Raw genomic sequence first — 72089 nt, 5'->3', positions numbered from 1 at the left:
GTGGTTGTGGAGGTAGGATGAATAAGTGGAATAAAATGTTGTGCTTACATTTATGTTTGTTTGATACTTTTTGCTGATTGACTCTCTGTAGACAGAATCTATAATAAAGCTGATGGCAAGGAACATTTTTAGTGAGGGACAAGCCATTTGGGCAAGATTCTTAGAGGAGGGAAACTATGCTAAAGCTGTTGTCTGGGCAAAAATATCACTGGAGTGAAACTATGATAAAGCCGTTTTCTGGGCAAGGTTACTAGTGGAGGGAAACTATGGTACAGCTGTTTTCTTTGCAAGATTCTTAGTGGAGGTAAATTATGGTGAAGCGGTTTTCTGGGCAAGAGTCTTAGTGGAGGGAAACTATGGTAGAACTGATGACAATAGAGAACTATAGAAACTTATGGTACTGCTGCTGGCAGGGCAAGAGTCTTATAGTCAGGGGAGAGTATGGTAAAACTGCTAACAAGGCAAGGTTCGTATATTGAAGAGAAACTTTAGTGAAAGTGTACTATGGCGCAGTATGGGGCACGTTATTTTAGCAAGATTCTTAGTGGAGGGAAGTTATGGTAAAGCTGTTGTCCGGGCAAGATTCCTAGTGAAGGGAAACTATGGCTCAGCTGTTGTCTGGGAAAGATTCTTAGTGGAAGGAAATTATGGTAGAGTTGTTATCTGGATAACATTCTTAGTGGAGGGAAACTATGGTACAGTGGCTGGCAGGGCAAGATTGTTATAGTGGAGGGAACCTATGGAGCAGGTGTTGCCTGGGCAAGATTCTCGGTAGGGGGAAACTATAGTAAAGTTGATGACAGGCAAGATTCTCAGTGGATGGAAACTGGGAGAAACTATGTTAAATCTACTGACAGGAAGATTCTCAGTGGAGGGAAACTATGGTACAGCTATCGTCTGGGTAAGACTCTTAGTGGAGCGAAATTATGGAACAGCTGCTGTCTGGGCAGGATTCTCGGTAGGGGTAAACTATGGTAAAATTGATAGCAGGGCAAGATTCTCAGTGGAGGGAAACTGGGGGAAACTATGTTAAATCTATTTACAGCAAGATTCTCAGTGGAGGGAAACTTACAAAGAAGCTATGTACAAAACGTCTGTGAACACTAGATATACGAGAAGAACTGATGGCAGCGTTCCAGTCCGTTACGAATTAACCCATGCTCATCAGATCAACCTTTTTGACAGGTGTTTACGAGGGTAATTATTATAATTCCATTATAATCACATGGACTACTAGAAATGCCTTTCAGCTGTAATCAAGCATGCGTCGATTAAATAAACCATGGCATTTACATTAACAACAACACGTGCTTATGCAGTCCATTATTGTCCCGCTATGTTTTCACCTTGTCAGCTGTAACTTGACTGTGTCACTAGAGTTTGTCACATGTGTCACATTCTATGTACATCTTGTAAGACTCGAACATCTTACCGTATGTCATATTGGCGTTTTGTCATAATCATTTATTCTCATACCATTTCTTCATGAGACATTTCCTAATAACGATCAAACTTATACCAATGCGCCGACCATACACCAATCAAATAAATAAATAAATAATTTCAATAAATAAATAAATAAATAAATAAATAAATAAATAAATAAATAAATAAATAAATAAATAAATAAATAAATAAATAAATAAATAAATAAATAAATAAATAAATAAAAAAAAAAATAATAAATAAATAAATAAATAAATATACCAATTCGAGCAGATTTATAGTTCGAGGAAACCGGAATTATCGGAGTAAACTACCACTCTTTTTCAGGCACCAGTGAAAGCGCCTGACTTAAACCCACATTCGGAACAACGATTTCTGGACTCGAACTCTTTATGGCACCCTGCTTATTTGGATTAAAGCTTGTATGGGATTTCCCAGTGTATTAGGTTTGGAATCCGTAACGAATCAACTCATAATCATATCATCAGCTTTACTGGTAGCTGTTGATTACAGTAGGTCTAGTCATTATGATGTCATTTTAATTATGTAAACCATTACAGGAAAATCTTTCATCATCAATTACTCATGTCAGTGTCATTCACACAAATGATGACTTCATCTTTAACAACAACACACTGTTATAGAATGTTCCTCAGACATCAATATCCCGTTATGTACTGATCATGTCACGTCATTCAGGTGGACAATAGTGTTTGTTATGGTCAGTGTCACAATGGTCGTTACACTTGGACGCCTAGTGTTCCAAGAATATATACACAGTACCGGAGTATAACATGAAAATTTAAGAGGATAAGGATTTAATTAATGTAGGCCATTTGATATTTTATAACAAAATTAGAAACAAAATCTACCTTCTTTTTCATATATTTGCCAAACTCTTAAATGTTGATATGCAGCTAATAATCTGTTTGTTAGTTAATAGACATGAAATAAAGTTGGATGAATATATTTTAACACTAAGACAAAAGCTTAGGGAGAGAAGCTTGTTATAAATAGTCATAAGATTTCTCTTCTACACTTAAAACCACTTAGTATATAGCCCTCGTACCGTAAGGGGCTGCCTCGATCATCAGCTCTTCATCTTTATTACTTTACTGATAGTCTCTAGCCAAAATGACAACGCCTTTGTTTTTATGTTTCAAGCATTAAATAAAAGGACATCGCAGACGCGCTGATTAGTTTGATGTTGTAATTATAAAACCGGAATCAAATCCTTACACAATAAACCTTTCGGTTAAATTCCCCACTTAAGATTTTAACAATTCCAATTTGTTGCTTCACTTACAGGTCTATCTTTAGAAACATATACATGTTTTAAGGGCCAGGCTTTTTGATATTTTCCGACTAAAACAAAAGAAGACGGTAGTATTAATGGCGGTAAAGTAGTTCCACGCTGTTCCTTAAAACGTCGAGGTGTAAAGCAGAATAACTGTAACACGCACGTGAGGAGCGTACAGTGTGAAGTGTGTACAGTCATTAATACACTAATGAACGTTGTGGATTCCTCGTGTACAGACAATACGTCACTTAGATTAGAACTCTTCCAGCCACTCATTGACAAATTGCGTCTATAAGTGAGTGCTGTTTTAGGTCTTATCACCATAACGAAGGAAGCACCTATGGTGATATTTTCCCTCATTAACATTCCGTGTCGTTTTGTTCCTCTAAAACAAAAGAGGTTTTGAAGATGAGCTAAGTGTTGAGTAAAAGGGAAGTGTACTTGAAATTCATTACTTGAATTGCAAACCTGTAAAATGACGTGTCGCATGTGAAGAACATTTGTGTCAAAACTTTGTAGGAAATAATATACTAATGAACTTTATAGATTTCCTTGATAGACAAAAGGGTAATTAGAGCGATTGTTGCTCGCAGCACACGGAGTAAGTGCGACATGAGCACGGCACTTATCGCGTGACGGCAATAGGTCAATTATTTGACCCTTGTCCAAATGTCATAGGAGGTGACGAAAACTGTCTATTTTTGAAGGAGGCTTACATCAGACTAAAAGGAAAGAGGAGTAGCATGTCGGAAAAGCTCTGTATACGAACACGTGCAATATATACATGCCTCTTCGTCCGTACCTGGGAAGGTCTGTGAGCAACCTGCGGAAGGTCGTGGGTTTCCCCCGGGCTCTGCCCGGTTTCCTCGCATTATAATGGTGGCCGCCGTCGTATACGTGAAATATTCTTGAGAACGCCATAAAACACCAATCAAATAAATCAATGAAATAAATATATATATGCAAATATCTATCTCCATAATCAGACCCCCAGGTTCAAATCCATGGTTAAAGCGCTGGCTGGCTGCAACTATCAGGTCCTTGATCAATATGGTCGCGGGTTCGAATCTAGGAGTTTCGGGTTTCGGCTGTAGCTTTAAGCTCGGAAATTTTTCAAGTACCTAGCAGAGGTCGGTGGTTTACTTGGACACTTTTACATCTTTCACTCATACACATACCCACTTTCGTAAAAGTCAAAAGTTCTCGGGTATGGCATTAAGGCATTATATCAGGAGCAATTAATTGTTTAAATGGAGGTCCGACTTTTGCTACTAAGTTGGCACCATAGCTCAGTTGGTTAGAGCGCCGGTCTAGACATTGTATCAATTCAGTTATGTCCACACCTCATAAAATGTTCGCCCCTATTAGGAACCGTGTTGTATTCATACTTAAAACAAAGACAGACAATACCCTTCATGCCATCATTATAGATGTAGCCCTTATTGACATAAAAAAACAGGAAATGAGCTTAATCCATAAAAGAAAACATAAAAGAATTTTTAAAAATGTCTCGGGGATTTTTATTTTGAATGGAAGCACACCACAAGGAAAGGCTGTTATCGTCACATTTTGCACCACTTACGGACAAGGGTCTATTAATTCCGTACCCCGTTATTAAGATGCATGTCTGTCAGCTTGGCGTCCAACGTCTAACACATACACTAGTCCTAAAGGTAGCCTATTGTTTATACGAGGCCCCTATAAAGTTAATTAAATATTTTGATGACTTCGGAGACTTTTTTCATGAAAACTCTTTACATGCATTTAATAGACACGTTTTCATCGTTTTAAGGAACAGCATGTAACCCTTTTTAGTCTTCATACTTTCTGACTTAACTCTCAGCTTTTGTTTTAGACCATTGATACACCTGAGTGCGTGGATGGACAGGTGTTACATTAATGGCACTACCAGTGGGGAAAGGAGGTCCGTATAAAACTCGATCTTTTTGTCTTAAGTGGCTTATCGAATCCAGGGTGTGTGTATGCCTTATAACCGTTCCTTCAGACTCATTAACGCTTCTCTAATACGCTCTCACATTTTGGAATACAATACATAACAGATCTCTATATCAGCGTCTAGACATCCATTAATTGGTTGAAATATTATGGTAATTAACCACCAGGTAATACATCCGCGTGTAAGAGTAATTAGTAAGATAATGGCGATTTCTGGAGGATCCGTTAATTGGCATTGCTCTACAGTACGACAAGTATCTGGTGCTTGTCTTTGACCATGCTCCGTGTTAAGGACTCGTTATAGTGCGGTTTTACGTAACCTTTGACCTGTATAACAAAATAAATTCATACGTAAGAATAATTAGTAATATAATGAAGATTTCTATGGAAAGCACTTGACTTAGCTTCTGAAATCAAGTATTGCGACGCCTTACCGTTTTAAAGAACAGCGCACAACTCTTCTGACATTGCTGGCATCTTTTGTTTTAACTAGGACACTAACTTAATGAACATAAAATGAACGGGTAGTGTTAACTACAAAACGGTGAGAGAAAAGCCCCCCCTCCACCCCCTGGCGGGAATATTAACAGGATCTTGTGGAAAGAACATGCATTAAAGGTTTTAGTGAAAGTCTTGTCAACTACTGTTTTATGTTGGAATCTTATCTTGTTTTAGGGCGTAATGACTTTTGGAAATTGCATCTGGAGACAAGTTCGAATCCTACCCATAGAAGACGTGTTTTTGTATTCGTCATTGCCTGGTAAGATTACAACTTTTTATGCTCATGTGTTCAGCCTTTTTTGGGGAAATTTTCGTATATTTTTTTTATATTCAAGCCACGCACAAAAAGGATTGAAACGTTTATTGTGGATAAATACACACGTGGGTAAAATTGTGTCACCGTTATGATCCACAACAAATACTGTTAAATGTCATTTAGTAATCTATAACAAGATTTACATCGACCATTGACACGTGTCAACATAGATTATCACATAACGGTACACGGATCTTGAGGTCAGATTTATATATCATACCACTGTGTTGATAAAGGGCAAAAAATGACACCTTATTAAAGAATTAATATGTTGATTGGCAAAGATAATTAAAGTTGACAAACAAGCTCAGTGCCAACACAGTGTCAGTCTGTTTTCTATAATAACAAGTGGATGGATTGGAATTAATTCCTCGGATAAACAGAATGAGATCCATGCAATTGCGCGCTCCCTATGGGATTATGTTTAATAATACGCATTTTTATACCTTACCGAATAACACTGAATACATAATCAAAATCAATGTGAATTATTTCCTGGATGTATTCATTTCTGGCATAGCAACGCTTTCTTTTTAATTAAGACTTTCATCTGGCTTATCCTTCGCTTATCTTTCGGGGTAAGACTCGGCTTGGCCCCAGTATCGGTGTGATGTGTCTATGTGGGGCGTCAGGCCTAGTGCCTTCCACTTGGCAATTTTGTGAGGCAGAATTGTTTACAGGTCGATATTTAGACTGGCCAGTTGCAATTAGACATAGTCGTGATATACATGGACAATGCAGAAAGAGCGTTAAAGACGACGTTAACCGACCAAAAGCAAAACGTTACATATATCCCTTTATTTACAGGTTGTTTACTGATGATTTCAGTTTCATGGCAGGTGTCAAGGTTGTTTATTGGAAAGTCAAACAACAAGCAGTTCAAAATTTAGTATATTAACTTTTCACGGTTAGAGCCCGGGGCAATCCACGACCATCCGCAGACAGGACCGGAGAGGAAACCAGCATCATATGGGCATGACCTCAAAGCCATCCCACTGGCGAGAGGCTCCTGTATATCATTTGTTCTGTATTAGCACGCTATAATTAACTAGGCCACCTAGCCCCCCCCCCCCCCTTCCTCCCCCACTCCTCCAACACACACAATGATTTGTTTGAATTCCTATAAGAAATTTTGTATGTAATGACCATCGTAGATCTATCTTCAAGGTGGAAGCTCTGTGTTGTGTACATATACTTGAATATAGGCACATATACTATGTCAATGTCGCTGCAAAATGGACATAATTAAAGTGATCTTGAAGTTCCAAGCTTTCTTTTCGATCTAAGTTCCGTTCTTTCAAGCTTAACTTTCAAGCTTAGATACATGGTGAAAACGAAAAAAAAAAAAACAATGTTTCGCCATATGGCATTATAACCCACAAATTATCTCTGTTACGAAGAAAGTTACGATAAATAGGATACTTGATAGGCTAACTTGGGTTATAGGATAACGGTACATGTAAACACATCCACGCATTCGCATTAGACGATAACACTGTGCACAAAGTGGAAATATTAGTAAATCTGTGACAATTAAAGTCGTTGCCAAGCGCTGAGCGTATATAGTAACTCTCTGATCCAGGGTTAACGTAAAGGTAAAACCTGGGGTTAAACCTTTCTGAAATAACAGTTTTCTTGTAATCGACTTACAGTTTGAGTAATCCTAACACGTTATGATGGAAGAGTTTACCCAGGGTTGTGATAATCACGTGTTATGCTGCTATATGTTATGGTTAAATCTGTCATAATCTCCAATTATAATCGGCCAACTGAGAATCCGCCCAATCCGTCGGCTTCTTTGAACCTAGTCTTTTAACACCTATTTAAGCAAATATGGCTAATTTTTTCTGCGGCGTTTTATTTTAACTTAAATTTTTTGTCACTTTAAAGTGCGAGGATCAGATCTAATAAGTAATTATAATGAAAGTGACAATTATTTACATTTAGCACAGATTATGTATTACTTTTTGGAATCAAACACTAATGCGATTGCCATTATGCTCACGTGGAAATAATTTTTTTTTCTGTCTTACACCAATCAGATTCCATGTTTGTCATCCCCAAGCACATTCAAAACTTTACACTTATGATATTTCTGAGTCTAAAATGTCAAAATTTTCCCATCGCTTTTCCGGTTACGTCAGGTATATATTTTTCTAGCCTGTAGTGGTTCACTGTATATTTGATCAGATGCTTTAGATTCATTTTGGTTTTGTTTTGTCTTTCGTCAAACAAATACTTTTTAGCTAGAATCATCAGTAAATTTAAACATGTCTTTTTTCCTGTCTCCCCCCATCCCATAATTATAATTTTAGGCGTTATTTTTATATTAACCTTGCATAATCGTGACAACCACTTTTCATACTCGCTCCAAAGCTTTTGTGATTCGGGACATTCAGTGAATGTGTTCTCTATTGTATCTTTGTCCAGTCTGCAGTAATCACACATGTCGTCCGTTCTCTGTCCTGTTTTATGGAGATAAGATTTTGTTGGTGTTATCCTGTGTAGAATTTTATATTGAAAATCTTTCAGCTTCGTATATTGAGTGTACTCATATACGGATTTGAAAACATTTTCCCAGTTTGTTACTCTCTGCGGACCTAAGAACTTATAATATTTTTCGCGAATTTTTTTAAGTGGAAATAAATTTTATCGTCCTACATCCGTGAGTAAAGAAAAATCAGACATTTATGATGTTGTGTGAATGCGTTCAGAAAAAAAGCTGCCCTGCAATAACTCAATGCAGCTGCATTTCATTTTATTCCACCACACCATGCTAATAAATGAGAACATGACTATGCATCCAGGCGTGCAGCAATTTGATGGACTCCCTCCCCCCTTCCCCCTACATTAACTCGTAATACTCTGTGATATTCTACAACTCGGAGTCACATATATAGTACACAGGGTTCCAGATATGTATTCAGATATACATTTGGAATTCCGTTTACAATATTGTCCATGACATATGTAAGTCTCTTGTGTTACGAAGTACCTTTTGTATTAATCTGTTATACTTAATACGACAGCATCTGTAAGGATCGCTATCTACATACACATCCACGGCACTCTTATCATGTATGGTTAATCCCAACATAGTAAGATTATTACCTGTGGGGAAAAGTGTACCGGTATATGCCTCAACACGTGTTCGGGTTAAAAGCAGGTTCAAGACGTAGAAGGGTGGCGGATTAGAACTTCGAGCACATTAACACCGACTGGGAACCTTTGTAGGAACTGGCTTCACCGTACACGGGATCCGAAAGAGTAAAAGCAAACCTTACATAATTTGACGCAAGTTCAATACGTCATCGGGTGAGATCAGATCCAGAGAGTTGGGTTTTGTTTGAAACAGCAAACGCGCCAGAGACTGGGGGTCAAGAATATAGGCTTTTTGTGAATAAGAACGATAATAGTATCAATAGGCGGTCAACTGCGCGCTTCACTTTTGCGACAATCTACACTTTTAAATCACAATGTTTCTTGGTGTGTTACGTAAGACTGGAGTATAGTTTAGCACAGTCGGATAGGACTTTTGTGAATATAAAGGCTTTGGCTATCACTGCTGTTAACCTGGCGGGATTTACAACGGCACATACTGTTTGCTGATCTAGACAAAACGGTTACACCTTAACTCACTGAGTGGGCGGTTTTATGTGAATAAATTATATACCTAACCTCGATATATTCATACTCTTTTATCTATGCCGATCTACCCAGTCTGTTCCACCCCTTCATGTTCTCATTGACCTCAGAGAAGATTTATTTCCAAAGGTGCTTTTAGGATTATCGCAAGACAAAGTGTGCAATGAATATTCAAAGTTCACGAGTTAAATCAATATCCAAAGATATAAGTGATGTCTTTGTACATGTAATTATTAAGAAAACTATATTATAATCAATATTTAACATAAAGCTGTGATTTAAGAACAGAAAGAAACGGTTCATATTTCTCTGAAATTGATCTTTGGAAAAGACGCTAAGGCCTAGCATATATATATACACTTTTTTACATCCGCTCACCTCTAAAACTGGGTATTTTTAACCAAACATGTCCAATTCGACTCCAGGTTAACCAACACTTACAATCAAAGAGAGCGTCTTGACCATATGCAATATTCAAACCAAATCATTACATAAAACTAAGCAAAACATTTCGCGTTGTGCTCGTATTGTACGTCATTATATCCCTGAAGATTTAAGTGACGATATCCTGCATGTAGTGGTACTTCATTCCATATGGTTTCATAAGAATAACTCTTTTGTATACTGCATCGCAAACTGGAGTATAGTTTAGCACAGTCGGACTTTGTACTAATGGGTTAGCCCAGTAGGAACCAGCGGGTAAATATGGTATGGCACAAATCAATAAGGAGGCATATGTGGTGCAAAACTGCCCTAGAACATGAATCCATATAATAGTAGAATAACAGTAGAACAGTAGGAGACAGCAGTGAAATTGAAGTGATCTGGTGTAGCGGACAGGAAACCTTGAATTGGGGAGTAAGAGGAAAATCCATTATCGCCTCGATGTAAACTTTAATAATATACACCCTGCGACATATCACACCTTGTCTTCCTGGCACATTATCTAATTAGCGCAGGTAAACATCACGGGTCGGTTGAATAGGTTTAACCAGAGCTTTATTTCTCAACACAATTACCTTGGGTAGTCAATGACGCCTATGACCAATTCTGACGAAGTTTGTTATGTAGTCAAACCAGTTGTTTTACCACCTTTTCACTCACCTAAACCACAAACAGACAACTTGAGATTTTGTTTGCTTTTTTTTTTCACGGTGTTGCAGTCAAGGTGATTTTAAGTTCCGGATAACCTTTGTCCACGGACAATTAATGGCGTAACCAATTTGTTACATTGTCAAATACAGATTCTTTTGATTTTATTTGTCCTTTAGACACCAAAAAACTGGAGACACTTGGTATTGTTTGAATGTTTTTTTTTATATATTTTAAGCTGCCATAAGCTAGTGATAAGGCGTCAAATACATGTATTAGGGTCACTGATGAAGGTCAGACGATACATCTAACTACATGATCTGAACTCAGTATTCAATGTGACCTTAGATTGCCTACCGAAATGATTGTGTTAAGATTGTAAGTGTATTCAGTTTGACAAACCAGTGAGTTATAATGACAATCTGTGATAATTCTGGTACCAGGAAAGAGGAGATAGGTTAAAGATTAAAGGTGACAGGAACGTTTCCATCTTTAATTCACGGACAATGCTTTTCAAATTAACCTATTGATCAGTCAATGGATCAATCAGTGTAAGTTATATAAGAATATATATATCTTCTAAAGAGTTTAAGCTTAAGTTTTAATTTCTTTGGTTTAGTACACACATAATGCTTTGATTTATATTCCTCTGTTAAGTTTGGTTTTTTGTAATCTTGATTAGAAACGATTGGTTAATCTTGGACTCGAAACAATCATTTGATTGCTTTTAACCATTCACTCATTCATATGCAAATCCATGAATCATTCACCCACTCATCAACTGTGTATACGGGATCGTGTTATAATCGTGTTTGGCGAATACTCATCATTGAATCAGCAAAATCAATCAGTTATTCATGTTACATGTGTTGTACCCTAACCGCCGCAAGCATGTGTGTTTTTACATCTCCCAAAAATGTTTAGACAGCTATTGAACTTACAATACCCGAATCCTGTTGAGCTTAACTTAGTATTTATCCTTGAACTTGTGTGATCGTACATGAAGTATAACATAAACACATCTTGTCTATATTCATATTTATCATCTATCTTCATAAAGCCTGGATTAAGTCCTTTGACTTCATCGACCACTGGTAGGTTTTTAGCTTGTTCTTTTTCTATTGCTGCCAATGACCTTTGCCTTTGAAAACATCTTCTTTTCAAAACTAGCCAAACTCCGACATGTACTTTGACCAACCAAATCTTTCTTCGACCGTTAAGAATCTCTAATATCTCATTAAATAAAACTTCGGTTCAGAATTCCATGACATTTTCGAAGTTGCGCAAAATAGTAATTAATCGACTATTATTATTTCTCATATATTCAATTACTTAAATGTAAGATGCAACTATTTCATATACTCCTTTATATACGGTCTTGTTGAGATCTTCGGCTTTATGCTGACTCTGCACGGGTCATTTTTGTTAGAAGTTTTAATGCACGTGTGAATCATAAAACTGTGAGATGTGAATGGCTTGTTCTGCTGAAGGGTGCAGTGTAACAAATACATTATACTGAGTTGAATATGGACCCTATTTCCTCTGCTACCTCGACAGCCATGCGTTCCAAGGGCTATTTAATATCTAATTTAGTACAGATAACAACGTTCTGTATAATTAACCGAACTGAATTGAGGATCAGAAAGTCATCTGGGCATACAGCTGGTAACAGTTAGCAAAATAACCGGGCAGTTGCTACAGTTAAGTATTTGCAACTTTGCGACCTCGATTAAGGAAGTCGGATTTGATCATAAGTTCCAAACACTTTTTGGTTGCTTTTTAAATGGTCACAGCAGTTTTACTGGAAACAAATGACCTAGCGACAAAAATAAAGCAAAGTAGGTAAGGTGGTTTTGCGGCCATGTTAGATTATGTAATGTGACCAGAAATCGCTAAACTTCAAGATGGCTCTAGCAGTGTTTCTACGTATTATATCTTCAAAGCCAACTTTGTATCCATGCAGCAAACACAACCTGGATTAGCACCAGCTGTGTTTGCTGAACTCTTCCATCTATACTAACTTTGCTAATTAGTGCTTTCACGTCCGCATCCGTGGCTAGTTTGGCATCAGTAAATCCTGACATATGGACTTTCCTTAGTGGAAAGGCTACCATTGAGGTGATACTGACTCATTAGGAAACACCGTATCAGTTCAGATTCCACATGAGGCAAAAAATTCGACACCCCATTATTAACTTATGTAAGATATCTAGCGACGTTAACAGGTTATAGACAGATAAAAAAAAACGGTTTCAACAAATCTGTTCATCTTTGATATCGCTAATTAGCTCATGGTTGATTTAGTGGTATGTGCCAACTCAGAAATATATATCCACAGTTTAAAAAACAGTATAAAAGTTTAAAATACAACATTTTAGTATGCCTGATATTTTTGTCAGATTTACGATGCATTGGATTAAAAATATATAATTGGTGGACACCTGATAACCTTGAATTCCGACCACCCATTCTAAACATAGGTCTAATAGACATATGTCTGTATCTTCATACTATATGAAAGTATACAGCATAGATAGTAAAAGCTGAGGAGCGATGACAATATGACAGTTGCCACATGGTCACACGTCATCGGCGAAATCCCTCTTCAGTGTGAACTGATCTCAGTTCTAAACAGTTTCATGCCACTTATCTGATAAGTGGCTACCTGTGCTTTTGGAAACTAAAGAAGGACACTGTCCAATTCTAGCAGTTGAATTCCCCCACAACATTTCGCCTATGTGATTCACATACACACAGTGGTTAACCAGTTCCGAGAAGGTAATCTAATACCTAATTCCATGTGACAGACAGTTTACTGAATGGCATCACTAACGAGGTAACCCACCGTGAGGTAACACTTACATACGCCTCAGTAACCGAGATGTCAGACAGAAAACACAGATGTACAAACAAGGAGGTGATTTAACATGCGGTCTACAGGCTTGAGTCTTCAAGGGGCATGCACCAGTTTACATACACAAAGGACGTATAACGTCAATTGTTGATCCTATTGTGACCTTACAGGGCATGCACTGTTCATTGTAAATGTGACTGTATCTGATTGTTAGTACTAGTAATTCCTTGTGGATTTGTGAACACCTTTAGTTGGGGCTTTGCTCTGTGGAATTTGTTAGTGCTCTGGTAGATCGAAACACTAATTTACAGGAAACCCATTGTTTCATGTGAAATGTGACGGCTTACTGACACATAAAGATAACCACAAGGCACCAAAATATAACCATTTTGCGCTCTTCTTTCCCCAATCACAACGGCAAAAAGTAACGCAAAATTGTAATATAACAAAGATTTTTTGAAGACCTCCCCCACCTCCCACTACGCCTATAGCTTCGGTACAACAAAACCACCTTTCTTGACCCCAGTCCCGGGGCTGGCGTGTTCTGGCCATCGGTGGTCAATCGTGTACATGTATGGTTAAGCGTCTTAAAATTATTTGTACATCTGGAATATGCCGTTTGACGTCTCGCTTACTGGCACATATTGCTGAGGCTTGGCTGTACTGGGGATCCAAGACTGTTACTGACACCATCTTAATTAGCTGAATGGCTAATTGAACCATTCCTTAACAGTAACATCTCAGCATTCATAGGTGTCGTCCTGGTTATTTCACAAGATTACGGCACTGTGTGTCATAGTGTTAACATCACTGCTTTAGCTTAAGTTTGTATTTACTGGTATGGATATTACAAAATTACGGCAAGTTATATGATACGGTGTGAACGAACATCTCTGCCTTGGGTTGTAATTGACTATGTAGATATTACAAAATCATGATGGTGTGCTTTTGTACTTCTCTGCTTTGGCTTGATTATATAGTTAATGATCTGGATGTTACAAAGTTCCGGCGATGTAGGGTATACAATGTGAACATGTCTGCTTTGGCTTAAGTTTGCAATTAATGATCGGGATATTATAAAGTTACGGCAGTGTAAGCTATGCACTGTGGACATGTCTGCTGTGTTTTAAGTTTGTAATTAATGATCTGGATGTTACAAAGTTACGGCAATGTAAGCTATACAGTGTGAACATGTCTGCTTTGGCTTAAGTTTGTAATTGACGATCTAGATATTATAAAATTAAAGCAATGTATGCTATACAGTGTGAACATCTCTGCTTTGGTTTAAGTTTGTAAGCACTGATCTGGATATTACAAAGTTACGGCAATGTATCTCCATTTTTTCGGCATGCAATCTTGGCAAGCCTGTATTGGTGTATGTTTGTAATTAAATGAACAGGGAATATGACAATGTACACTGATATTGTCGTATACGGTGTATACGACTTTCGTAACTTTCAATACAAAAAGAGAAATTTGGAAATGCCGGTGACCGGAAACAGTCTGCCGCAGTTAACTTTAGAGTAATAGTCAAGTGTTCTCTATATCAGGGAATGTGATATCCTTATCTGGCCTTTCCAAACCAACATTAAATATGTTATCTCATCTTGCGTGTTGACACACCTAACGTTGTATCAGCCTATTATAGGCCTAGTTTATGGAATAGGGTTTGGCGTTTAACATTCACTGTATATACAGATCGCTTTACGTTTCTAAATCATACAACGTCACATTGTGTAATGGTAGAAATTCCCCGCTTTCGGTAACCGTAAATTGTTGGTAATAGCCGCGAAGAGAGTTGTTGACAACACCGTTTATTTTAACGTGTATAGGCAACGAAGCCTTCGGTCTAACCATCAAGATTTTATCTGACCTGTATTGTTGATAAGCACAGTGTGGGCAGTCCATTTGTACACTGAGAAAAAAATAATGTATTTATTTTAACACAAAGTCTCTTATTTGAGTGATGAATTTACTTTGTTATTGTAGCTTAATCCTGTAGTCAAATACAATTTTTGCGCTGAATTTCTAGAGTATGTGTGCTATATTCAGCAGAATAATCTGCTACAATGGCATCATAATTTGCTGCAATAAGAGAATAGATACTTCAGTTAAATGGTTATAACAACTTATAAGATATAAATAAAAGACAGGGAACTACCTAAAAAACGCACAAGACATTGGAACTCATTAAATAATAAGCCAATCATAAACAGCGTATTTGACCAGTTAACCTGACAGAGATGCATTACTAAATTTGTCCAAATTGTTGAACACCCATACAGCGAATAGCTAGCTGGCATACTGATATACTCCTTGTCGTTACGTACATGGTAAACAGTTTCTAAAAGGGGGCACCAAAATATCAAATTTCGTAAACATGTATATCTCCAACCACCATTATATTCTGAGCTCTTGGGAATTATAAATCATAAATATTTTAGAGCGTTTCTATAATTGAACAATTTATTATTTTATGATTTTGTGTCTTCTACCTCGTAAAGGCAACATTAATCCTACTTATATCATCCAGCGTTAACAACTCGCCTTCGTTTATCATGTATTCTTATAACAGATGAATGGTCTTGATATATGTAATTTATAAAGAAGTAGAAAATTGCCTTTTGAGCAAAGTGAAGTGGTTAGAACAGAACACATACGTAATTACGGATGTTGAGGGAGAAGTGTTAATTCCCAAGAGGCAATTAAACAATATAGCTTTCTTCACATAGTTTTACTTTCAAAAACCATCAACACCTTATCTGATTTTGTAATACTTTGTGATCATATCCGATAAATTCACATAATTATATATAGGATGAAATAAATGTTAGCAAAAACACATAATCGGAATCGTTTGAATAATTGCTAGGGAACGTGACTTCATTTTTTACCATCTTCAAAGCAAATATTTAGGCTACAAGTGTTATCTCATTCAGTGTTGACCCCAATTTGTTATCCCTGGGAGAGTGGGGGCAGTAATGAAAGAAAAAAATCAGATCGCTGTTTACCCAAGTAAACTGATTAGACCAACTACGAATAAATGGTGACGACAAATTGTATAATCTGTTGAATTTTGCCTGCTTTTACAGTTTCCCTCTTTAATACCACCAACATCTTATCTGATCTTGCACACCTTTGTGAAGAAATCTTCTTAATGTCACATACAGGGTTTAATAAATGTAGGCAAAACAATAATTCTAGATCGTTTGGTTTAATTTGTGGTAAACGTAACCTCACACAACAAAGGGATAATTGCTAAGCACGCATACATGTCTACGGGGAATTTCACCAAAAGTTAGTTAATGTTTCATTTCGCATTTTTCTAGAATCCCCATAAAATACCTTATCTGATCTGATCGAACCTGTCTTCACTAACGGTATTATGATTAATTAGAGTCATACACATACAGATTAAAACGGCATTGTGAAGGAATCCTGACTAGGCCACTGTGCGGTTAAATCGCTTAACCACCGACTACAAAACGATCACCCGAGCAAAGCAGATGGCTTGGCCAGAAGGGGCAATAAAATAGGCCATACTTGAGCGTTATTCGCTCTGTGACAGAACACACATTAGCCTCACCAACGGCTGGAGGAGGAATAGTTTCTCAATTAACCACGTGGTTTTAACGACCTGACGTTCAAACGGGTGTGTGTGTATACAGTGGTATTATGTCAGCTTGAACCCCCATTTTCCACCCTGAACCACCCTGATGTCGTTTAGATCACCTCGAACTACCGCGACTAATACACACCGATTGACCCCAGTCTAAGATTAAAGACCGTTTTAATCAATTAGTGGCCACCTTGTATAGAGATAGATAAAAGCAACAAAAACATTATTTGACCTTTGCCCTGCAGTTTTAGGGGTGGTTTTTGGCACGTAATGTTTTTCGCATTAAAGGTCATTTTTGGTGCAGATGCCTTTTGGTACCCTTTGCTCCTATCCTCTCGGTCAAGACGGTGAAAGTAAAGTTTTAACTAAGAATCATCCACGGATTAGAGTTTGTAAAGAAACAAGCTTAATCTAGCTTGAGAATTATCAAAAGATACGACAACCTCTATCGACCTTTTTACCTGTAAAGGCTACAAAGTGTCCCAGACTACATTTAGTCTTTTTGTCATTTGAAAGCATAACGACAACCAAAAAATATCATAATAAACAATCTTTTTACAACTGACAAAGATCGCAATATTCTTCTTTAGTGGAAGGATAGTTTGTAAGTTTACTGTCCAAAATCATTTGATGCTAGATCTTCGCCTCTTTCCTGTTCTGCTTGATTGAATTTAAATTATTATTCCACAAGAAACTGAAGACAACGAGCCTGGAATCCTTGATCCTGTATGACTACACCCTATAGTACCGGTATCTTGTTGAAAAACGATCTGTAGTACCTGTAATAGAACACAAGGATTCCTGGGTCAGCAAACTATAGCGATTTTTTCGCGGAGCAGCTGATTGGACCTTCCCGACTGAGGTTGATGAAGGTTGCAAAAACACAAGTTACGCCTCTATTGCAGAGCCGACATATTCATTATATCAAGTCTGAAACTTTGCACATACACGGTTTAGCATATGTTTAGCCTATCCACCCGTCTCGATATACCCTGTGAATACTGTTATAAATACAATATCCAATCAAACAGTATCTTCGATAATGATGGACAACAAAGGCGAAAAAGCAACATGCATAGCTTACCCTATACTCCTTACAGCGTATGTGCCGCTCTTTTTACCTCACTGTTACCACTTTATCTTTAACCCGACAGCTCTCGAATAGCTATTTACATGTATATTTAAGAAAGAAGGCCACACAATACGAAAATCAATCAGTCATGTCATTTCTTGATTGCATTCAGATTTCAGTTCTGGTCGTATATGGATATGTTCTGGAGAAATTGACGGTATTGATCAAAAAATGCCAAGCATCGTGTTGTGTGAGAACGCGCTGTGATCAAAGGGAGACTACTTATCCTGCAAAGGACGTTAGTGTGGACTTAAATGTGAAGTATCGGGTTATGTGGGAACGAGCTGTGATCAAGGGGGGACTACTTATCCAGCAAAGGACGTTAATGTGGACTTAAATGTGAAGTATCAGGTTATGTGGGAACGAGCTGTGATCAAGGGGAGACTACTTATCCAGCAAAGGACGTTAAAGTGGATTTAAATGTGAAGCATCGGGTTATGTGGGAACGAGCTGTGATCAAGGGGAGACTACTTATCCAGCAAAGGATGTTAATGTGGACTTAAATGTGAAGTATCGGGTTTAAAAACATTGATTTTTTAGTAACATCAACGACACAGAAAGTAAAACATGAACATTGTAAACCTCTGCAGCTAACTTATTGGTCTTATGTGGTTCCGCTTGCGCAGGCGCAGAAAGTGGCGGAGATCCGTCGCCTCAAAAACTTCAAGACCTTGTCTGTAAAAGAGCCAGGAAAGAATAGTACGCTAATAAACAATTATTGATGGCGTGTTTAGTTATACTGACAGGCCCTGATGATAATTGTGAAAACGCGGGCATAACCAAACGTCTACAGTATATAACTAGAAAACTGTTATGTTATATAAATACACACCCAAACAACATTGTTCTTTTAAGATTTCTAATTTTAAAGTACATCTAAATTTAATTTAGGTTTTAGATTGACGCTGCGTTTTTGTTTAGCGCAAATGACTAACCTGTTCCGTAGATGGCGCTGCGAGGAGAGATGCGCAGTCTTGCAAAAAGACATTTCACCTAAATGGAAGAAAATATGAAGAAAGTTAACATCAGTTTGAAATAAGGTGGTTTACTAAACTATGGAAAACAAAACTGTTACGGTTTTCTTTAAGTTGCCATTGTCTATATCACTATCAACATAAATCACAAATAGTACACTGGGCGAAGACGAAAAGAAGCTTACATTATACCAAAGAAGACCATTAAGTTTTAAAATGACGACAACTGCGATTCACCTTGACAAGCTTGGATTTTTTCATCAAACGAATGTCGACAGCTTCGTTGTTGTTAATGTTGACATATTTTATAAGCCTGATGTCAGTTACAAGGTCCATAGTGTTGTCATTGCTGTCAGATTCAATATTTTGGGTGACTTCCGGTGGAGAAACCGCTCAGAAACACTCCGGTAACTCAAACGGACAGTCAGGCACAGGACGGGGAGAAACTTCCTGCTGGACACCTCAGAAAAATAAATTTTAAATTTGGTAATGAATGTAGCTCGAATTAATTGTCATGAAATTGAATTTGGTTACGGTTATTTATTTTATTTTGTGTTGTCATCAATCTGCCAGATCGTTTGTATTGATGTTTTGGAAGTCTTGCAAAAACTGTTGCGTGCTACTTGTATACTCTACTCAATGTTATCTGTACACAGTTTTTAAAAAAATATAACGAAAGAATATATGTATTGATGATGACAGTGCCTATGTATGACAGTAAGTGTAAAGATGAGAGGAGTCGTCAAGAGCTTACGATATGATCCACACTGTAGGTGTCGGGGAAGAATTCAAGGGCTGAAACGGAGGTAAAGACAACACGAGTAAAAATGTGACAGTGTGACGGCAATGTGAAAGCGGCAGTAGTGTGACGAGAATGTGACACTGGTAAGGCGAGAATATGACAGTGATGTGGCGAGACTGCTATAGAGCGATGTGGCGAGACTGTGATAATAGTGTGACAACAGTGGTATAACAGTGTGACAGTAGAGTGACGAGAATGTGACAACAATGTTACACCAGTGCGGCTGGAATGTGAAGAGATTGTGACAACAGTGTAACGAGAATGTGACATTAATGTAGCGAGAATGTAATGGTAGTGTGACGCGAAGGTGACAACAGTGTTATAACAGCAGGACTGGAATGTGTGGAGATTATGACAACAGTGTAACGAGAATGTAAAAGCAATGTGGCGAAAATGTGACAGTAGTGTGACGCGAAAGTGACAGCAGCGTGAAGTAGCTGTGAACGAAGTGTGACAACATGCGCGAGGGCCTCAGTTAGAGAACACCAGAAACCGAATAATTTAACAAATAAATAAAACCGTATTACACAAGAACATTTTTTGATTCACCTTACGACATTTACTTTAGTCAGATGGTGAAAACGAAAGACAAAAGGTAGTGCAAACGCAGCAAATACTTACGAGTCTTTCCGGTTGTCTTCCTTGTCTCTTCCAAGGGGATGAACTTTTCCAGAACTCTGCTCGCAAAATTGCTTATTATTTCTGAAAAATAAGAGACAGAAACATGCCTTTCTGAAAATCCAGCTAATGTTGGCTTCCTCTCCGGCCGTACGTGGGAAGGTCTGCCAACAACCTTGGTTGTGATGGTTGTGGGTTTCCCCCGGACTTTGCCCGGTTTCCACCCACCATAATGCTGTCCGCCGTCGTATAAGTGAAATATTCTTGAGCACGGCGTAAAGCACCAATCAAATAAATAAATAAATCTTTCTGAAAACTTCAAATTATATGGTGTATCAGATTTGACTACTTATTAGCTTTCCATTTATTGATAAGAAACTTATCATTTTGGTGAAACACTTTTAACACATTAAGTATATGCATGAAGGCATAGCTGTGCTTTCATAATGTCTAGATCTTGGTGTTAGATCGTGCGCGGACTATTTAAAGCAAAAGCGTGTGGAAAATATGCAAATTTTGTTAGCGTGACAGGTCAATTTATTTCATAATCATGAACAGCGATATCTTATATTTTTATGGTGTAAACGATGATTTGGGTAACTGTTGTATATTATAGCAGTATTCTCCTTGAGTGACAGATTTACTAACTCACCAGCCAGTTGTTGAGGGCACTGCTCTCTCCAGTACAGATATTCCAGAGTCTGGCTCGAGTACTCCATGACGTACTCTACATGGGAGAGAGAATTTAACCAAAGTAGTTTACTTTTGTCATTTCGACAGAATTAAAATGATGTTCAGCACCTATGAAAATAATAATGTCTATATTACAATTTTGGTAATTAAGGAGAAAAATTAGATAAAATATATGATCTAACATTTTAAGAAAGATATAGGCCTACATTGTGTAATATCCATGTATTTCAATTCCATCATATTAATTAGTCAAGATTAAATGCTGGAGAAAACCTGAAACCATTATGGAGGGAAACCGGATGTATAGTGGATATACGAAAAGGAAACCAGATACGAGCTACAAGAAAATCAGACACACTACATTTCAACATCATATGTCATTAGAAGTTCACAGAAAACATAGCAAAGCTACCAAATATACACATCATTCAACAGGAATTTTGGTATTTATGCTCCCTTTCTCTAGCTCACCCCTGTCGGCCATGAGAACCTCTGGGGTGATATCTTACTTGCGGTGAAGTGTCGCACTTTCTTTCTCCAGAGCCACAAAGAAGTACAGCCAAAACGTGTACTCTGTTCACAGAGAGAGAAAGACAAATGACTAAACAGGCCAATGCGTGTAATCTGTTTACAAAGCAAACCGAGAGAAAGATAAAAGACTAAACAGGCCAATACGTGTAGTCTGTTTATAGAGCAAAGCGAGAGAAAGACAAATGACTAAACAGGCCAATACGTGCAGTCTGTTTATTGAGCAAAGCGCGAGAAAGACAAATGACTAAACAGGACAATACGTGTAGTCTGTTTATTGAGCAAAGCGGGAGAAAGACAAATGAGTAAACAGGCCAATACGTGCAGTCTGCTTATAGAACAAACTGGAGAAAGACAAATGACTAAACAGGACAATACATGTAGTCTGTTTATTGAGCAAAGCAAGAGAAAGACAAGTGACTGAACAGGGCAGTACGTGCAGTCTGTTTATACAGTAAAACGAGAGAAAGACAAATGACTAAACAGGGCAATACGTGTAGTCCGTTTAGTGAGCAAACGAGAGAAAGACAAATGACTAAACAGCGCAATACATGTAGTCTGTTTATTGAGCAAAGCGAAAGAAAGACATAAACAGGGCAATACTTGTACTTTGATCATAGAGAGAGAAATAAACAGGCAAATACTTGTACTTTGTTCATAGAGCAAAATGAGATAAAGATAAATGACTAAACAAACCATAACGTGTACTCGGTTAATATAGCAAAACCGCAGAAAAATGTAGACAAAGGAAATCACGGAGATAAGAATTATCCCTTGTATTTAGGAAAATTATTGAGATACTTAACATTATAGGATTACTCATAATCTCAAACGTAGAAGTTAATTGAAGTAAATTTAGCTTTAACCCCTTACCGTTAATCACTTCAGCTTTTTCTTCTTTAATAGGCATTTTGCTTCCGATATATTTGGGCAAAAGAATATATTCTGTGAAATGAACAATATTTTAACATACAGTTGTTCGCTAAATATTTATATGTAGGCCTACCTCGATGACGCTTTGCTATTTTTTCCATGGTTTTGTTTCAAATGGTAAGGTGCAATCAAAACAGCTAAGTTACTAATACTTTTTGACATTATAAAAATACAAATACATATGTTTACATGGTAGTGCTTCTGTAAAGTCGCTGTACAACAAAGAAACTAAGGAGTAATAGCTTAGGGACTAGATGTTAATGCAAGCAACATATTGGGCCTATACTTGATTCATCAAATTTTGATCGGTGCTTTAGGCCGTAATCAAGAATATTTCACTCATACAATGGCGGTTGGCATTATGGTGGAGGAGACCGGGCAGAACTTGGGGAAAAATCACGACCATCGGCAGATTCCTGACAGATCTTCCCACGCACGTGGAGCTATATCACGTAAGCCAATATATACGCCTATGCGTATGTTAATGTATCATGTTAATTCCTTTCTAGACATTAACTTGACATTCTGAGCTTTAAGAAATCAGTCAATCTAATCACGTAATTTCAACACATTCTATATAAACTTTCCTTACCTTTAATTAATTAAACCTTTCCGATTTTCTATTCTTCACATATCATGTCACCGATATAGGTTGGCTGCCGTTGTGTGTGTTGTCATTAACAATAGTATGACGTCACCCTTTATTGACGTCACTTACTGACGTCATACCGAGTTAACCTCACTTAATGACGTCATAACGAGGTGACGTCACTTAATGACGGCATAACCAGATGCCATTGTTTCATGGCGCAGGGTAAGTGACGTCATAATTAAGACAGTAAAATGACACACATATGTAGAGATCCGTCCGGTTAATCATAATGGCAAAACAACATGCATAGGCATCTTATAACTTGCTACTCGACATAAACTACATTAGGCTGCGCCGAATTTCACAAAAATTACGGTACGCTACTCTCAATTTAGTTTGGTTGTATAAGTCCAGTAATCTCAAAAACGTTTTAGTCATATGGGCTACGCAGTATTTATAGCATAGGAAAAGTTCGATTATCTGTATTGATGACTGGGATGAGTAATTTTTCGATCATTTACCATTAAAGCACATGCACATGAAAACATATGATATTATCCAACACATCGAAATTGCCGTACGGCGCACATTATAATATATTCGATGTCAGCTGAGAACCCATTGTGGTAGAAGTAAGAACAGGTCCAAAGGTGTACCAAACGTTTATAAAATTAATTAAAGTGTATCATCAAAAGAAGGTGTGAATGTATAAGATGCACCTGCTGTTATCTTAGTGTTCCCAACCAAGTACAATTTTGGACAAATGTAAACATTATCTCACCTTTTTAGGAACTTTGCAAGTGTGTGCTGTCCCCGGCGGCACGATTCGTCCCAACCTTGTAGTCATGACGTTGGTGAACAATCGATTTACGTTGTTTAACGTCATTATTTGTGACGTCACACACTATTCAATTATTTTATACGTTATAGGTCTATACGGCTCATTTTTCCCCATAAAATTTCATATACGGGGGTGTCGGTACAAGTGCTTTATGCTTCATGATGAATTTACACGACTTGAAGTATTTGAACCATATCGTGGCGAGGTAGGACTACTCTAAAAAAAATAATATGTTAAATCTGTCTGACTGAGTGATGCTAGAATATATTTAATATTCTGCTTCAATATTAATTCAAAATAATGACTCTGATAGGCTAACAGAATATTCTGTCGAATCTATTAACACCTTATAATAACAGAATATATTCTAGTATCACTCAGACACCAGACTTTCCGCTAAAATTAAGATTATTTTTTTAGCGTATATATGAAAACCTAAACCATTTCGTTCTCACACTATCATCACCTAGTCCAGTTCAACAGCATGGTAAGATATTATGACTGTGAAAATTTCAAATAGATGTCATTTGTGACTTCTTCGTCTATAACCAGGCGCCAGGTATCGCTGGACTTGTTGTGCTTGTGTTTTGTTGATATTTTCCCACACATTGTTGATACGATGATAGAAAACTGAGAGGGTGTCTTTTTCATTAGACCTGTCTTGGACATCTATTCAACGGGCGGAGAGTAAGAACAAATGGCTGTTTATAAACATGATTGATTTGTTGTTTAAGGCCATACTCAAGAATATTTCACTTACACGCTGGCAAACAGTTTTTATACATGGGGGGGGGGGGGACCCAATTACTGACAGACTCTCCCGTATGATACTCGTTATATGCCATAAACTGTTGGAAGAATGGTCTTATACGGACCCCATGTGAGACCACGAGTCCATCGTCGACTGATATTCTGTGAAAATTCCACGTCCCATATCATGGACTGAGCCCACGTTTCGTCTGTCTTATTTAGAGACAAATAAATATTACAAAATATTACTTCTGGTGCTGAAACTTTGCTAATAGGATATCATACAACCTTTCCACCAAACCTTAAAAGTGAGTGAGTGAGTGCTTGGGGTTTAACGTCGTACTCAACAATTTTTCAGTCATATGACGACGAAGGAATCATTAGGGTGCATGTACGTATAATGTGCCTCCTTGTTGCAGGACGGATTTCCACCGCTCTTTTATTTAGTGCTGCTTCACTGAGGCGACTTACCGAAGGCAAGTAAGCCGCCCCGCCCGAGCCATTATACTGATACGGGTCAACCAGTGGTTGCACTATCCCCTTCATGCTGAACGCCAAGCGAGGAAGTTACAACTTCCTCTTTTAAAGTCTTAGGTGTGACTCGATCAAGGATTGATCCTGGATCTACCGGTCCCGAAGCGGACGCTCTACCAACTGTGCTATCCGGGCCAGTCAAACCTTAAAACATTCTGAAATTAATAGAAAACTCGGAAAGTGTAAAACTTTGTTACGGTTGACATTTTATGTCATATACTACTGCGTGTGCTTAAGTTTTCCGTCACACCTCACAGAAAGTCTCATGATAAAGACATTACAGAAGAATAAGCGGAAACTGACAAGAAATAAAGTTATAAAGAGTCTATAAATTTATTAACGACGTGTAAAACATTACCATCATTGCTGAAGTACATGGAGTAATGTATGATACACATGAGTCCACATGGAGATAGACAAGCGTAAGGAAAATATCCAGTAACAAATAGATTGATGTGTACTAATGTGATCAAAATAACTGTCCGCAGAGATGAAACAGTGGAAGTATGTACAAGAGTTGACAAGAAACGATTTCCTTGTGACATTATTATTATTATAGTAAAGTATAAACATATGTTACCAGTACATGGTTGTACATATATGTCACACCATGGAGGTATTCTAATCCTACCCCCACACTCAGAAGAATGGTAAGTTATATGGTGTCGGAGGAATACAATGACAAACTAGTTGCCAACACAAACACTGTATCTCTAAAAGTAGCAAATGCGCACGAGAAGCCAAATGTATGAAAACGCATCTAGATCAGTTACTGTATGCCACTCGATGCACTGACTATCTGTGTGATTGGCCATACTGTGCCAATTTGCACGCAAACTTGCACTTCAAAGATCTGCTGTCCCTTCTTAAAATTTCTTGCAACTTACAAACCCAAATGTTACAGGCTTTCACAGAGAACTGATATTTCAGTTGTATCTTAAAATACATATACTTTGATCTCTGCACCACCTAATCAGCAATTTGATTTGAGATGTGTTAACAGAATGCCTATCACGATTTCCGCCCATGGAGAGAATTAGTTTAATATGTTAACTTTATGTGTGGACTTTACACATAGCTTTCGAGTTCATTCAGACAAATATTAATTTAATGCGAAAGAGAACTACATGCACTCACAGAAATTGATCAACATGTTTTAATAACATTCTGCCGTGTGTTTAAAAAATGACACCTTACTTCCAGCACTCGCCCTTCCCCATAACATAAATTAATTTATTTTTTGGATTGGTGTTTTACGCCATATTCAACAATATTTCACTTATACGACGGCGGCCAGCATTATGATGGGTAGAAACCGGGCAGCGCCCGGGGATTGGGAAGGGGAAGGGGGGGGGGGGGTGGGGGTGACCCACGGCCATCCGCAGGTTGCTGGCAAACCTTCCCACGTGCCCATAATATTGAAGCCATGAATCAATTTACATCCTCATCCATAGTCCATCATAGCATTTAACAAGCGCATCCATCTGCCACATCGCCATAAATTAGGGTTCATCATTTACCTCTACACAGAAAACACAAACAAAAACAAACTAGAACTATAACAAATATGCATGGGCATAATCCAAAAGATGTCCGCGATGATTATAAAGGGAGGTAATCCTTTACCTATGCTACTTTAATAGAACAATACTACCATCTGATAAGCTGGGGCATTTTTATAACACAGTTTACCCGTGTTGCAATTAATGGCGACAAAAGGCATGGCATGTTGCACACGAAATATGAGTTTTCTCAACCAACAACAGCGTTTTATTCCAGTCATTAAAACATCCATACTTTTGAACCTATTCCTATGTCAGGCAATGACAAAAATGATTTTGAACTTTAAGCACACCTTTTTGTTTTTACTAAATTCTGTAAAATACCACGATATTTACTATGAAGATTGACATGTAAGAGTGACTGTTGTCACATAGCCATGTGACATCGAACTGTGGCTGTTTGTTATTTACAACACATGAAGCATGATAACTTTAGTTTTATCGGCAATTCTGCAAATGCAAATACAAGGAAAACAAGAACAAAATGCTTGAAAACTCATCTAAGACAAAATTTTGTGTCACTAAAACAAAATTTTTGTATCAAAATATGAAAATACTGGTATCAAATATACTTCAATGATTATTGTCTGGCGATAAATACGACCAATCACTGATCACTTCTCAGGCTGGTGAAGTTTTGGAACCCACGATGGACAATTTCTCCCATGATATATCATTGTTTGCCAACACAATCTGGTCCCTGGCTTCATATATATATACCATACAAACATGGAAACAGAGCACGTTAACGCTGGAAAAAGTTATACATGTACAATCTGCATGCATGCTTATATTACGTTATATTACGTTTTGCACAATTCTTTGAAATCATAATACATGTACACCCAAAGCAGATGATACTATAGCAATCATTCACAGATTATTGTTTTATTCTCTCTCCCTCCATTGATGTCTAAGATGTCAAATCTATTTGTATATTGTATGTGTGCATGTGGTAATGTTAGCTAGTTTCAGTACTAACTAAGAGGCAACACTAGGTTTGTCATCAGCTCTCTGACAGCAGGAAATATAGCACACTCGTTGTGTTTCTGGTGGTACTCAGCAAACCTCTTGAGCATGCCGCTGATGGCCGTTTGCTGGGGGGTGGAGGAGAGAGCTCGTTCTGCCAGACTGATGGTGTTAGGGTTGATCTCATAGAACAGGGGCACCAGTATAGAGAATGGGTCTTTCCCCTGAGGTAAAGTCAGGCCTATACGAGTCAGCTGCAACTGTAACACAAACCATCAACATCAAGGTCAGGTACCCAATGCTGTACATAGCCCCCAAAAAGTTCATGTTTAGACTCAAACGTATGTTATAAAACATTCCTCTTGGTGCTCTTAAAGGACAAGACAACACCTGTCTAAAACATATTTTAACTGAAAGCAGGATTCTCAAGCTATCTAAAAAGTAGATATCAATCACACTTGATTATTTTAATGAGATTTCATCGAATAACGTAGAACAAAATGACAATACTGTACAAATGACTGGTGTGAATTGAGGCAGCAATATATCTAAATCGTTATAAACGATCTCGGATCGTTTATAACGATTTAGATATATGTAGCCGAAGGGTCATTTCATGGAGTGTTATGGGGTAGGTCTGTACCACTTACGGACCACCGAAGACATAAAATCAGTTGATTTACAAGCCGTGTAATATTCAGTGAGACAGTGTGAGAGACAGTGTCACAAATTATGTCAGACAGAAGCATACTGTTTCGGCCCAATCCGCGTTCATCTACCCAAATACATGTTTTGTAGTTCATTTTAGCATTTAGTCAGCATTTTCTAAACAACAAATATCAGAGTCAATGGAAAATTCATAAAGTAAGCCGAAAGTTTATGGGAATGAGGAGATGGCATCTCACAGGACAACTTTTAACATTAATTAAAAATCTTATGATATAATTTTTTTTCTCTGAATTTATTACAACTGAAGAATTTTGGACCTTCGTTTTTCTGGCATACTAGGGATTTTTTCTTTCTTTTATAAAATACAGTAAAATGATTGAAACGCCATGTTCAAGCCAAGGTGTAATTTTTTTTTTGATGTCCGTGACAACTACGTCAGCACTGCTTTCATCTTGGAAGCCACTGCTACAAAACTGAAGCATAAAATCCAGCGACAGTAGAATGCCTAGGTCAGCCTCAGTGGTACTTTATTTCCATTTGTTTTAGAATTGAGCACAAACCTAGTTCTACAACAAACCTATTGGAAATTTCCAGCACAACCCTTCTGGAGGTTACGACCTAAACCAGGATTACCCCGGCCGTGCATCTGCAGCTAGGCTAATGAAATAGGGTCGCTTGAATTCCTTGTAAATTATATAGTAAGCCTGCTGTATCTACAGTTCAAGCAGTGAAAGAGATATTCTTCTAGTATGTCCAATTTTCCTAGAAAATTATATTTATCATATGGGCCTTCATTGCCAAAGTTCACAACTATTATCTGTCCTAGACTATTACACGGAAAACATAGAGTTCAGAGAGAGTACACGTTACGTCACCTTGCCCTTGATAATGCTGGAGTCAAGATGAAATTTCACCTAACCTTTACTGGTTTGAAAAGAAAATATTTAATGCCAGTTTGAGATACTTTGAATGGCAGTCTTTCAGTGGACATTAACATCAGACAGGTGCTGTCTTTCATTTGAAATTTTTATAGAGCTTTCAACATCAGGCAAATTGAGCAACTTAGCCAAGGACAAAATTTAAAGTGAAACAGTTATTTGCACTAAAAATTCACCCCCAAAAGGTGCACCTCTGAGGCAGTTAAAGGTAATAAAATATTACTTCTGATGCTGACACATTTTTTTAAAGCTTTATACACTGACAACATTTGGAGAAAAGATTTCTTTTTATCACAGACACGGTATTGTCACAGACACGGTATTGCCACAGACACTGTACTGTCACAGACACAGTATTGCCACAGACACAGTATTGTCACAGACACTGTACTGTCACAGACACAGTATTGCCACAGACACTGTATTGTCACAGACACTGTACTGTCACAGACACTGTACTGTCACAGACACAGTATTGCCACAGACAAAGTACTGCCACAGACACAGTATTGCCACAGACACGGTATTGTCACAGACACAGTATTGCCACAGACACTGTACTGTCACAGACACGGTATTGCCACAGACACAGTATTGTCACAGACACAGTATTGCCACAGACACTGTACTGTCACAGACACAGTATTGCCACAGACACTGTACTGTCACAGACACAGTATTGTCACAGACACGATATTGTCACAGACACTGTACTGTCACAGACACAGTATTGCCACAGACACTGTACTGTCACAGACAAGGTACTGTCACAGACACAGTATTGCCTCAGACACTATACTGTCACAGACACAGTATTGTCACCTACCATAAGGAACATCTTGGCACCCTTGACAATGATGGCAGCTGTGCCTGGCGGTGCCATGGTGTGGGCAGAGGGAGGCAGGGTGAGGCACCACTGTACTGACCACTTCAGATTGGAGGGAGGGGCCTGAATACAATCAAACATCATCACCATCAGTTACAGCCCCTCAAAATAGCTTACTTAATAATAACTCTGCCACACCAGCAGTCATAATGCATAATATTTTTAATTCCAACGAGTTATACTGGGGGTTTTAGACACAGGGCAAAATTCCATCAAATTTTAGCTATTACATGTACTTTAGAATAGAATAAATAAATACATTTCACAAAATATCAGCCCTGTCTTAGCACGTTTTACTGCTCAAAATTGATGTAGTTCTTAAAATTTACAATGCAGGTCCCTCAAGAAGTTTTCAAATTAGAGTTTTGCAGGTATGAGTTTGATACTTACTGAAAGCAATAATTAGACCTACTCTTGGTAAATGGGAAAAATTTGATTTGATCAGCGAATATGCCAAATGTGCGAATATTGCCCAAAAATTCTGGTATAGCCTTCTTTAATTCATTTGATTGCTGTTTCACAGCACTCAAACAGAGCTAGATTCGAATCTGCAAAATGAATGGTCAGTTGAATGGCAGCAAAAAGGAGCCTTCAACTGAACGAATCAGTGAAGGCTTATAAATGTTTATATCTGCATGTACTTTGAGAGTACCAATTTTTCACTTCGACGTCTACATAAACGTTTGTTGTGTGCAAGATCTTTCTTATTCACTTTACAGACAGGGGGTAAGTATTCTCACCAGAATACCATTAAGACCGACAATTAAGTCCACCTGCACAACAAAATAACATCTATTTATTGCAAAGTGTAACAATTGATAAACTGTACACCTTGATCTCAAATAAGTTAAAGAATACATAAAATGTTTTTCAGTTCGTAATACGTATCTTACGATGAGCCATAACATATAAAAGTAGCTTTCTTCATCAGGTGTAAGAATGGCCTTGAACTGAGGTTTCAGGGGCAGTCTTGGAATTTAGTAGCCAACAGTCATGATGTCAACAGTGTCAGCTGGCAAAAAAAATCAGTGGGGAGAAAAATCCACATGGGCGGTGCTATGCTGGTCCCGAAAAGCAGGCCATTTCTGACCATTCAGGAAAATCATGAATAAAACAGAGAGGTGATTAAAAAGCACAAAATATACCTAAAGAAGAAATTAAAATTTCTGCAAAATTTGTTTTGGCATAATTTTCTTCATTTCCATTCAAACCATAATCTTTGTTTCTCTTCACGTATCATTGAAGAATTTCTGAGCTAATATTTTCCAAGCTACATGTATCACATGTAGATAAACATTCTTACCAGTTCCAGTTTCATGATCTGTATGCAGTCCTTGAGGATACGACTTGGAGCTGCCAACAGACGGACCATGGCACGCAGTGCGTTCACTTTGTAGGGGGGACAGGCCACCTATGGAACAAAGGGAGCGGAGAATGCATGACGGTTTGATTATGGCTTAAAGAGCTACTTTAGTGTAAAGACTTGTACGTCTTAAAAGCAAGGTTAAATGATAAGGATCAAGATAGATGGATTTACTTTCTTACGTTGTAAAAAAAAACAAAAAAAAATGCTTTGTAGTCCAGCTTCTGTTGTTAGTTTGGAAGGATAACATGAAAACAAAGTTTTTTTTGTCGTTTCCAATTTTGCCTGGTGTGACATCGTACAAGAACACTTGACATCACCGTCACTGACGCACAGCCAAATACGACGTCATACTCTCAAACGTGCTCAACGTTATTCCAGCATAAATGCCTTACTCAACGTCATATCTGCCTGATTCTTTGTCGCATAAGGAATATTTTGATGTCACATCCTGAAAATTTTATGAAAAATGCCAAAGATTTTGTTTTCCAGGACTCTTCACTTAAAACGGGTTATATAAAGTTATTCATTATAAATTGTATTAAACCATGGGGCTAGCTATTTTCTATAAGGCATCTTTCATATCAGTTTAATATTTCTGCCTGGCCTCTCTTTGGACTGAAGTAACACTTCGACACATCAGCAATATTTCAGTTATATAGTGGAGAGAACATGTTTCAACCAGGAGGCAGTTACTTGTTTTTGATGCGATAATGAGATCATCCATAATAATATAAAACAGATGAACATGTTTAAAATTAGTCATGAGAATGATTTTAAAATCAAAATAAAAAAAACACCATGTTTATAAATATGTATAATGTGAAAGTGAGGGAAGAGAACCAACACGAATTTAGCACATTAAAACATGAAAAATTTTAAATACCTGCCAAACTAACCCAGAAAATATTCCAAAATAAATAGTCAAGGATAGGCATCAAAATTGTACAGTGGAAATTCGTTACTGATGCAGATCTAGGACGTGAATAAACACCTTTGTCAACACTAGATTATTTCCCTTAGTTTGTTTCAGTGAATGAAAGTTTATGTCTTGAACAGAGCTCATATGGTAGGATATACGGCCAGAGAAATCTCAGGGAAACACACAATATATCTGACTGCAAGAGAGATGCTGCAGGCATTCCTATGAGTTGCACTGATTTTCAAGATATATTCAAAGCTAAAAATCTTTTCAAAACTCCCTTACACTCATCTGTAGAACAAGATTTACAGAACCTATACATGTATTAGTGTATTCAATAAGCTTCAGTTTGAATTTCAGCAATCTGGGCATTAAGGTAGAAATCAATGACAGAAATTCTGCTGATAACTCCTGTCTAAACTGCAAATGAACCTGATGTGTGAAATATCACAACTGATGCAGGCTTGTGTTCAATGGCACGATGGTGATAACTAGATATACAGGGCATATTCAAAACTAAGTTTCTCACTGTAATACAGTGGTGATAACTAGATTTACAGGGCATATTCAAAACTAAGTTTCTCACTTTATTACAGTGGTGATAACTACATTTACGGGACATATTCAAAACTAAGTTTCTCACTGTAAAACTGTGGTGATAACTAGATTTACTGGACATATTCAAAACTAAGTTTACTCACCTTCACATCAAAGTATCTTCCAAGGATTTGGATGTCTTCAGGAGTAAACTGGTCTCGGAATTCTATGTATTAAAAAAAAGAAAAACATCATAAGCATACAAAGTGCATACATAACCTAACATAAAGATCAACTAACACCTGTACCTTGGCTTGGCATTGTAAGCTAGTCAACATGGTGAATGAATGAATGATCATGGCTTAGGAAGTACTGCAGTGATATTGTGATAGAGAACATGGGTAAACTGGGAGACAGTAAAGAAATAGTGGTTACAAATGGTTGATTTAAAGGACATATCACCAATGTTGAAAAAAACGCGCTGTTATTTTAGACTTCATGTACATAAAGTCAAGACTATCAGATGTCTACTGACACATATCTGACTTTGAGTTAGTAATCGAATGTTCAGTTTTATCCAGGATTTCCCTTCGATCATCAACTGACTCCAGTCGCTGTATTCAGGAAGCCTGATTTTTTGAGTCAGTTACCTCCCCTTGTTGTCTAGACGTCGGGAGATGTTCAGCAAACTTGAATTGTCAGATATGTATTATGTTGTAATTATGTGCTCTACCATGTAACTTTGGTTCCGTCGTACAGATCGTTGGGAATTGAGAATACTTTCTAAAAATGTATTTATAGACAGGAAGATCGTATTTGGCTTACCAGACTTTCAATTCGTTTTCAATCTATCATACTGTTTACATGTGTGATCGACGAGCGAACGTTGCATTGTGGGAATCTTTACTTTGTCTCATTTTCAAGTTATCTCGTTGGGCAGACAGTTTAGACCAATGACGGACTTCCCCTTGTAATTTTCTCAATTGACATTTTTCAAAAAAACAATATAGGCCCAGAAGGTTTAGTTAGTTACTCATTTTTTCTATTTAGCTCAACCAACTAAAAAATTCTGAATTTCTCATGGCAGTATGTCCCTGTAAAACCCTCAGTATTTTGATCGGCAGCAGCAAACAAGGGGAGACAACCATACTAGCCTGGTGTGGGTGTTGGGGTAGCCTTCATGTGTAAGGTCTGCAGTGTGTTGGGGTTAAGGCTGACCCGGAATTGTAGAGCCTCGACCTTAAACATTGTCACCCCGGGTTCATTACACTGCATGAGGGTGGCCTGGAACAAAACGGAAAATATTAGCTTAGTGAAAGGGAGGGGATACAACACAGACAAACACAGGGTTGAAACAACAGGAAAAGTCTAAAGCTTGGCACCTTGTATGTAGTACTCTTAAATTTATTTATTTGATTGGTGTCTTAAGCTGTACTCAAGAATAGTTCACTTATACGACAGCAGCCAGCATTATGATGGGAGGAAACAGGGCAGAGACCCGATGAAAATCCAAAACCGTCCACCGGTTGTTGACAGACCTTCTCATATATAACAGTGCTCATACAGCTGGAAAGAGATAAATCACTTCTAAAACTTTAACCGGTTTTTATTGTATGGCTACCATAAGTGTACAGCTGGTCTTCAAGAAGATAAATCATAGAGTTGACGGATAATTATAGTTTCCTTTAGCCACAGCTAAAGTCGCCTTATTCGGCCATCTGCAAAATGTCACACTGGCTACCTTTTCTAACTTATAATGTTAAACTCCATAAGAACTGTTTTGAAACAAAGCACTCATTTTACTTTCCTTTCATGAGGTTGTAATTATTCAGAAACATATCGCTATGTAGGGCCTGTGTTGTTATGTGTCACTGACTAAAAGTAAATTTTGTTTCAGCTACAACTGATTTTGAGGGCAACCGAATATAGGCGACTGGCTAAACGAAATAGACTATAGCAAGTTGCATTAGGCTGAACATTTTGATCAGTATATCGTATTGCTTTAGTCTGAGGTCTCATCCCCATCACAACACTGAGGGGGTGGGGGTGGGGGTGGGGGTGGGGGGGTGTTCCATGATGGGGCATGTTAACGCAGGACAATATAAACCCAACAATGCTGTCCCTATAATGGCTTCCTCTGCGGTCATGCGTGGGAAGATCTTTTAGCAACTTTACCTGATTTACTCCCACCATAATGCTGTCCCAAGTCGTATACGTGAAATATTGTTGATTATGGCATAAAACATCAATCTAATAAATACATAAAATAAACAAAATGTGGATCACTCAAACATCCGTCGGTAAGATCTTGATGCCATTTTAGTGATTAAAACGTCCATTTCCCGACTAATCATTATTATGTCACATTAAAGACAGGATAATACAGTGGAAATTGAAACATTGTACACATTGTGCTACAACCAATTTTTGCTTCACGTTCATGCTTCACACTAGTGCCACCTTAATGGGTTAAAAAATGTTGACTCCCCATTGGTATTTTTATTTAATACATGTACCTTCTCCGTCAAAGAAAGTCAGTATGGTGGCCTTTACCGCAAACCTTGTCACTACGCTACAGGGCTAATGAAGTATTCCTCATTTACCTTTGTCTCTTCATTCTGTACAATCCTGTGAAGATTTTTCCTGACGTAGAAGCAGCCGAGGAACCTCTCTAAGGGGGAACAGGCAAGGAAGGGCACCCCAGGCAGGGTGCAGGGTGTCAGCAGTTTGTCAAAGCCGTCATGGGACAGAAGGGTAGGGATAGAGGCTGCCCATGACCGAGACGGGATCATCCGAGAGGGTGGGCTCACCACTGAAAACAAAAGAACATGAAATCAGGAAAAGAGTTATTAACCAGTAAAAATAACCCCACTAATTAACCGTATCATGACAGCACGAGGGAGAGCACAATTAACATGACTCTTTGAAATCCACAAACTGTCAATAGCAGTAGCTTTGGGAAGCCAGATACTTTTCAAACATTGAGCTGAACTAATACAATGTATAAAATGAAGTAGGGCTACCCAAAACCAGTCCAACTAGCAGCTTATCACAACAGCATGTGCCCCACTCCCACCTTTAATCACAAAGACTGGATATGAACTTGTGATCCTAGAAAGTATCCTAGAAGTCACTTGCACTGATCGCCAAGTGATCAGATATGGGGACCCCTTGTGAATCCATGTATGAATTATCACTGCATTTATGATGATAACGCACCAACGTTAAGACTTTTGAAGAGATTGGGGTCATAACCAAAACTGGCATTACTTTGGATGTTCAAATTAAGCTGAGGAATTTAAAACTGTTTTGATACCATGGCAGTATATCAACCATATAATGAATTATTATGGCCTAGCACCACTATGGCAATATATCAGTCATGTTCCCGAATGAATGGCTGAATGATTATGGCCTAACACCACTATGGCAATATATCAATCACGTTCCCAAATGAATGGAAGAATGATTATGGCCTAACACCACTATGGCAATATATCAGTCATGTTGCTGAATAAATGGATGAATGATCAAGGCCTAACACTACTATGGCAATATATCAGTCATGTTCCTGAATGAATGGATGAATGATTATGGCCTAACACCACTATGGCAATATATCAGTCATGTTGCTGAATAAATGGATGAATGATCAAGGCCTAACACTACTATGGCAATATATCAGTCATGTTCCTGAATGAATGGATGAATGATTATGGCCTAACACCACTATGGCAATATATCAGTCATGTTGCTGAATAAATGGATGAATGATCAAGGCCTAACACTACTATGGCAATATATCAATCATGTTCCTGAATAAATGGATGAATGATTATGGCCTAACACCACTATGGCAATATATCAATCATGTTCCTAAATGAATGGATGAATGATTATGGCCTAACACAACTATGGCAATATATCAATCATGTTCCTGAATGAATGAATGACTATGACCTCACACCACTATGACAGTACATCAATCATGTTCCCAAATGAAAGGATGAATGAATAAATGATTACAGTCTAACACTGCTATGTCAGTATGGTATGTACCTGATGTTCTGCTGTGGTCAGAGTCCTTGGCCACCAGCATCTGTGGTGAGTGGAGAGCAGAGTAGCCTGGTGACATGGCCAGCCCATGCCTGGAGGCAGGAGAGGGGCCGGCTACAGACGGGGACCCTGGCCAGTTCCTCGCCCCAGGGGAGGGCATTGCCAGACCAGAGCTGGGGTAAGGTGAATTCGCACCTTCCACCATACCTACAGATACAACAGGGTATGTCTAAGGGGCATACAATTGACCAAACGCAAGGAGAAAGATACAGGCATGATCTTAAAAAAGAATATTTTTTGACATAGCTTGATGAGGTATAGACAATTTGTCTGCTGATAACATTGCCTGATTGACTTCATGGTCAGAACAGATGTAATTAATAATAATAATAAAATTTAAGAATGAAACTGTCAGCTTTTGATTTGATTTGTCAAGAAATGGATTGTACAACAGTTAACTCCCTTGGAGTTTTTTATTACATGTTTAAGGGCGCCAGCATTTTTAGATGTCATCTTTTTCGAAACTAGGAGCGCTTATGATTATTCGGAAACAGTATGAGGACCAATCACGTAACAATAACGGTAAATAACGTCAAACGATTGGCTAGGCTAGGCTGGCAACACTGGTGTTTCCCAATGATGCCTAGGTTGACTCTATCCTACAGTAAACCATTTTCAGCAGGTTACACATTCCAAAACGCATACATATGGTACATTTGACCTTCCCAAATTGTTAATTAAAAACAAACACAAATCCTGTACCAAGCCAAAGCATGTGTTTACACTATGAACATTTAACATGCGGCTGGCCATCACAAGTTAGGCACAACTATCTGTGGGTCCCCTCAACACCTAAAGGTTACTGTACCCAATACAGATGATACAGATTTAGTTATTCTGCTCATGGGTTTCACAATAACTTCATGTATTTATTTCTTTGATTAGAGTTTTACGCCATACTAAAGAATATTTCACTTATTCGACTGTGGCCAGCAGGGCCTGGGGGAAATCAACGACCATCTGCAGGTTGCTGCAAGACCTTCCCATATACAGCCACAAAGAAAGATAGAATGAGTTGGACCTGATCTCACAGCGACCGCATTGGTGAGAGGCTCTTGGTTCGTTGCACCGCACTGGCGTGCTAACCCCCTCAGCCCTGTAGGCCCCCAATGTTGTTAATAATACTGTTACTATTATAGTACATATTGCACAAATCAATTCAGTTTTGTTTCTTCTGTGTGTACATGTATGTTTTATATTCAAATGCATTTTTTAAAGCAAATTACAACAGTATTACAACTGCATGCAAATTAAAATCACAACAGCGGTGAAAAACGACAACACGAAACAGTGTGTTAGCGGGGCAGACAGTTAGTCAGTGTTAGAGGCTATGACACAGCAGTATGAGCTCATCCTGTGTCTTCTTCAGAAGATGTGACAATCTCCAAGGCACAAGACAAACTCTGCAACAGAAAGCAACCAGAACTTATTTTGTGTCTTATCCCGAAGCTGAGACAATCTCCACACAAGGACAAGACAAACTCTGCCACAGAAAGCGACGCAGCCACAAGAGCACAAAGATCAGATGTTAATGGGAACTTACTCTGAGGGCTGATGAAGGAGGCGGCTGGAGACGGCATATGAATTCCAAGAGACTGGGGAGAGGGGGTGGGAACAAACGACCCTGGGGAGGGGACATGAAGGTGAGGGTTACCTGGCGAGTTTGCCCCCAGCAGAGTGCCTGGGGATGGGGTGCCCATTAGCGCTGCAGGAGAGGCGCCCACCTGAGACGGCAGGGATGGGGGTGAGGCCAGGGGGAAGGCTGCAGCTGGCGAAGGGTAACCCTGTAAACACAGCCAGAAACATGCAAAGAAATTGGAATGCCTCTCTGGCATCTATCCACATTAGATCATGTTCAACACTACTCCTTTGTATCACATTACATAAAAAGAAGTCCAAAACTTTGACTGATTAGCTTTTACTATGAACTGGTCAGTTTTCTGGAGAAACACAAGAACACATCATTCATCTAAGATGAGACAAGACATTTAAATTGGAAGTTTAATTTGGTGATTTTTGAATATTTTAGGAATTAGGGGATATATAAACTTCTGAGATATACTCATCTTGTCCAAGACTAAGCTACTTGTACTGCATGATCCTGAGACTTTTAATGAACTTTGAAAGACATCTGAGATTTGTTGTAAAAGTAGAATTTCACCCTACTGGATACGTTTCAGGATAATAATGTTTTATGGCCACTACTTGCACAGTTTCTCTGTGTCTGTGAGATCTACTGATCTTAGAAAGGTGCCATGTTTGTTTTGGAAGGCAGGACGTGATCTTACTTGTAAACTGTATTGGGACCAAAAACAATGTTTTAAGAAAGCACACAAGTTGTTCATCTTACCCCAGCTGAGACCCTGGCAGTGCTGGGTGAGGCTGGCGTGTGTGGGTTGGAGGGCGGTGTCATGGGGTTGGTGAAGCGTAGGTCCTGTCTGCGGGAGGCAGGCGACCCCGAGGGCTGCTGGGACATGAACATGTCCAGAGAGTCCATGCCGATCGGGGAGGGAGGGTTGTCATCCTCGTTGGCGGAGCGGCGACGACTGTAGCTGGCTAACACTGTCTCGTCCACGTACATGTTCAAGAAGGCCTGAAGCGATATATTAAAGTTATTTACATGTGTTGTTTTCAAAGCTATCATCTTTGATATCAACCCTGCACGCAATTTAATTTCCACACTGCTGGTGGCTTTAGAAAACCGTACTTTAAAGCCATTTTTACCTGTCAAAAAGAATTTTTTTTGTACTGTTATACTCATCCCAAATTGCACATTAAGAAATAGACATGAACTGTTTTATGTCTTCTTTACAGGTGGAGGGAACAAAAAATTACATACAGTTTAGTTGACAGAGAGCAAAAAGCTACCGTAATTGGACATGTGGTCTTGAATGTCTTTTTTTAAAATTTTTCTTTAAAGAGAGAACATACATTTTATTTGTATGGTGGGTATTTGGGATCACCTTTTGGTAGATATTGTCCTTTTAAAACATTAGCTTTGTCCTCATGTTTTCAAAAGATTTCCAGATGCAAATTTTCAAAGTTAATACACTCTAAATTAAGCCAAAATTCCACTTCAAGAGAATGGACCATTCAGAGCAGTTGACAATGCTTCCAAAACCTTAATGCATGTTCCTTCAACAAGTTTAAGGTCAGCTTTTCTTCCCTTACCTTTTTTGTTACTAATACTCTTGTCCACTTTGTGTTTATTAAGCCAATATTCATGAATATATTAAAAAAAATAAATCTGACCAAAATCCTGGCTGAACACATTTGTTAGCTCAAAAGACGAAATTCATGCTTTACATCCTCATGTATAACATCACTGTGTTATAAAGACAATATATACTAAGTGGTGGTCTCAAATACCAATCATACAAAAATATTTTACAGTACCCAGTTTATTGTAATTCGGCACCTGTAAAGGGTATCAAAATGTCCTTACATTTGACTCCGATACCCTTCTGAATCAATGAAAAAAATTTCACAGACCTTTAACCCCTGTGTGGGGTTGAAGCCGTCCACACATTTACTTGAGTCGAACAGACTGTACGCCCCATCCCTCACATTCACCAGTCTCTCTCCTCTACAGTGGACATCCAGGACGTAGCTACACCAGTTAAGGAATTATACATCTATACTATCATGCTACTGAATCCCACATAACTTTTTTTCTTCTCATTTTTGGACACCTGGTCTGCTCATTTTAGCCAATATATATGTAACTGCAGCAGGAATATTGAGTTTCTTTTTTCTCACATGGTTAGGCCATCTGCAACATACCCAAACAACATTTGCCGTCTCCCACCATCCTACTTATCCTGCTGCTTGGGACAGCACTATTGGTTGTGTTGTTGCTTTTTGTATGTATGAAAGTATGTACATGTACTTTCACTTTTCAAACTACATGATGCTTTATCTTGTTTTATATATAAATATGTATTGATGTATTTTTTTGACTGGACCCTGAAGTACATGTTTCCTTTACACTGTTTTTTTAGTGACAGCCTTGAAGAAGAACAGTTTCATTGTAAACTGACTCAGCTACCTTTGATAAATAAATTATTATAAATAAATAATTAATAATAAATATTAATTAAATAAATAATAATGATATATTCATACCTTTACGTTTTCAAAAGGCTGGTTAAGCATTGTAATACTCTGCTTTCAACACTACTAATATCTGTCCCAAAAATTAGAAGAATTAGGGTACCTTATTTTGTAAACAAGGAAATTATTTTGGAAATTCTAAAATAAAAGCAAAAATTGATCGGATATGCACTGACTGATTTTTGTGCCATAAATATCTGGTCAAATCAGCTATGAAACAAAACACACCCATATGACTGGACACTGACATAACAACACACAGGTTAAGCAGTTATGAACTGCATACAACTATCTCCGTATGAAGGATACTTATTCCTGAAGGCAATTCGGATGTGTGTTGGGGTTTGTGGGATGATGGTGAAACTCAGGAAGGACTGCTTAACTGCCTGCAACAGTGATGTTTATACGTGCTTTATTATCAAGTGACTTGAATCAAACATGTCAGATTACAGTTCACAATTTACCGAAGATTGGTAAGATTACACTCTGAATAAGGTACATGTACTCCAGTTCTTTAATTCAAAAACTAGTATTTTTAAAAACAATTTTGTTTTAAAAATATACTTAACACAACAGGCCAAAAATATCTGAGGGTCAAAGCTCAAATCAAAATAAAGCAATATAGGTTTTCACAGTTTAGATGCCCATTTGAAATTGGCCTCTGTCTGAGCATTAAAGTCGAGGGCAGAGCACTGGATGTAAAAACAGAGTACTGAAGGTAAGAACAGAGTACTGAAGCTGAGAAGAGAGTACTGAAGGTAAGAAGAGAGTACTTTCAAATGAACTCACAGTGCTGGTGCTGGTGACGGGCATGGTACTGAGTTTGGCTATGGAGGTCATCGGTGACCAGGTCTCGCTTAGCACCTTTTAGAGAAGAGTGAGGAAAAGTAATTATAAAACACAGCAGGTACTTACATCTACACACAGCTCCTTGTATGTTCACATTTGCTTGTGTTGTTTATTTTGTATTGTTTGGACTAGTACTAAAAAGTACTTAGTCTAGTATATTATACTCACAAAAACAAAATGCCAAATGTCACATCATTTAGTGTGTGAGTAAAAAATATTTTGTCAACAACTTGTATGTAATACAATTATTTAACAGAGTACAAACCTAAAGTATTTTACTGTCTTGAAAGAAACAGGGGGGGCTTAGTATGTCTGCTTTATGAAAATCAAATAACACACTTTTGCCATCGTCATTTATTTTCCTTCACCATCACAAGCAATAGACTCCGCTACCCTTTGTTGCTAACCCACAAATTCATTTAATGACAAGTTTAATGAAATGGTTTACACTTAATTTATACACCGTATTCAACAATATTTCACTAATATGAAATATGGCCTGTCCTACTGTGGGAGGAAACAGGGCCATGGCGGAAACCCATGACCATCTGCAGGCTGCTCACAGACCTCTCCATGGACAATAGGAGAGGAAGCCATCACTAGCTAGATTTAATACTGCAACATTCTTGCCTTACCTTTGCGAGGAAGGCTATTGATTTGTTGTTGTTGAGAGTTTCTTGAAGCTGAGGCAGAACAGGGATGTGGCAGTTAGCTGTGACTGAAGGTCCCGTCGTTCCAAGAGCGAGATGAAATGCCTGGGTGTCAGATTTCCAGCTGATGACAACCTTTTGTATCAAAAAGTAGCGTGTGAAATATGGAAACATTCCCTCAAAATTCCACACATTACAACATGCTCTCCTTTCATTTCCTTCAATGTTCCATGATGTTGTCAAGGGGCACAACTCTTTACATTACAACTCGCTTTCACCCCCATTTCAATAAATTTGGCTCACTGAAGCAATATTTATTTATTTATTTATTTGATTGGTGTTTTACGCCGTACTCAAGAATATTTCATACGACAGCGGCCAGCATTATGGTGGGTGGAAACAGGGCAGAGCCCGGGGAAAACCCACGACCATCCGCAGGTTGCTGGCAGACCTTCCCACATATGGCCGGAGAGGAAGCCAGCAGGACTTAGCTGGACTTAAACTCACAGCGACCACATTGGTGAGAGGCTCCTGGGTCATTACGCTGCGCTAGCGCGTTAACCGACTGAGCCACGGAGGCCCCCACTGAAGCAATAAACCTTACGCGCGTTTGGACTGCGCATTTATGTGCATGTGCAGAAAGTAGTCATATGTTAGACAAAAGAAAATGCACACGGCGGTTTAGTATCCTGTCACTTACCACATGATTCTTATTTGGTCCATAAAGGAGAACTAATCTTTGGTAATTGTACGACCTGATATCCACACAGTTTTTCAATCCACTACGATCATCTGCAAAAAAAAAAACAAAAAAAAGTGTCTCTTTTCACATATTCCCCAAATCAGCAGTAATAAATGCGGCCAATTTTTTTTTTTCATCAACAAACCTTAGAAAATGTAGGACCAGCAATTTGTAACAATTTGTGTATTTTGTAAGCTTTGAGAGGGAAATAAATAATTTTGTTCAAACATGATGTTTACACATAATGGAAATCTATCCTTTTCTTTTAAAGATATGAGCAATGAATAATGCAATAAAAAATACATAAGAACAGCTTTTTTAAAATCATCTCTTGAGACTTAGTATGTGACTTCATAACCTCAGTGAGGTGAGAGACAGACACCAACAAAAAATGCTCCTCAGATATGAAGTTAAATGCTTGTATAACAAAAACTGAATCATATTTAATAAATAAATAACAGCAAATAAACGATCGGATGAGGGGGAATAACTCCATACTACCTACCGTTATATGACCTTGCAAACTCATGAACAGCTGCATAAAGATGTGAGACAGAACTCCATTCCACCAGGAAATCTGACACGACCTTCTCCACATTTGATCCCTGGCCAAGGTCAAACACAAGGTACACTCTGTCCACTGGACCTGTAACAATTGTAAACGATGAAAAGCTTTGTTACATTATAGGGGATAACTCATAATTCATTTGTTTGATCTGGGATTAATGCAAGGTACCTGACAATCCTAGAGACTTAAAGCCAAAGTCACACCAGTGAGAGTTGAATGAGTATGTGACCTGGTTAGTCAGAGGCTGAATGTGTGGAATGAGAGCAATGCTTCACAATAAACCAGAAATGACCCACAGCAACAAGTCATAGATTACACACAAGTCCATTTTCCCACTAACTTAAGTCCCAATATATTTGATATATTTTGTCAATGAAACTTAGGTTAATGATGAAAGAGTTTGTTTCAAAGTTTTGCTTTGATTCATTAACCCTTTACGGCTGAGAATATTTGGTAGAGGCCAACGTCAGACATAATCTTACTCAGTTTTTAAAACACCTTAATGAAACAATTGGACCAAACGATTGAAAAAGACCTACAATTCGGCAGAAGTATCTCTCATTTTTGATTACAGATAAAACTTACAGCAGCTGTATTATCCTTACACATGTATGTAGTTTGTCACTCGAGTATTTACCTTGTTCTCTTGTCGTTTGACTCTTCAGAGGATTATTATGAAAGAGGAACTGAAAGGAAATTTTGGAGACAAAACTTGTAGTATTATACAGGCAATATGAAATGAACACCTCATAACCAGATACATCCTGTTAAAAAAGACAAAAATAGATAGAAAAGATGAAAATGTAAAAGAAATAACTTTAACAGATATTTTTAATGAAACTTTTTCTTTTTGTTAAAAACCTACAGTCAGAATACATGTAGCTCACAGTGCTACCGTCATTTGGGTACAACTGAACATTCTGTTCATTTTACCAGTAAAAGAGGTAAAAGAGGAAAAAGAGGTTCCGGTGAAACTGACAAACACATTCAATTTTCCAACTCACCTCAACATGCCATAGTCTGAAAGGCTTCCACTGAATGTGAAATTTGCAAGACAGTAAATCCTTTGCAAGCTGCTTGCAGACAGACAAGGGCAGATCAATCACTTCAGGAAGCCTGGTAAAATAAACAAAAATCAGCACATCGCAAAACAACTTCCAAATACAACGCTTCAGGAATCCAGCAAAGGTTGGATTCTAGAACAGAATATTTCTGGTGATTCGCTTAACCATGTTTCCAAGGATCATGATTATGTGTAGGAATTTACTAAAGAATTTCAAACTGTGCTGAAGGGAAGTAACTTTGTGTGGTCTTGGTCTTAGTCTATTTTGCATTACCCAAATGGTGTCGATCGAAAAGCCTTGTTACAGGCCTACAAACGTGAAGTTCTGAACACAGCAACAACATACAACTGATATCAATCACCTCTGATGTATGGCTTATGCACACATCTATTCTTCCATCAGGTCCTTCATATCCTTCTCCACATGCGACCTGTTTACACACAGCACAAAAAGACTTCCCAGTGCCAGACAAGGGGTGAAAATAGTATCAGATTTCAGTAGCAAAAGGTGTGCGTTGTTGTGGTATTCAGAACTTTTATGATCGTTGTAGTGAATGAGTGAGTGAATGAGTAAGTAAGTGATTAGGGTTTAACGTCTTACTTATGACAACGAAAGAATTGTTAGGGTGTATGTAATGTGCCTCCTTGTTGCAGGATGGATTTGCATCGCTCTTTTATCTAGTGCTGCTTAACTGAGACAACTTATCGAAGGCAAGCAAGCCGTCCAGCTCCAGCCATTATACTGATACAGGTCAACCAGAAGTTGCACTATCCTCTTAACACTGAACGCCAAGCCAGGAAGCTACAAGTTTTAGGTGTGACTCGACCCAGGATTGACCCTGGGTCTACAGCTCTTTATGATCGTTATAAGACTGAATGCCAGTCGGTAGGTTACACCAGAAACCTTTTGTGAGACTAACATGTTCTCCGATAGTCTCTTCATTGTAACATGTTGGTAAGATGTTGTCCTGTCCAGAAAACAGTACTGTTCTGTACCATGTCAGCATCTTTTTCACTGAAATAAGGAAATGCAGTAGTCATTTCACGTCTCATAATTTTCCTCCAATGATGCCATATGCTCTCGTATGTCTTTTGCTTACTTTAAAATTGACAACGCCATTGCTGTGCCTTCACCATCTATCTCAATCCCTTGATGTGGAATTCCCCGTCTCTCCATCTGTCCATTAGAAAGGAACCAGAGTTACAAAAATAATCAATACCAACAATTACAACATTAATGGGAAGATAACCGTCGATTTTTTTTTCAGGAGTATGAAATATTTAATAATATATACACCTAAACAAAAGTAAAAAAAATATTGAAATATGAAAAATTTGGTTTTGGAAAGATGAAATATAATATTAATACCGTAAATCACATTCTTTCTGATAAACATAAAACTAAAGACAGGCATGCTGATATAAGTTGTATATAACTTTTATATTATAGCACTTCAGGTTCTTGTAATATACATGGATCTCACCATCAGCAATGAAATGTATTGTACTTACCTCTTCACCCAGATATACCAATGGTATTCTCTCATCACAAGTGGCTAAAATATAACACAGCTCTGGAACAAAGTATGGCGACCCTTTGGTTTTCTTTGCTGCTGGCTCAGAAATCTCACCCAGTAACATCTGAATGGAACAGACATGACAAAATTCAGGTACCACCATCATGCTGAAGATGTTTCATAATCCAAATCAGATTCTTCCAATTTACTGTCTATCTGCATGTAAGATCAAAATACTGTGATCAACAAGCATATGTACATCCAGATGCTGTCTCAATTGTCACAGGGTATTTTACATCACATTCTGTGACTGTCACACTGTGGCCCCTGCTCAAATATGTTTCTCACATAAAAGAACGTAACAAAATTATGCCTTTCTACCTGTCTGTATGGACAACATCTATAAAACTTAAAACATAAAAACTTCCATTACCTTCCTTTTCCTTGTAATATTGTCAACTTCACTGGCTCCCAAATCTGAAATACAATCACAATGTGGAATATATGTGTGTATGTTTGGAACTGAACATATTACTTAAAAATTTTTTAGTCATTTGAAGATGAGAAGTCATTAGGTGTGTACATTATGCCTTCTTGTGGCATGCTGCCACTGAAGCATCACGCAGAGGACACCATACATGACACCCCACCCAGTCACTTTATACTGGTCACCCCAGTCATATTGCCATGCTCTAACCTCTCAATGCTGAGCGCCAATCAAGGAAGGAGCAAGTACCATTTTTAATGTCTTTGGTATGACCTGATCTCTGGTTGGATCCCGAAGTCTTCCGACTTCCGACCTGATCTCTGGTTGGATCCCGAAGTCTTCCGACTTCGCGGCAGTAGCTCTAACCATCTGGACACTGAAGTGGTCAATAACAATGTGGTGACTTCATTTTTATACACATTAGCATGCATGACTGGGTGGGGTGTCATGTATGGTGTCCTCGGCGTGATGCTTCAAGGTATTCTCAAAACATACAGCAGTTAATTAAAATTATAAAAATCATTCTTAATTTAAGAAAATGGGAAAATATATTATGTTCATTTTTTTGCTTGATGTTTAATGCATCACAGAAAACCAGCGTTTGGCAGTGAGATGCATGGGTGAAGGAAAACGAGTGTACCGCAGTGAGATGTATGGGTCAAGAAAAACAAGTGTACCGCAGTGAAATGTATGGGTGAAGGAAAATGATTTATTTATTTGACTGGTGTTTTACACCTTACTCAAGAATATTTCATTTATATTGCAGCAGCCAACATTATGATGGGAGGAAACCTGGCAGAGCCCCGGATGAACCCACGACCATCTGTAGGTTGCTGATAGATGAAGGAAAACGAGTTAACCACTGGCCTGTGACAGGTACATAGCTGACTATTCTATCGTCTAATCTATTTCACATTACCTGTAACAGAGCAGGGCTCTAAATGATAGACTGAGTGAGTGAGTGAGTGATTGAGTGTTGTTTGAAGTTGTACTTAAGAATATTTCACCTGCACAGTAAATCAGTCAGTCAGATGAATGAAACAGTACCGCATGAAGATGGAATCATAATGGTCTTGCTGCAATACACTTTGTAATATATACTTGCTCCCGCCATAACTCTGGCCCCAGTTGTATTCCATTAACCAAAATTGTTGTCGTCATTGCACTGTTAAACTGTGTCCAGGACAGAACACACAGTGCTGAATGTAGCTACGTTTACAGGACAGCCAGTCATAACTTACCATAGAGTTTAGTATGAGGGCCGTGTGTGGTTGAGAAAGGATTGATGGGCATGAGCTGACCTGCCCTCAGGAAAGCCTTATTGCCTGTGTCATCTGTCACGTCATCCTCCTGGCTGTAAGCGGTCGGTGTCACCCCCAGCAGGTAGTACTTGTAGTCCACTGTCCGCGACACACACTCCTCCAATTCTACGACCTGTTGGAAAAGACAGAAGAAAGAGTTGAATGCCAGTGGCATGTTGCTCTGATCTTCATTTATAATTTCGAAACTTTGAAAAAAAATTTGACAAGACAGCTCTACATTATTACATTTCGTGTTTTACAGCCAGTACTAAAAAAAATGCAAAAATGCAAAAATTAAAGAAAAATAAAACTAAAAATACACTTTTTCACTTTGTGCAATCTTGATGATTTATGATTTCCTATTTTTCAAAGCTTTCTGATCATGTAAATATGTCTTCAAGTCAACATTTTCCACAAATTAGTTGATTATCAAGTTTTACTTTTACTGTCATGGTCTCCTCTCACATTGAAAAAGATTCATTCTGCCCACAAAACAATCAATACTTATGTGGCATACATATTAAAAAAACCCAAAACACAGCTGACCATTAACATGCTAAAAAAGGCTCACACACTGTACAGTTTAGGAGTTTCATCATCAATTATACTGACCAACACCTTCTATACCCACTCCACTGTAGCTTAACTTACCAGGTAATAGTTGAGGTGTTTGGGCAGTCTGACATAGATGATGTGTTTACTGAGGTTCTCTAAGGGGTGACCTGACAGATTAATCAATGGTAGTTTCTTGAGACACACAGCTGGTATATGCTGGACTGACTTTTCACACCGAAGCAGGGCCAAATGAAGTCTGAGAAAAGATAAACAAATGGGAAGACCTTCTATAAAACATATACCCATAAACATATTGTATGAATTTATTAAAACTGTGGTAAAAAGATTTATTTATTTATTTGATTGGTGTTTTACACCGTACTCAAGAATATTTCACTTCTACGACGGCGGCCAGCATTATGGTGGGTGGAAACCGGGCAGAGCCCGGGGGAAACCCACGACCATCCGCAGCTTGCTGACAGATGGTCAAAATATATTATGCTTGACAGTGAAATGGTATTCTGAGTGAGTGCTTGGGGTTTAACGTCGTACTCAACAAAATATGACGACGAAGGAATCCTTAAGGTGTATGTAATGTGCCTCCTTGTTCCAGGACGGATTTCCACTGCTCTTTTATCTAGTGCTGCTTCAGTGAGACGACTTACTGAACGCAAGTAAGCTACCCTACCTGAGCCATTATACTGATGAGGGTCAACCAGTCGTTGCCCTTCATGGACAATGCCAAGCGAGGAAGTTAGAACTTCCTCTTTTAAAGTCTTAGGCGTGACTCGACCCAGGATTGAACCTGGATCTACCGCTGCCGAAGCAGACGCTCTACCAACTTTGGCCAGTTAAAAGGTATTCTGTATCAAGGTTAAAACGTTTTCCGTTTTAGGATTGAAGGTACTCTGAAGGTTAAAAAGGTATGTTGATAGAAGATTAACAGGTGTTTTTTTGTTTTTTTAGAAAGAAGACACCCTACTCCATTTGAGAAAAACATGGTAAGGTAAATTCATTAAGGCAAATGCTGAGGCTGCAAGAAAAAGCTAGTTTCAAAAGCAGTATTATCTCAACTCACTTACCTCGGAAATTAGTGCAGTCACTACGAACATATATATATATATATAACCATTTACCTAAGTGTGATGAGAAGTTTATCCAAATTTCGTCTATCACCATTTAGCACATCTTCTATTTCCTGGATGACACTGTGGTCTGTTCAAGTGAAGAAGAGAAAAAAGTTTTAAATATGATGCTTTGAAATGGCATACATCTACAAACCCTGTCATGATGTAACAGTTCTCAAGTTTTTGAGAGCGCAGTACCCAATGTACAAGGCCCCATCAAGTCACAGCTTGCTGACAATGTGTCAAACAGTGCCTGGCCTACAAACCCCTTCTGCTGTTTTTTTTTTTTTTTTTTCAGAAACCGAAGTTCCAGTAATAGACTAAACAATAGAGCTTATTAAGGTGGTTACCTGTTGATGACACAGATGCCAACAGTGTGCCTCTCTGAATGTCCACAGCCACACGGAGCACCTCACAGCTCAGACAAGGGGAGATAACTGGGATCTGTAGTGAAGGAGGCATGTCTCGGATTTCACCTATAAAACAGAGAGGAAGGACACATTGTGTGTTTTCTTTGTATCCCCCCGTCCCCACCAAAAAGAATGAAAACAAATATATACATATATATATATATATATATATATATAGCTGTTTTCATTCGTTTGCCTCGCCACGATATGGCTGAAATATTGCCGATGTGGCGCTAAGCCACAATCATTCCTTCATTCATTTGTTTGCCCTACTTATAAGAAAATAAGGCAAACATATTTCCACCATCGAAGGAAAGCCAAAAGAAAAATACCATGCAATGCATTCAAATGCACTTGGCAGTAAAAACAAACAAAAATACAACTTACAATTCCCATCTATGTATTTCTGTAGCTCTTTTGACAAATCCTGAAAAATGTGAGAAAACAATAAATTTAAATGACAAATTCAGCATTATACAGTCAATTCACAACAAATATCAAGTTCTCACTTTACTTGGGGTACAAGTCTAATACCAAAGTATTTTACACATATTAAGTGGATATTGTAAGACATACCGCATTCATCACTTCCATGGCAGGGATCAAATTTATGAAACATTATACGGTCATGGTCAAATTAACGGTCACAACATCTACTTGACACAAAGTTACATGAAGTCCACAAGTTTTCATAAAATTATACGCTTGTTAATATACCAACCTTCAATTTAGCCAGCGTTCTTATCTCAACAGTTTGTACTAACAGTTTCTCTATCGATAAATGATCACTCTGGAAGGAAGAAGGAAAACAAAGAGTTTAATGAAATTTCACATTAAAATTTCACATTTATATGTAATGGTTAGCACTATGGAAAAGATGGATAACATACATGTAGCTCTCCTCCAGCCCACATCCAGTGAAAATATGCAACAAAACACACCAACTTAAATCATAATTCAAGAAATTATTATATTCATATTTATTATCAACAAGCAGGTCACCCTATGCTCTGCTGAAAACATGTATTATTTTCACCGTACGATAATATGGAGTTGCCCAGTTTGCCAATGGTTTATGGTTGCGCTTGCCATTATTTAATCTTGTAAGGTGTAGTGTCTCCTTGTGGCCTGTCCTGAAGCTAACGCATTTATACTGCTTCCTTCAAGAAGAAAACTTAGCTATGACACTATAGGCTGAAAAGAGCACATTTTTTTTCTATCTGGTGGTGCCTGCTGCATAATTTTACTATTTTTCCTTGCTATACGCGTAACGCCTGAAAACAGCTAACCTGGCATAAATCGCTGAGTCCATCGCATCCTCCATATTTATCACCCTGTAACTTATGCTGGGGGTGTGTTGCCTCTCAGCCAATGAGAGTTGTTAAAACTGCCAGCTTGTTCATGTAAACTCGGAACCTACGTCCAACATTACGGTTTCCCGGTTTTTCCCCAAGCAGAAAATGAACTGTCCTGTTTGCTACCTTCTAGAAAGAAGAGTTCTACCGGAAATGTATGAACTGCACTTCAGCGGTTTCCCACAGCAATTCTCCTCCTAACACAGAAGACTTCAGGACTAGTTCTTGGGCAAAATGGAGTCGCCCATTTGGCACAGACTTTATTTATAATTTATCAAAAGAATTTTTTTATGGCATGCACCTGCAAGGAAATGCATATTCTTTTCAATGGTATTTGATTGATATTGAAATTTTCTTCTCCTTTGATGAAATGCTATTCAAAATACACCATACTTGATATCCTACACCGTGTGCTCACACAAAACGGCCTATCCACCTTATGCTGGGTGCTGAGTCAAGGAAATATCATGATTGCGGATTATCATGAGTTTGGTGTGAGTTCAACTCCTGGACCGCTTCCTCACAAAATGAATGCTGTATCACTCGGTCATAACAGGGACACGGGGATGTGGAGCATTTAGTGGCATGCATGGAAATTAACATTTTATTTACAAGGGATTATCTCGTCACGATAACTTGGTACATACCCTGATGGCGAGTCCCACTTTCTTACTCTCCTCGGGTGAGATGGCGGGTACGTGACTGATCTGTAGAGGTTTACCTTGATCCTGTTCTGACACATGGATGCTCAGTTTGAAAACTGGAATGGAAACAAAGTGTTTAAAACAGCAGTCACAGAAACAAATCTACAGAAGGTAAATCACGGATGCTCAGTTTGAAAACTGGAATGGAAACGAAGTGTTTAAAACAGCAGTCACAGAAACAAATCTACAGAAGGTAAATCACGGATGCTCAGCTTGAAAACTGGAATGGAAACGAAGTGTTTAAAACAGCAGTCACAGAAACAAATCTACATAAGGCAAATCATGGAAGCTCTGCTTGAAAACTGGAATGGAAACGAAGTGTTTACAACAGCAGTCACAGAAACAAATCTACATAAGGCAAATCATGGAAGCTCTGCTTGAAAACTGGAATGGAAACGAAGTGTTTACAACAGCAGTCACAGAAACAAATCTACATAAGGCAAATCATGGAAGCTCTGCTTGAAAACTGGAATGGAAACGAAGTGTTTACAACAGCAGTCACAGAAACAAATCTACATAAGGCAAATCATGGAAGCTCTGCTTGAAAACTGGAATGGAAATGAAGTGTTTACAACAGCAGTCACAGAAACAAATCTACATAAGGTAAATCATGGATGCTCAGCTTGAAAACTGGAATGGAAACGAAGTGTTTACAACAGAAACAAGGCTCAACTACTATTACTCTTATTGCTTGGGAAAGAGGGGAGGAGTCAACTGTTATGGAGGGGTGGGGGGTGGGTGGGAGGGGACACCGGTTACAGCTGGGTAAACTGTCATTATACCTGGGTAGGAGGTTTTTATCGGTGGGGTCGACTGTTAGAGGTGGGAGGTGAATTCTTGTTGCTGGGGATCAGCTTTTATTGCTGGGGGCCAAATCTTAATGCTAGGGGTCAGATGTAATTACACAGGGTCTAAAGCTATTGCTGAAGGTCAACTGTTATGTGCCTAGCTCAATGAGTCTGTAATGTCACATTATCATTACACACACGTGTATGTCCACTTACCTGTTGGACCCTCAGCAGACTTGGCTTCTTTCTTCTGCTGTTCTCTGCAATGAAAATTTGTTGTTAAATACTTTACAACATAATAATCCTGTTTCGATTAATTAGCAAGTTGTTGCTACGCTAAATTTAAGACAACAACACAACTATGACAGCAATATTGTTTTTTAGAGAAGGAAACTATGCAGAGCTCTCAGGGATCTGCTGCATGTGACAAGCCTACTCATGTAAACTTGATTTGATTGAACACCTACACTTTATTTATTTATTCCACTGGTGTTTTAGGCCGTGCTCTAAAATATTTCAGTTATATGACAACAGCCAGCATAATGGTGGGAGGAAACTCACGACCATCCGCAGGTTCCCAAACTTAATAAAATACACTGCATGTATTCTAGGCAAAGACATCTGTGGCCAGTTGTTCAAAAGTGTATTAAGAGTTAAGCCAAGCTTAAGTCTTAATACCTTGTTCTAGTACAAAACCAACTAAAGTCCGGACTAAAGTTAATACAGGGCTGAACTGCTAATACAGTTTTGAACAACTGGACCCAGAATAGCCTGATCAGAGACTCGGGCAATTATGTTACAGACATAAAAGCCAGCTGTTTTCCTTCCCTCCCTTTGCAGAATCTTCAGCAGGGGTAAAACAGGGTAACTCAACATAGCCACTAATGGTACAAACTCAGGATTTTCCTGGACTTCCTCAGAGTCTGCAAAAAGATCTCCTTCGTGAAATGCAGTGTTTTACTGGTCGTATCAGAGAAAACTGGTACCATACCGCAACAACTTTTCTACATGTATTATCAAATTTCTCAACACCTGACCAAACATTTCTCAGGATGGCCTTACCAAGTCAATTAGATTTCTTCATAGTTTCTCTGAAGCATAATTAACACCTTTTTCAAAACATTACTCACACACATACTGATAGCTATATTTACTTACTTCGTTCTTGTTGAACACAATACCCAAGAATTTTTCATTTGTAATATAGGGTTAGTATTTACGGGTGGAGGAAACACCAACCCAACAACTTTCCCATATGACCTACAGAACCGTATTTAGTTACTTTATTATTGTTAAATGCAACACTCAAGAATGTTTGTAATCAGAATCTACTTAACATTACCTCCAGTATGACATCACCAGACATTTCCCCACAGTGTAGTCTTCAACTCGTACACTGTCCCCTAGCCTCTCCCGGATCAACCGCAGAGTCTGTTAACATGAAATGTTCATCTTTCCAACATTATCTGACAGCATTTAACCGATGTAATACATGATCTCCATCATTTACTCATGTTTAATAATTATTGCAGCTTTACTTAAATACATCTGTATGCACAAAAAAAAAAATAAAAAAAATAAATAAATAATTTAAAAGTTTCCAATTTATTGGAAATGTTAACTCATTTATTACATTGGTGCCGAATGCCATAGCTGCAATAAGGTTGAACTGGTGGATGAAACCAGAGGGTCCAGAATGAAGCACTGCCTTTTGCCAGGTATTCGAGTCACACCTCTGACAAAAAGCGGCACTGTAACCAGATACTTGAAATAAAATTTATGCCAAAACCTTCAAAAATTTTTTACTCAGAAATACTTTCGGAAGTAAAAATCCTCACCTGAGAATGTAGCACTTCTAACTGCAAGGATTGGCAAAAACAATCTGGGACAGAGTTAAGGCAAACAAAATATATCCTTCACACATGCACAAAAATCAAGATAAACCCCCAAAAATTATCATGTAAGGGTTAGTCTCGGAGCATTATGGTGATGCAAACCTTCAGGACAATAGTACGAAGCCATAAAAGGGACAAAGCGGTTTTCTTTCTTTTTTTTTAACTGTGCATTTTTTCCCCCACTTTTGCAGTGGGAGTTTTTCTTTCCTTTTTTTTTAAGCGAGTACCCTGCCTCCCACCTCCCCTCTTTCAAAAAAGAAAACTCCCAGAAAAAAAGATCAGGTTGGAGTTTTTCTTTTTCTAGCAGATCAAAAAACAAGAGGAAAACTCCAAGAAAAAGATTTCGAGCCCTAGTATGTGACGCTATCATTTCAAGTTAACTCCAAGTTAACCAGCCAATCATCTGGCTGCATTTATCGCGATTTACACCAAACCACAAAAAAAGTTGTGATCTGTTTGGCTGATTATCTTTAGGGCCAAGATCTGTTTCTTTTTTTGGGAGTGTTTCTTTTTTTCTTCCCCTGCCTAAAAAAAAAAACTAGAAAAACTCTAACCTGATCTATTTTTCTGCGAATTTTTCTTTTTGGGGGGGGGGGGGGGTGCTTAAAAAAGAAAAACTTTAATTGCAAAAGTGGAAAAAATAAAAAAAACGCCCAGTTCAAAAAAAAACCCCGCCATGTCCCTTTTACGGCTCTGTACAAAAGAGTGCGATCTCAAAACTCCTTTACTCTATTACCCTGATTTGGGATAGGCATTGCATTTTCAGGTTTTACCACAGGTCCTAGCAATTACAATTATTTGAAATCACTTCAGGTTTCTTTCTAGGTAGCCTAGTAGTAATGCATTAACCATCACCACCACATGTACATTCAACTGGCCAACAGGCCTCCCATCGAAAATGACCTAGCTGACCTTCATTGCGAACACTGAATATCGTTCTCATTTGCTTATTGAGAATCTAATTATCCCAAGTTGACAACATCCCAAAACGCTCTGAGCGCGAATCACTGTGTAAAGAAAGGATACGTAGCACTCTGTACAAGTCATGTAAAGGTTTGTCATTGTCCAGTAGACGGGTCTGTATCAGCTGGTGAATGTAGTTGACCTGGAAGGAAATGATCAAATGTATTTATAATATTATATTATTATATAATATATATTTGGCTGTGGGTTAGCGCGCTAGCGCAGCGTAATGACCCAGGAGTCCCTCACCAATGCGGTCGCAGTGAGTTTAAGTCCAGCTCATGCTGGCTTCCTCTCCGGCGTAAGTGGGAAGGTCTGCCAGCAACCTGCGGATGGTCGTGGGTTTCCCCCCGCTCTGCCCGGTTTCCTCCCACCATAATGCTGGCCGCCGTCGTATAAGTGAAATATTCTTGAGTACGGCGTAAAACACCAATCAAATAAATAAATATTTGGCTGTGGCTTAATGCCAAATTCAAGAACTGTTTTCTGAATTATGTGACGGTGTTCAGTTTTGTGGGTGTAGGAAACAAGGGTGCCTGGCATAAACCACTGACTCCTGGCAAAGTTTATGACAAACTTTCTCACATGCAGCATAGATATACTGGTGGAAGACAAGTGATTTTCAATGAGGATCATCTCTTGCTTAATGCCGCCAAGGCCTAAAAAGCAGTGAGCTTGGAGATCTGCAAATTCCCTATTCAAGGCAGGGTGTGAACTCACACGTTATGTATTCTAGTGAATGAAAGTGAAGTGCCTGTGACTATTAGACCCTGGCTCCTTCATATCAGAAGTTAATACTGCAGATTAAAGTCGGTCCACAATCAGTAACATTTGAACGACCATAATGAATGGGATGACTTTAAAAAGCATAAAGGGCCATACGATGTTGAACATCACTGGCATATCAAATTGATTCTGAATTTAAAATTTTAACAGTGTTTGTTCAAGAAAGTGACTCATGATAATCCTCTATTTAAAACATAAACTAATTTTTCCTTACCTGTAATGAATGCACCAAGCTTTTTCCACCTGTAAAAAATATTCAAAAAATGACAATGTTGAAATGTTCCTCTGTAAGTTATTTTGTTTTTTGTTAGAATCTTTCACAAGTAGAAATTCTCAACAAGCAACAGGGTAAAATTCTCATCAAAAGCAACAAGACAGGTAAAATCACTATTTAAAGGTTGTTTCTTTGATGAGCGCAATTCCTACATCAAAATATCAGAGATGGCATGTTTTGATTTAACTAAATGTAACTTAATGTTTTAGACATCATGAACTTTCGAAGTTTCATTCCCCTTAATAAAGGCTGTCGTGTTCCATTACCATTTAAAAAAAAATAAAAGTGAAAACTAGACAGATAAATTATACAGTACTATGCAATGAAGTGAAAAAGTGTTTCTTGAAGACAGAAGCCAAGTTTGATGTGATGATGACTAAGTACAAGCTCAACTTACTTCCCGTTTCGTGGTCTTCGACTAGTATATCAATATCCAATAGCCTCCAGGGTATGGTGGTACTATCTCCCATCAGGGTCAAGGTCACCTGAGGCACAACAACAACATCCTCACAATCACTCACACTTAATCATGTATCTTCTTGGCTACTTATAATACTTGTGATTTCAATGCTAACAGAAGACTGAGGATTCATTCCTATATCAGCATTTTTGGGGGGCAACATTTATTTATTTATTTCATTGGTGTTCTATGCTGTACTCAAGAATATTTCACTTATACAATGGCGGACAGCATTATGGTGGCAGGACACCGTGCAGGGCCGGGGGGAAACCCAGCAGGTTGCTGTGAGACCTCCCCACATTTAGAGGTCCAGGTAGTTACGAGAATTATATTCCTAAAGTTCTGTGACATTCACACTAAAACAGCAATCTAGGGAATCATAAGGTTTCACTTCAATGGTATTACCATTTTTCTAATGTCACACATAAACTGGAATGAAAGTGTCACAGTTGGAACAAGAAGGTCAAGCCAATACAGAAGAGAAATATGACGAGCTTACCTCAAATTCATATTCCACCAGAAACTTAACTCTGCCATTCTCTGAAATTATAAAATACATTTGATGATTTCTCAATGTACCGTTTATAGTGAGTGACAATATAAGATATTTTGTCCATGCACCTCAATTTTCAAATGACTCTCTTGTAGCAATTCTATGAAAAGCACGTGCTTCATTCCCACACTACAACCACAATGATAAATTACATATGATGTCACATTCTCTTAAGACTCACCTATTCTAAGTCTTCTCATTTGTCGTGGCAGGTCAGTTGAGACTAGTCGATACTGGATTACTTGATTCAACCTGTGTAAAGTGTTTCTCTTTTCCACAATGGTTATAGGGTCAGGCGGAACAATCTTCTCCTGATGAGAATGGTGAGAAAAAATAAATGATAATAAGTAATACGGATGAAAACATTTTTAGCACAAGTCAGTGTTTTGCTTTAATGAAAATAATGGGATACACTGGCACAAACATAAAAAAAAAACTACTGTCTATATTTATATATTTTATTTGATTGGTGTTTTACAGTGTACTCAAGAATGCTTCACTTATGTGACAGCAGCCAGCATTGTGGTGGGAGGAAAACGGACAGAGCCTGGTTGAAACCCATGACCATCCGCAGGTTGCTGCAAGACCTTCCCTATAGGGACGGAGAGGAAGCCAGCATGAGCTGGACTTGAACTCACAGTGACTGCATTGGTGAGAGGCTCCTGGGTCATTACACTGCGTTAGTGCGCTAACCAAATGAGCCACAGAGGCCCCCCTTGCCTGTTATAAAACGGATGCAAAATAGCACGGAAAACATGAAACAATGAAACTTTGTTCAAATGAAGAAACAAAAAAGTGAAATGCAGGAGTGAGAACATAGAGGGCAACATATCCTGGATGAACTACTTTCTTTACATCAGAATACAGAAAGAGAGAGACCGAAACAAAAACCGAGAACGAGTTGAGAACTATGTATGTATATTTTGTTCCGAAAGCACAACTAGAAATCATGAGCAAGAACATCACACAAACTGTAGCTATGAAAAGACACTTTCTTCTATTTGATGAAAATCTAATGTCTGATCAGAGTAAACAAGTATTTCAAATATGATATTTTGCTATTATTCCATGCCATGAATTAAACACTACTGAATAACAAGAAAATCTTAGGAGATCTGAAATTACTGTAGCACTACAAAGTAACAGACAAGCATTCAATAACTAATTGTATGGTGCTTGTAAGATGTCAGCATTCGACCTATCACATATAAAGGGGCATAACTTACCCTGATACATGAGGGAAGTCGTGGGTAAGTACCCGTTGTGAGAACGTCCACAGCACAGGGCAGTGAGAAGTTTGGTAGCCTGTAAGAGAGTTATCTTATGTTAATGTAGTATATTAGAAAAAATAATGTAGTATATAATAAAAGTAATGGGTCATTGCTAACTAAGTAGCCTGGAGAGCACTAATTCAGGATTCTTGTCCTTAACCAACCAGGTCACAGGTCGATACTAGGTTCCTGGGCCAGCTGCAGTTGTTTGTCAAGTGGTTGGTCAGATACCTGGTGAGGTTTGATGGTTTCCTGTGGGTTATTAGCTTGTTTGCCCAAGTCCATTATCCTGACTTGTTTCCAACAAGTGAGTAATTAATATAACTTCAATCGAACAACTAGTATACATTTATAAATGTATATAATAATCTGCAACAAAACAAGTGCATGCATTTAATTGGAGATTTTAAAAAGCCATTTATCAAACTAGGCTAACAATACAGAGCAGCCATTCCCTACAAGTACCTTGCAGTTATAAGTGTTTCTCTGGCCATCCTAGCTAACATATCTGCTGTTTCCACAAACAACATGGACTGCTTCTCCAACAAGAAACATATCTCCTGAAAATATAGAAATTAATAAGAAAAATATACTACAACTGTACATCATTCAACTCAAAAAACTGTAATGATACAGAAATATAGAGGCATATAATTTTATTTCCATCATACATGTTAGGCTTCACAGGGATTGTGAGAATTCCTATAAAATTTACCTGAAAACCACAACACTATTTGATCACAGCAGTTGCACAATTGATAATTTGAACAGAAAACTGAAATCATAAAATCAACTGAAAGCATCAATTATCAAAAGACAACTTACAGAGCACTTGTCCACCTTGCTGGCACTGTTCGCCCACTTCACCAGGGCAAGCAATCGGATAAAGAGCTGACGTGTTCGGCTGGCAAACTGAACTATTTCAATTTTTCTACAGCAGAAAATTGAAATCATTACATTGACTGCTTATTGCCATCAAGGGTCAACGCAAAGTGGCGGCAAGTATTTCCATAATTTTCACTTTTTTCATTAACTGACATTTTTTTAAATATGCACACCCTCATTGACATCATTTTTAAGTATTTTCCCATGTCTACTTTTCAACACATCCATGTCTACTTAAGAACATGATCATAACAAGCAATAAGGAATTCCAGAGATGAGAATGTAAGAGCAGTCCAGACATCCTCTTGAGCTGGGATGTGGAGAGTGATCAACGCAAAGAGTGAGTGAGTAAGTGCTTAAAGTTTAACATGGTACTTAACAAGTTTTTCAGTGATATGACGGCGAAGGAGTCCTTAAAACACCTGTACATGTAATGTGTCTCCTTGATGCAGGACAGATTTCCACCTCTCTTATATCTAGTGATGCTCCATTGAGACAAAGTACTGTAGGCAAGTAAGCTGGCCTCCCCAAGCCATTATACTAATACAGGTCAACCAGACATTGCACTATCCCCTTGGTGCTGAATGCAAAGCGTGGAAGCTAGAACTTCCTCTTTTAAGGTTTTAGGTGTGACCTGTCCAAGGATTGACCCTGGATCTACAGTCCACAAAGTGGACACTCTACCAGCTGAGTCATTGGGGCTGGTACTGACCAATCTCAAGACTGTAATTCTCTAGTGCCGGATTACCATCCTACATGTCCTGAGCTCAAAGGTGCTGGTGTACATGTAACTATTTCTAACAATTACTACCATTTTGTAACGGTGGGTTTTAATACTGTATTTCCTGTACAATGGTTTACCCAAGATGGCTAGGGGTGGGGAATTCTCAAATAGCTTTGAGACAAGTGACTCTGACAAAATCAAGTTGGAGAGAAACAAGTTTCTGCATATATTTATTTGAAAAAGTCTAGAATAAAACTTGGTCTTAATTATCGTTTATGAGGTAAAAAACAATTTAAAGCTTTTTTCCAAAATTATAAAGCTATGTAAGAATGTTATGATACACACTTTTTTTTGAAAAAGGAAGAAGGAAAAAAAAACCTTGAAAGAATACTAACCTCTCCATATCAGTCTTTCTAGGAAGCCTGGAAGATAAAAGGGGGAAAGAACAGTTAGAACATGACCTAATTTTTCCATCAATGAGATCCTCAGAACAGCCTCTATCCTTAAGTGCTCCTTAAATGTTCAGTGGAAACAAAATTCTCTAAAGCCTTAGTGCATTACCATTGATCAACTGTTATATTACAGCATGCAGCATGAAATTTATCTCATCTTCCATTTATTTTCACATCTGAACTGATACGATATAAATCAAATAGCGCGACACATATTCTCAATGCTGAATCTTTCTAGACTATGAAAATGAGGTAAACTGGAAAACTCACAATTCTGACAGAATGGTCAGTTCATGGTATGTCCTCTGTATGATGAAGTCAATCAGAGTGGCCAGAGACATGGTACCTCCACCACCCTGAGGGCCCACTGGAATGGGCATTTGGCTGTCAATAGGGGGCATCTTTGGGACCTGGCTTGTTCACTGTTTTAAGAAAAACATTACATATTACCCATCCACCTATATATACATCTTACATAGGACGGTCTACCAGCAACACATAGACGGCTGTGGGTTTACTCTGGGCTCTGCATGATTTCCTCCTATCGTAATGTTGGCTGCCATCATATAAATGAAATATTCTTGAGTAACATCAATCCAATAAATAAATAAATCAATATATGTATATTACCTCCTGTTCCACAAAACTATTTGAATGATACAATCATCTTTACACCATTAAAAACCATTACACATGTTCGGAACTTAAAGCAGCCTATAAAGCTGGCGAGTGCGAGTCTTTAAAATGAAAGTAGAATGTTGATTTCGTTGGATGAAAACACAATAGATTTGCTCAACTCTTATGTATGCCTCGGCTGTGAACCGTTACGATATTCCACTAAATTACACTATAAAAGCAAGGGTGACCGTGCAGAAGTCTGATGAGCAAGAAACCCGCATAAGACATAGTCTTTGTGATTTTATGTCAATGAAGTTATCGTTACCCTGTTGAGGAACAGGACCCTGGTAAATTGTTTATGGCTTTTCTACCAGTTTCACTGTTTCAGTAAAAATTTCGGTAATTTTGAAGTTGAGGATGTTGTCACGCGGTAGAGTGACGTCAATTAACTCAAGAACGACCTTTTCACAATGTGCATCTGGGAAGGAGCTAACTGATTTACAAAAGGATCAACCTAGTATTATCAACTGCAGAAATTTCATGCTGATTTTTTTATCATTTGAGCTATATAAAACGGCACTGGTGGCATTGTAATTTTTTACAAGTTTCAAATAACCAAATAAATGCTATTATCACCAACTTTTTCTGCTTCAAAATTACTTCGTATCAGATTACCTTTAAGCTTACGAAGAACTACGACTGAGTTGGTTATTATTTATCCATGCTGATGGAAGAATAGGCAAGCCGGCGAGCAAACAACAACAACAACACAACAAGAGCAAGATCAGATGACATTTAGTCTAATGATAATTCCAAAACCCGTAAAATCAAAGCATCTGTTATAAGAGATTTTACAGACATCGACAAGTAAAATGGAACAGACAACAGATAGCAAACATGTGATAAACACAAAAAACAAGATAACCTTTAAAGACCAAGCAGTGTAGACATCGTTGCTGAAACTGCCATTTTGCACTGTAACGCCATCTATGTGCCGTCATGGACATTCCGCAAAGGGAGGTAAGTTTCACTTAGGATGACTCAGTCGGGCAGAACTGTCAACGATTGGAGAAGTGAAAAAAAAAAAAAAAAAAAAAAACCAACTCCGTTTTAACAATATGCGCGTGGCTCCATAACTGCAGACTTTATTAACAGTTTCATTTTTTAAAATCTAAAATATTATGCCATTACCATTATAATATTAATAATATGTAATAAAATGAGGATAACATAATTATTTCCCAAACATTGATTGACTGATTTATTTGTTTTTTTCAACAGTGCTGTAGAATTGTTCAGTTTTATGGACCGAGCAGGAAACCCTAGTGACCGAGTATACCACTAACGTTCTACACGTGGCTGATAAATTAGATTACCTGACTTCAATCCGCAGTTGAAACAGCTACCGGTATAGGTATAGTGCAGATTCGAATATGAAATAGGCAAAGCCTAAGTGCGCACGCAATTTATTACTTAGCCTAGTGAATTCTAGACATAGTGTGCGAACAATACAATGTATTAACTCTTTGGTTCGGAAAGGTGGGTGTGTGATAAAGTAGAATTCGACGTTTTTCTAAAGTAGATGTAGGCATGGAGGTAATATAGAATATTCATTATTCTTTCGTCCAACGTCAAACATGGCGGTGGAGGAAAACGGCGAGCCGGATTTTTGGTGTTTATCTTCGGGTCACTTTTTAACAAGGTAGGCCATCGACCCAACAACACATGGTAAAACATTCAGAGCATAAGTTTGATTGAGCGCACGAAGCTCTTTAGTGTGATCTCGCCTACCGCCAGGTTAAGGCATAGCGACGGAGTAGGATTTAGACAGTTATAAGGCTGGCCTTGGAATTGTGCTACCTTGGGATTGATCTGTCATAAACATATTAGGCCTATCACTGCTTCACATGTAGGCATATTTACCCAGTGGAAGATGGGATAAGTTTGTCCATAACAATCCTATATCAGGTCAAAATAATTTGATCTACCCATGCAGCACTTCTCACTTCTCTATTCAAAGAAACAGGTAAGTCTTCATGATCTAATAATTTAGATGGACTGAATGCTGTTGACAGTCTGCCAAGTAGCCTAGCAATCATGTTAGGCTACTAATAGAAGACCTGGAACACGCAAAAATTAAGTTAATTTTACAGGAAGTCTGTTGTCTAAGTGATGTTAGAATGTATCCTGTCATTATAACATAATATATACTCTCAGTCAAATGCAATGTCTATGATAAATTCATAGAATATTTTTCTTAGATTTAACAAAAATTAAACAGATTATTTGTTCTGCTATAACAGAATACATCACGCAGACAACAGACTTTCTGTTAAGTTGATCGGACAGATTATTTTTTGAGAGTACGTTCATTCTTTTCTTTAGACCGGAAGGAATGGCCTTCAAGAGATTTTCAAAACCTTAGTAGGTCAATAACTATTTGTTGAGCATTTCTGTATAAAACAAAATTATGTCTTCATAACCTCCCCCGCCATATATTAAATCAATAAATGAATGGAAATTATTTTACCTCCGAAGATAAAGTTTCTGGTGAGGAAGACTTAGAATTTGTCACGATCGCCATGCATCTTCAAGCTGTATCGGGTGGGCATAAAAAATGGGCCGTACTTTGACACTTAATATCTCCAAAACTCTCTTATGTCAGCTTCTAAAAATTTTACACAGTCAAAAGCCATTATGTCCTAAGTATACAGACCAAATTTCTGGTCAAGGGGCCAAAATCAAAATAGTCAAAAAAGCATGTTCCGGACCTTTCAAAATGATGTTCTACCTTGTTTTTTCTTGAAAAGTTGATCAATTTCTCGTCCGTCGCAGAGAAAACCATCTTGATTCAGCAAAACTTGTGCCTGTCTGGTAGAAGGGTTTCTCCAACACTACAGCCAGACAATTTTTCCAGACGACACTTGATTGACACGTGTGGCACAGGTGCAGTGGGCGCTCTACTCATGAGACCTGACAGGTGATACAATGTGGGTGACCGGAACATGCATTTTTGAGGCTATGTTTTCATTTTGACTCTGTGTACAGACTAATCAAGCTATGACCTTGAAAATACGTTAGTATATTAGCAAAATCATGCCATTTGAATGTCTAAAGTTTAAAAAGGTTTGAACAAAGGATAATGGGGCAATGCAGCATCAAAGTACGACCCATTTTTTATGCCCACCCCATCTTCTGTCTCTCTGTTTGCCTGTCAGTTATCAACTTTACGAAATAAAAAAAAGTTATGGACAGTTCTGGTTGAAATTTGGTACACGACTGGCTTTGACATAATCACCAAACCATGAGAATTTGATGATGATCTGGGTCTGTATTCGGATTCAAGAATTCTTTAAAGGATTCTTTACGGTTGCGAGGTGTATGTACTATACCAGCGCAGCACACATTGTCATTTCGTCTGTATATATCGTGAAGTTTGTATATTTATAGCTCTGAAGGAGGTTTGCATTCTTGCAGTACACTTAATCTTAAATAATCTATTAATTTGAACAGGAAGTCTACATGTTATCTAAATGATACTAGGATGTATTCTGTTATTAACATAAGATTTTGTCATATTCAACATAATATTCTGTTAGTCAAATACAATCTTGATGTATTAAACAGAACAATCTGCTGCGATAACAGAATAAATTCTAACATCATTCAGACAACATACTTTCTCTTAAATGTAACAGATTTGTTTTTGTAAAGTACCTTCTGGGATTATTTGTATGAATTTTATTTTACGTCGTACTCAGTAACGTATCTCTTATGTGAGGGGGTTCAAGTTTACGGCCGGTAGGTCCAGGATCAATCCTTGATCGAGTCACACTTAAGACTTTAAAAGAGGAAGTTGTAACTTCCTCGCTTGGCGTTCAGCATGAAGGGGATAGTGCAACGACTGGTTGACCCGTATCAGTATAATGGCTCGGGAGGGGCGGCCTTACTTGCCTTCGATAAGTCGTCCCAGTGAAGCAGCACTAAATTAAAGGGCGGTGGAAATCCGTCCTGAAACAAGGAGGCACATTACACGTACATGCACCCTAATGATTCCTTCGTCGTCATATGGCGAAAAAATTGTTGAGTACGACGTTAAACCCCAAGCACTCACTCACTCACTCAAGTTTACGGGGGCCAGATACCAGACCAATCTCACTAAACAAAACCTTCTCTTAAATCGGTTACCTGAGTGATGACTGATTGTTGGTCCCTGGAAACCAATTAACCAGTAATCGCAAACGGATTAATCTGTCATACATGGACGAAAGCCGAATCCGTCATCACTCAATCAGGCGACGGACGTTTAATTGTTTAATTATATTCTAGACTTTTCATTTACGCAATGGCGATGATAAACCACCGACCTTTGGCAAGTAAACCACCACCTTTGCAAGTAAACCACCACCTTTGGCAAGTAAACCACCAACCTTCGGCAAGTAAACCATCGACTTTTGGCAAGTAAACCACCAACCTTTGACAAGTAAACCATCGACTTTTGGCAAGTAAACCACCAACCTTTGACAAGTAAACCACCGACCTTTGGCAAGTTATATTATGGCCACTTTCGTGGAAGGAAAAGTGTGGTTTTCTTTCTGTTGAAAAGCAAGTGGTCTCCCGTGAATTTCAGGTCTAACTACATGAGACATCCCCATCAACGGCTTATTACCACACGCTTAGGCCCCACGAGAGCGTTGTAGGGAATCAAGGCAATCTTTGGAATGTAATTAGGACGTACAGGATATAGAGGTAAACCAGAGCAGCGAAGACACTGTGAAAGTTGGCAAATGGTCACACGTTATTGGTGAAATACAGCCTCTTGTCAGTTTACCTCAGTTAGAGTTTTATTCTAACTGTTCATGTAAATGCATAAATACATGTAGTAGCAAACTGCACGCCCTTGAGCATCATGGCCTAAGGAGAATAACGTAAAAAAAATGCAGTGATGATAACTGCAATTTATTATACGCCACTGGTCTAGAATTACTCAAAATGCTGTGTTGTCATCACGTTTAACATACAATAATGATTAATAGCCTCATTCCAAGCATGGTATTGAACCTTTTGCATTGAAAGACAAGCACTTTAACAAATTGCCCACTGTCAGTTCACGACTTACACATATTTATTTGTATGATTTCTGTTTAAGGTCGCACGCAAGAATATTCGACACACATATGTACCGGTTTTCAATATCTCAACGCGTCGTCACTATGACGTTTTATACAGGCTTTTTGTCATTCTGCCAGTCGCACTAAAGATAACGTACAGGCTAATTTCAGGTACAGCGGTTTCTCATTTTTGTTTTGCTTTTAAAGTATTGTGTTTTGCCAATTTAACAACCACAGTCTCTTATATCTTCTTACTGCACCAGTAGATATCTGTGGTAAACGGCACGGTGATTTCTGCCTGTCCTTGTAAATCTGGGTGTGTTTTGATGAATTCAGACACAGCGGCCATGTTTTCTTCTGATAAAGACAGCACACTTATAGTCGAGAAGTAAGCCAAGATGTCTTCTACTCTTCCCTAAAAAAGAAAAGATCTTCTACATTGCCTGTGAAAAGATGAACACATTCACTCAAAATATGTAATGATTTATTTATTTGTTTGACTGGTATTTTACGCCGTCATCCGGAATATTTCACTTACTGGACGGCTGCCATCGTTATGATAAGAGGACACCAGGCAGATCACGGGGTAAACCCCTGACCATCCGCAAGTTACATGCAGACCTTCCCACTTGTCTTATTTTCACCAAAAGACAATTAAACATTAGCTCGCAATGGAACTATCGTCACCGATCTAACAGAGAAGAAAACATACACATAGATATCTACACCATACTCAAGAATATTTCACCGGCACAGTTGGTAGAGTGTCCGCCTCGGGAGCGGTAGATCCAGAAGCCAGGGTCAATCCCGGGTCGCGTCACACTTGAGACCTTAAAAGAGGAAGTTGTAACTGCCTCGTGTGGCGTTCAGCGTGAAGAGGCTAGTGCAACGGTTAGTTGACCCGTATCAGTATAAAGGCTCTGGCGAGATGGCTTTCTTGCCTTCGGTAAGGCGTCTAAGTGAGGCAGTACTAGAGCGGTGGAGATCCGTCCTGCAACAAGGAGGTACATTTCATGCACTTTAAGGATTCCTTCGTCGTCATATGACTGAAAAATTGTTAAGTAGTACGTTGAACCCCAAGCACTCACCGAAGAATATTTCATTTATACGAAGGCGGCCAGCATTATGGTGGGAGGAAAACGGGCAGAGCCCGGGGAAATCCACGACCATCCGGTGGTTGCTGGAAGGCCTTCCCACTTACGGCCGTAGAAGAAGCCAGCATGACCATTCATAATAGGTAGTGATGGAAGTGTACTCACTTTTATAGGTGGTCTTGGTAGAGAAACGTAATTTAGCTCTTCAAACCCAGTGTATGTGTCAAAAATTCGTTTCCAGGCAGGGTTTTGTTGACGTGTTGCATTACACTTGATGTAAATATCCTCCAAAATGTCCTCCACCTGACCAATCCACGGTACGGACAGATCCCGTTGATTCCATATCAACACTGGCAGACGGCAAAGACACACGATAAACATACACAATGCTATTTTATTCTTCATGTGCATTTACTGCCACAAGTTATACATCTACTCACAGACCATTCATTTTAACATTTCACGCATGGTTTTACATCCAACTCACCATACATGTATTCGTTTTAGAATTAACATTTTCAGCAGAATTCCTCGAGCTTATACAGTAAGACTTACCGTTAAGTAACGTTCTTATTTAACCTAGTAGCCGAGGGAATTAGCCAGGTTGGCGCTGTCGCTGTGAGTTTATGCCCAGTTCATTGTTAGTTTTGTCCGGGATCAGCCCAGTTTCCTCACACCACAATGCCAGCCGCCGACGCATAATTGAAATATTTTTGAGTAACGCGTAAAACACCAGTTAAATAAATAAATAAATAAATAAAAAAATATTTCACCTATTCACCACGAATAAAGAAAAGAACAATAACTATTTTCCAAGCCTTGAATCTCACGTGATCTACTGAACTCATCGTATTGGTTTCACTTATGTGAATGTGCGATGGTATCACCTGTATGGATGTGCAATGTTTTCACCTGGATATCCGTTCGTTTCACCCCTATAGATGTGAAATTGTTTCACCTTGACTCCATTGGTTTCACCTATATGGATGTGCGTTGGTTTCACATGTATGAATTTTCGATGGTTTCACCTGTATAGATGTGTAATGGTTTTAAACTGTATGGATGTGGGATGATTTTACCTATATGGATGTGCGATGGTTTTACTTGTATTAATGTGCATTGGTTTCACCTGGATGTGTATTGGTTTTACCTGGGTGTGCGTTGATTTCGCCTGGGTGTGCGATGGTTTCACCGGTATGAATGTCTGTTAGTTTCACCTGTATTGATGTGCAATGGTTTCACCTGCATGAATTTGCGATGGTTTCACCTGTGTGGATGTGTAATGGTTTCACCTGTATGGATGTACAATGGTTTTACATGTTTGTTGCTTTCGCTTGGGTCTGTCTGGTTTTACTCACTCTGAATCCTTATCCGGGCCATAACTGTAAAACAAACTAATGAAGGGCACAATTAAGGCCTCAGTAAAGTGAAAAATAAAAAGAAGTACTTTACCTAGTTTCCCACCAGGGACCAAAACTCTGTGTATTTCTGTTATACTAGACAGATCAGCAAACCAATGGAAGCACTGTGCAGCTATGACCATCTGTTTTTGTATAATATAAATATTAGAACAGTCTGTTAGCTATTGCACTGGCTGATCTTTTATTCACGTACCTTCACATATTTCGTAAAATATGGGTTTTATAAAAACTACGATAAAATGTAAAATATTATCCTTTCAAACTCCGTTCATACCATGCCATTTGTTTAGTATGGGCCTGACACCCGTTACGACACAACGAAATTCCAAGGCCTGTGACCAAATGCAGTTTTACAGGAATGCAACCAATGGAATGGAGGAGCGAACCATGCTCTACCAGCTGAAGTGCTCGCTAGGATTGTGTATGGCCTACCTTTGCAGACGCGTCCGGAAGTGGCAGAGCATGTGCGGCACACTGCAGGGTGAACACATCGGGGCGGCTCTCCCTGATAACTCCGAGCATATTACCCAGAGGCTCTGTCGCCAGATATCTGATTGGCTAAAAAAGAAACGTTGTAGAGCAATGTCATCTTCAGGCATGTCACTTATTAATGGATCAACATAAACGCAGCGCACAATCCTTTCTTTCCGAAAGGACCTGGTACGGTAAGGCGGAGAATCGGCCCCAGAGAGGTACGATAAGAAAGTGCAAATTTCAAAAGCACACCACAATCTGGAAATTTCGGAGCCAGAAGTATAAAACTTAGTTGAAGCACTCATGAACGTTATAAAACCATAAAAGAGATGGTTGCTTAGTAACAACTCTCCAAAAATGCACTCTCGATAAAAATTTTTTCGTTTAAATGAGGCACTGCCTGTTTATTTTACAGCATGAAGATCAACGTTAACTAGAACAATATATTTACTGAAACCTTCATGCGTGTATTTCTACGTGCTGTTAGAGTTTTGTTTTGATTAACGTTTGTCTTGATGTGTAAAACATAAACTTCATAATGTGATGAGTTTTGTAATATTTTAGCAAGTTCAGAATCTGTAATTCTGCAATGATCTATCAGGCAACCTCCAGAGTACAGTGGACTAAAGAAGTGGCTGGGGAGAAAAGTTTGCATAACGGGGAAGAGTTGGTATCTTGGCGGGTCATTTTTTGTTTGAAAATATACCTTTGTGTTAGTAAAAATAACTGCAGTCTTGTATTAAATAAGTGTTGTTATGAATTAGAATGGATAAGCTATGGTATTACGTAACATTTAGCAACTATAGCGACATCACACGTGAATCCTGGATGAGAGCACGGGTTCCACTAGCTACCATGTTAGTAGAGGAAATATAAGACTGAAATGTTACATTTGTTATATATTGATTTAATCGATTGGTGCATAACTGTGTGCTCAAGATCTTTTCAGAAAGCTACATTTGTACTGCAGTTATTTTCATAACTCTACCGTGTCTAATGCACAAAAAGGGATATTTCAGTGTGATTGGAGCCGGCTACAACTTTTCCATTTTATGATCTATATATCGCTTCAGTGCATGTTTGGAGCTTTATAAACCGCATGCTTACCATAAAACAGGAAAAGAGAAGTAAAACAGAACTCAAAAAGGAAGTAGCCTTACGAGTGTGTCAGCAGCTGTCACTCACAGCTATGGTCAGCTTCGCTACTGGAGATCCACAGTTTCTTGCACTGGGGCCGATTCCCCCGCCTTACAATACCATACAATACCTTTCTAGCTATGCAACAACCTTCTTACTGTAGAATGAACTCATCAGATCTAAAATTCAAAGATCTTCAGTGAGATGGAATACTCGGTTATTTTTTTTTTAATACGGAGTGTATGATGTGGACTGACATATAAAAAATGTTTCTCAGCTTTCTTTTAAGGACTTTAAACGACTGTTTTCCTAAAACTCCAACAGTCAGTCTGGATGTTAAATAAGTGTCTGTGACCTCAACGGTAACAACTGCTATAACGACTTTCTTCGGGAGAAAGTCTTAATTGGGGACAATATGGTAGACCCAGTATGCTCATCCATGACGTCATTTCCGAATATTTCATATTACATTTGCATAAAATACAGGGGATACATTAAGAAATATAAAATATGCCTCAAAAATTCTCCTTTTTTTTGATATCTTTCTTCATTTTTATTAAAGTCATACCCTTCGTTTTATAGTACCGTTTCACGTATCCTCAGAGCGGAATTCTGTTGGGAATGAATGAATATAGCTTAACCCCACTTCACCTA

The 72089-nt window shown here is 38.4% G+C and overlaps 2 protein-coding genes across 2 annotated transcripts in view; both read right to left on the bottom strand.

The window, feature by feature from the left end:
* Window positions 1-26500: 26500 nt before the first annotated feature.
* LOC135469203 (mediator of RNA polymerase II transcription subunit 14-like) lies at window positions 26501-63166 on the bottom strand. Its single transcript, XM_064747758.1, has 41 exons — window positions 63124-63166; window positions 61851-62002; window positions 61524-61550; window positions 60345-60450; window positions 59985-60079; window positions 59475-59553; window positions 58430-58559; window positions 58195-58235; window positions 57633-57720; window positions 57176-57204; window positions 56239-56317; window positions 55156-55199; window positions 54660-54748; window positions 53534-53577; window positions 52473-52585; window positions 51192-51260; window positions 50858-50897; window positions 50411-50536; window positions 50070-50148; window positions 49030-49189; window positions 48319-48511; window positions 47024-47067; window positions 46586-46714; window positions 46174-46250; window positions 45015-45126; window positions 44648-44696; window positions 43948-44088; window positions 43401-43492; window positions 42686-42835; window positions 41991-42065; window positions 41511-41587; window positions 40581-40698; window positions 39439-39681; window positions 38632-38872; window positions 37032-37235; window positions 35576-35784; window positions 34127-34256; window positions 33137-33198; window positions 31454-31561; window positions 30091-30213; window positions 26501-27917 (listed from the first exon to the last, which is right to left on the bottom strand). Exons 2-41 carry the CDS (start codon window positions 61979-61981, stop codon window positions 27666-27668), a joined length of 4398 nt encoding a protein of 1465 aa, XP_064603828.1. The 5' UTR covers window positions 61982-62002; window positions 63124-63166; the 3' UTR covers window positions 26501-27665.
* Window positions 63167-67550: 4384 nt separating this feature from the next.
* Window positions 67551-72089, bottom strand: part of LOC135462707 (uncharacterized) — a 7267-nt gene continuing 2728 nt past the window's right edge. Inside the window, exons 4-7 of the mRNA XM_064739935.1 lie at window positions 70257-70382; window positions 69856-69946; window positions 68569-68753; window positions 67551-67724 (exon numbers count right to left, since the gene is read on the bottom strand). Coding sequence (XP_064596005.1) covers window positions 67551-67724; window positions 68569-68753; window positions 69856-69946; window positions 70257-70382 — 576 coding nt within the window. The remainder of the gene's footprint in view (window positions 67725-68568; window positions 68754-69855; window positions 69947-70256; window positions 70383-72089) is intronic.

Source organism: Liolophura sinensis, chromosome 1 (assembly GCF_032854445.1).
Source record: "Liolophura sinensis isolate JHLJ2023 chromosome 1, CUHK_Ljap_v2, whole genome shotgun sequence".
NCBI classification, from domain to species: Eukaryota; Metazoa; Mollusca; class Polyplacophora; order Chitonida; family Chitonidae; genus Liolophura; species Liolophura sinensis.
This window is presented reverse-complemented; position numbering and strand designations above follow the sequence as displayed.

Coding starts and splice junctions, on each gene's coding strand:
- LOC135469203 (XM_064747758.1), bottom strand. CDS start 61,981: ATGCCCCCTATTGACAGCCAAATGCCCATTCCAGTGGGCCCTCAGGGT. Junction 44,697..45,014: donor TCAGACTATGGCATGTTGAG/GTGAGTTGGAAA, acceptor ATTTCCTTTCAG/TTCCTCTTTCATAATAATCC. Junction 35,785..37,031: donor TGACCACAGCAGAACATCAG/GTACATACCATA, acceptor TTTTGTTTTCAG/TGGTGAGCCCACCCTCTCGG.